The following is a 62,458-nucleotide window of genomic DNA, read 5'->3' on the forward strand; positions in this document are numbered from 1 at the left end:
GGAATGAAAGGTGCTAGTCGCATAGATTTGACCTAATAAATGTTTAATTGCAATATAGTATCCATATATAAAGAAAAACAATTTATTTTTGTTTTATTGTACAGTTATAAAATTAGATAAAAAAAATAGATATGAATATTTTATTGCATGAATAACAAGATTAAATATATGAAGATATTAAACATTAAATATATATCAAATCAATGCGACTTGCATCTTAATTTGTGGAAATTATTCTTTTATCGAATGGGTTCTTTTTAAAAAATGAATATAGTATTGATTGCATGTTTTAATATCCTAGATATTTTCAACGTTTGTTACTATATGAGCTTGTTTAGTCTTATTTGATAAACATACCAATTGCATAGAAATGGACTAATTATCTATTATTTTTTTACCAGTTTTATCTTGCCGTGGCTAATTATGGAAACGACACAAGCAAACTTACGAATTCCACGATCTTTAAATGGCATCGACACCGCCAGAAGTTCCGTGAATTTCAAGCGATCGGGACCTACACAGCACGTGATATGGAATACTTCACAATTGATAATGAGCATAACCTGGCCATTGCAAACCATGCTATAGGTATGTTTATGTAAAATAATACCTAACATTATTAATACGGGGAAGTCAAAGGCCGGGTCCGTGAAGCGGGCAAAAGTTTTGGTTTGTCCGGCTATAGACTACATGTGTATATTTAATAACGAGCTCGACGAGCTGGCCCGAAAAGCCTGCTCGCAAAGCGAGCTTCACGGTAACGCGAGTACCTGCTAAGTTATGGTTTTGAAAACTTTCGTCCGAAGTACTGAATTGGACACGTCGCAACTTTCGAATTACAAGATAGATAAAAGCCGATGTAATAGAAAGGGGGAACCAGAATAAACAGGAGCAGTGTATAAAATACCGAATGACAATTTTAAAACGGAAAATGTAAAATAAAAATGAATGATTATTTTAAACTATCTCATGGTAAAAGAAAATCGAGCTCGCTTTGAGGCGAACTCAAGAAGCCAGCCCGGAGGGCCTGCTTGCAAAGCGAGCTTTACGGTAACGTGAGTTCCTGCTAGATAGTGATGGTTTTGAACATTCGGAACTGCATCACCTATTATCTATAATAACCTAAATTTAATCTAATGTGTGTGCCGTTACTCTTATGCTTGAAAATATGTCTGACAACAATTTGCAATTTAAGAATGCCCACTGATGTTCAATTTTAAACAAATCCGACTAAATGTCAATAGGTTGGTTTTTGCACTTTCAATTTCTACAACCAATATAATAAATATATAAATAATGTATTGTTTACTATTGTACCTATGAATTCGCTTATATTAGGTGGACTACATTTACTACATTTATTGGAAATAAACTTGTCAACAACTCCAAGCATTAAATTACTATTTGTTAACATGTTTAGTTTCTTAGCGTAGGATAGACCGAAATACCGCATCCGTTTTGTGAATTCATACTATGGTGTCCGAAGACTGACGGAAAGGGCCGAGCAGTTGCGATTGGGTTTTGAAACGTTTTGTCCGAAGTACTGAACCGACACATCGCAACTTTTCGAATTACAAGGTAACGATAAAAACCGAGGTATTTTTATTGAAAACTGAAGCGTAGACTTGTCCTGCACACTTATATCGGAATTATAATTGGACAGTAAACCAGGATAAACGGATGCAGTGTATAAAATACCGAATGACAATTTTAAAACGGAAAATGTTAAATAAAAATGAACGATTATCTTATACTCTTTTCACGGTAAAAAGTAAATCGAGTTCGTTTTGAGGCTTTACCTTTTTCATATTAGGGAAATCACATTAAAAAGGTTTAAATATATATAGATTTCTATGCCCATCAATTTAAGTGTCATTTTAGTTGGGTGCCGCCATTTTTGATGTAACTCAAAGATAACAGGCGGGATATTCCAATAACGGAAAAAAATCGCAACTTTTCGGCTTAAAAATAATGGCAGAGGTATTTCGATTGAAAACGGAAGCGGTGCATGCACCTTTAATACGAAACATGTTAATCAGTCACCCAAAGCCGGGACTGCGAACAGCCATTATCATGATTATACTGGTTTGATCCAGTTTAATTTTAAAAATTTACTTGTAACCATACAACATGGAACATTGATAAGTGGGCATTGTACCTTTTGATTTATATAAAAATCCAGGTAAAATCTCACCGTTTTTGCACATTTACATCATGAAATACCCACAGTTCCTTTCCCGCAAAGTCCTTGGCAGAATAAATGGTTATGCAAAATTATACGGGCTAATCATGTAATCCAACAGAAGTAACGTTTATTTGATTTATTATTAGTTTGAAACATAGCATGACCCGATTAACAATATATGCTTATTATTATTATATTTATTTATATAATATTTCATGATAAAAGCTTACTAAAGGGCCATTACTCAGACATAACAACAAGAGTTTATGAAATTGAGTTGTCACCATCTATGAATTTAGATACATGTAATTATCAAATGAACATTGAATATATATTTTGACTCATAGTATACAATTTAACCTACCAAAACATAATTTGCTTAATTTCATAGAAGCAAAGAAGGTATAGTTTTAGTTATTTTTCATTGCGCGTCCGGAACAGAGTGGTTAATGTCGTTGACTACAAATCATTCGCCCCTCACCGCTGCGGGTTTGAATCCCGCTAGGGACTTTTGATTCTTACATTTGATGAAGCTATCCAGCTTCAATGCACGTAAGGGCACCTGAGGTCTTCTTCCACAAGTATAGCTTGAAAAGTCGCCACACTACCTATATTGTGTTGGTGTGACGAAAATTAAAGAAAAATCATCGCTCTTTACTTATACATGTATATTGAATTTTAAGGACCAAACCAAGAGGTTGACTCCGTTATTCTCAAATGGGACAGGGCAGCAAGGCTGTTTGTGAATTTTCAGACAATAACAACAACCGGCGCATACGATTGGACATACTTTAGAGTGCAGGAGTACCATTTTCTAGCTATTGCTCAGGCTTTTAATGGAAAGATAACTCTAATGGACTCTTTTATATATGTCTTTCAGAAGGACAAGTTCCTTCCCTTTCAAACAATCGAGGTCAGTATTATCCTTTAAGTGATATTGCCCATTTTCCCAATTTTCGTTGCATTATAAAAGAAAGTTTTTATGTATTTACTCTTTGAGGAGTCATCATGTCTATAAAAAGTACAGAAACGTGTACGTGCTTTATTAAATTAAACTAATTACTCTTTCTACTGATTGCAAACTAAATATAAATCTTTCGGAAAGCACGCTTGTTTAAAACTCACTTAAAGATTGTTCAAACAAGATTTGTATTACCAAATATTTTGTAATTTTGTTCCTTATGTAAAGAGTATATTTTTTATGTTTTTTTTTTTTATTTTCGTCTAGACAAACGGTGCCACCGACTGGGAATTTTTCACCATAGCAGATGAAGCATTTCTCGCCGTTGCCAATGCGTACAATTACGGACCTCAGAACTTTCAAAATCAGGACACCTACCAGACAAACTCGTCTATATATAAACTGGATATAGGAAAACGAGCGTTCTTTAAATATCAGACCTTTGTAACGAACAGGTAAGCTGTCACAAGCAATTTTTTAAGCACCCGATTTTTTTTCCGGAAAACGGTATCTAGTTTCTGCGTATTTTCGTGTTGCATAAATGGGTGACCTTTGACGGTTTAGGGCGTCTGTAGGCGAGTGGTTTAGGTCATTGACCTCAAACCTGTTGCCTTTGACCATTGTCTTTGGATTTTGTACATGAGAAAGCTATCAAGCAAGCAAGCCTACGAATAACAGTGGTTCTATTCAGGTACCTGTTTGTGCCAGATATAATATACAGAGTGGCACTTTAGGTCTTCATTCACCAGTAAAGCTGGAAAGTTGCCATTTGACCTACACTGTGCGACGTTAACACCAAATAAAAGAATTGATGGTTTACTGTTCAATATTCTAGTATTTTACAAACTGTTGTGTTATATCACGATTTCTAGATAGTTATTTATTTACTGCGTTTCATACTAGTTCAGCATAGTTATGTATTTACTGCGTTTCATACTTTTTCAACATAATTATTTATTTACTGCGTTTCAAACTAGTTCAGCATAGTTATGTATTTACTGCGTTTCAAACTAGTTCAGCATAGTTATGTATTTACTGCGTTTCATACTTTTTCAACATAGTTATTTATTTACTGCGTTTCAAACTAGTTCAGCATAGTTATGTATTTACTGCGTTTCAAACTAGTTCAGCATAGTTATGTATTTACTGCGTTTCATACTTTTTCAACATAGTTATTCATCTACTGCGTTTCATACTATTTCAGCATTGTATTTATTTACTGAGTTTCATACTAGTTCAACAAAGTTATTTATTTACTGCGTTTCATACTTGTTCAACATAGTTATTTATTTACAGAGTTTCATACTAGTTCAACAATTTTATTTATTTACTGAGTTTTATACTAGTTCAATAAAGTTTTTTATTTACTGCCTTTCATACTAGTTCAACAGTGTTTCCAAATTGTTCCTGTACTCCAAACAAGTATTACATGAGGATTGTCCAAATTGTTTATTTTATGCTACATGTACTAGTATTTTATTCTACACGTGGGAGGTTTAGTTCTATAACACCTCGTATATTATTCATACCTTTATTCTTCTACAATTTCTAGTGCGATTGACTGGGAACACTTTATGTTAGGAGATGACCACTACCTTGTAGTGTCCAATGCCCAAAATGGCGGATCAGAACAGGAAAGATTGACGACTATATATCGGCTGCAGGTAAGTCTCGTGGATTAAGAAGTCGTATATATACTTGTATTTCACATTTTACGAGATATAACCAATGCACTTTTAGCGATTGCACCACGTGTTGTTCTAATAGAAATCTTTATTGGATCTATTCTTATCAAGTTAGCCTCGTTTTCATCCAGCTTGGGTAAAAAAAGTACGTACAAGTGGTCAAATATAGTGCTGACAGTTGAGTTCTCGTCCAGAAGAATTCAGTATTGTAATAAATACATAAGTATAGTCAAAAAGAGGTGTTCTCAAAAGGCATAAACATTGTGAATCGTTGCCCGCAAGATTTAGCCATCGATTATCAATGCTTGTCAACAGTTTACAGTTTTATTATCAATTGGTTAAATATAATCTAGTTTTCTCTTAAGAATTGGTACACGAAAACTGTAATTACAACCCTGAAAAACTTAAATGTAAAATAACTAGGGCTTCTCATTTACATTTTTTGCGTACTGTAAAAATCCATTTGTGCAATATTTTTGGGCAGTACTGTATTTAATATGTAAATAAATTAAGTTGTAAATATTTGTATTGAATGTAGGAATTTTTATTCATTTTGTAGAATTTGAAACAAAAAATAAAGCCAGTATACATGTACAGCCTTATTTTTATTTGTAATGTACTTTTTTTACACCCAAGAAGTTTGAGTCTATAGCTAAATTAACAAGAGTGACATTTATAGATTATTTAATACAAGCCTGTCTGATTTTCCATGGTTAACCTTTTTCAAATTGATTGTTTAGAACGTTTCCTTCACCTGGTCCACCATCTTGTTTTTGTCACAATTTTAGCATCGTCAGTGCTTGCCAATCGGTATTTACAAAAAAAGAAACTGCTTTTGAACGAAATTTTTACCCTAGGAGTAAACTTAAGGTAGTTTTTACCTGAGAACTTACTTAAGTGATTTTTCACTCCAACATGTAAGTGATTTTTTAACTAAATGTACTTTTTTTTCTAAGTAAATTTTCCCTTAGAAACTAAGGAGCTTTAAGAGTACGGTCCCAGAACGTTTCAAACGACTGAAACAGTATGGAAAAGATAATGGAAAATCAGATAGACACACAGTTGGTAACATATAATGATTTCTGCAAAATATTTCATAATCCATTTAGTTTTAAAATGGTATAAAATAACTACATGAGTCGGTGCCTTTAAACATTTTTTAGGCAATTTGTCCAAAAGTCAATTGGGCTCGCATACATGTATCTTATTATTGCATTACGAACAGCCACAAACAGCAAGTGCTTTAGTAGAACGCATCTGGGTTTTAAAAATGGATTTCGAATAAAATCGTAGCAAAAGATTAAGCAAACATGCAAAGAAAATGACCCTGACCTTTATATTTTTTCCAAAGGTCACGACAGTTCGCTTGAACTGTAAAATGTTGATCATCTGTATGTGCATTTCGTATATTCTAACTATGTACATGTACATAAATATTCCTGCTAGTATGTCGTTTTTTATTGAAATGACATTTTCAAGCAACTGCTTCTCTCTCAGGGCATTTCTTACTTTATCGCGCCATAATATTTTCGCCTTGAAATACACATACTGAAGATCTTATAAATACATGTATATAAAAAAATCCATCTATCCATCCATCCACATCCATTCAGAAAAATATTATTTTTTAAATGCAACGTCATACAAGGTTATCTTAAGATAAAACAAGTAAAACTTTGGTATTTCAGAATATGAATGACGAGTCTATTGCCTATTTGGTGATATTTTTGCCATTTGTCAAAGGAAAATACAAATTACATACAGGTTTCGAAATGAGATCAAAAAGGTCACGTTTTGGTATTAATTTTCTGAATATAAAATTCTATTTCGATTTGTGTTTGTTTGTTTTGCCCCCGCCAAGCCCCCCACCTATATCTACAAAGTTTTAATATTCGTAATTTTGTGGCAAATATTTTTTGACATACAATTGTTATTTAAATGATTTGATAAGAAGCCGATACTTGTTTATAAAAGCAATTGACCATGCCAAAATCAGTTAACAAAAAATTTAAAGTTTATGTGAAATTTCTTTACTTTTGATAAATTAAAAAAGACACTCAAACTTATTACATGCTAACTGGACATTTAGAATGAAAGCAATAATGTGCAAAAGTAGCATTACCAGAAACAACACTAACAACACGTCACCTTAATGCAAAAACTCAATAACTGCATATAGATAAAGAAGCAGATATTGAGTTCTTGCATTAAGGTGACGAGTTACAACAACAATAACATCATCTAAATATACTATTGACAATTTTTTTTATCTTAAGCAAAACTTACTGATTAAAATGAAGTATAATGAAAGATTGCCGTTGTTACATTTACATAAAGATTACTATATTTTTCAGTCTTCATTACATTTAATCAGGATGAAAAACCGCAGTCGCCATATTGGTACTTCCTAAAATAATGACGTCACAGCGGAAAAAATACACGCGTTGTCGAAAAAGGCGAGAGCGACTTCGGGTTTTTACGACTTTTCCCGACATTAGTCGATATTTACCGATTCCTTAGTGTGTTAGTTTTCTTAATCCTTAACATTAAAATGGAATATATCAGTTCAAGGGTGATCTTGTGATTTATATTTATCATATATTTTTACAAAAATAAAAAAATATTATCAGCGAAACCTTTGCAGAGCAATCTTCTTTTCACAGATAAAAATACTACGCTTTGAAGTATTCGGTAATCGACATCGCTAAAAATAGCATTTTTATTGATAAAGATATTCATCCGCGTAATTTGTGATTGTGCGTTTATTGACAATTTTATAAGCCAATGCTACTTTTAAACTTTAAATGCGTTGTAATTTGTTAGATACTTGTAACAAAATAAAACTATATATCTTTCTTTTACATCGCTAGTTTTAAGCTGTTTTGAGAACTACCTGTTGTTAGGTTTGTCGTGAAATTCTGTGCCAGAGATTGAATGTCAGCATTGTATTTCCTGATCTGCGATCAGCAAGTACAAAAAAAGATATCAATTATTCTCAAAATAATATTTCACAATGAATTTAACACCTATATAGCAATGACCGAATTCTTTGACTCCCAAATTGTGTTGCTCTGCGAAGGTTTAACATTATTACACATGTTCAAGCGGCAAACACATATTTATATACTATAAGCATCTTACAGTTCAGCGGCACATTTTTTTGTCTTTACGCCAAGTGCGTATATTTAAGCCAATCTAACCCTTAACCTGCGGCAGTACTGGTTTAAAGGATATGCTCTTTTTTGGATTTGAAAGGGTTGTTTCAAAGTTTAAGGTATTTCAATATCAAAAAGGCTACCAATAGTATTGGACCTATTCAGATTACACGTGTGTGCAGGACGATCTAGATCTTTACTGGTGGCAAAGGCGAACCACTTCCGGTTTCCAGCAGGTTAAGGGTTAATATTCACTTCTTAAAATTCGCATAAACTAAGATGAAGATAATCACAGTTGTCATCATGCCAGGTCCATTGACTGGGATAATGCAGTATGATACAGTCTTCCCCCAATAGCGCATTCGGTTCGCCGTCTGCCCAGTTCTCGTAATTGTCGCCGGTTGGTGTCATGACCGTTGTCATATCGGTATATGTCATGACCGTTGCCATATCGGTATATGTCATGACCGTTGCCATATCGGTATATGTCATGACCGTTGCCATATCGGTATATGTCATGACCGTTGCCATACCGGTAGATGGCATTGCCACAGTCGTGTTGTCCTCCCAATAAATTACACCATCACTCCTTCGGGATGCTCCTATCCAAAGATTACTGGTGTACGCTGAAATAATATGCATGCAATTAAATGTAGATCTGTCTTCAAATTATACATGGAAAATGATGACTTTAATAAACAGCTTTCACATTCATACTATTTGTGTTTCATGTGTAAGGTATGTCATAAACTCGTACATAATTATGGTCGACTGAGATATAGAGGATATTGAATGAGTGTAAGTTCAATACTGAATTTATTGCACGAGTTGAATAAAATCATATTATGCGAGCCTCTGGCGAGCATAATATTATTTTATTCAACGAGTGCAATAAATTCAGTAATAAACTTACACGAATTTAATATTCTATTTATCACATACCCAAAATAAAGACCGTTTAAAGTGAAATAAGAGTCATTTTTCATTGACGCGCCTATAGTATAACGCTAACATTTAGCGCGTCTTTACACTATGTTTGTATAACGCTAATGACGTCACGTCAAAATATATGCACGGCCGTGCAATACCATATTTACGGAGTCGCAAAATCGGCACGGGTGTGTGATAAATCCTGTTATGCAATGTTACAAAGTAAAAAAAAACAACAACAACAAAACATGAACATTTTCTACGTTAAAATGTTAAATTCTGCTTAAGAAAGTGCTAGAAGGTGGCGGAAAGGCGTTGACTGACGATAGCTTGCATTTATTACTTTCGTTAGTGATCATGCTTAATTAAACCCAAACAGACAAAAATAATTAATTCCCCCTACTTCTCTTTTATTTTTCTTTATATCATAACTTAAGAAGCTCTCGTTTTGTACAAAAAAAATCTGCCTTGCTTAATTTTGGAGTGGCTGCCCTTTGTTTATTTTACACTGTAAACTTTGTCCGGGACAATACTCTTCAAACTATAAGAGATATCAACAAAACACTTTGTAGGTAGATAAACCTCATTTGGTATATGTGCAATGTAAAAGAATCGTAACTTTGCCGAGCCTTATTTTAGAGTTATTGTCCTCTGTTCATTTTTACACATTGAAAATTGCCCGGGACATAAATCTGAAATCACAAGAAGTATCAACAAGAAACATTGCAGATAGATAGATCTCATTTGGTAGATGTGCTTCGCAAAAGAAACGCAACTCTGCCTTGCCTAAAATGGAGTTATTGCCCTTTGTTTATTTTTACACTGAACTTTGTACGGGACATAACTCTGAAACCACAACAGATATCAAAGAAGTTTCTCTGTTTCTCTGTGTCAGACGCCTGGTCGGGGAGCATCACCCGGTTAAACCGGCTCCTTTTCTCTTCTCTTATTTTTGTATTTTGAATGTGTTACCCCATGCCCTCTTTGACCCTATGCCCTCTTTGATCCTCCGTAAAAAAAACTCAACCGATATATAGCAGGTATTGTTATAATATATCAATTGAGTTTTTTTCTATATGAATCGTGTGAAAAACAAAAACTGTACTGTTTTATATCGATACAGTTTTCAAATCCTAGAATCGCCTGTATATTTTAAATGATCGACTATTTAAATGGTGATTGACTAACAGTTGGTATAAAGAAATGTCTCGGATATAATATTTATACATCTGTCTGTCATATAGACTGCCACACTCTTTTTATACACTGAAGTAAATTCCGACCAATAATTACAGAAATTCATTGGGCCATGTAAATTATTAATCGTTTACGCGATGAAAGGTATTAATTTGAAAGGAATTATGGCAAAATGAGAACTTATCCTGAATTTCGCCATCTCACTCACGTTACTGTATACCCTTAGATGGGCATAATGTCATAATGTTTCGTAATAAAGTTTTACTCCCCTACGCTGATTTACCAATTACAATTGACAGTGGTGGTGGTGGTAGTTTTCACTCCGGACCACGGCAGTAAGCCACATTAATTTACAAGAGCACAAATCGATAACCGCATCGTTCCTGGACTAGCTATATATCAAGCAGTTTACCACACCAGTACTAGTTGATTTCACTCTACAGTGCTAAAGACCCTGAAAGGATGTCGTGATCTGCGACGTGCGGGAGCCCTATTTACAGTTACACGCTCTATACCTTTTGAGCAGGGAAACAAGGAACACGGCGCGAGAGAGAGAGAGAGAGAGAGAGAGAGAGAGAGAGAGAGAGAGGGGAGAGAGTGAGTGAGTAACTTCAATTTCCACGTGTATTATCTATAATAATTTTAACAATTAGTGGGATATTTGATATAAAAAGAAACAATTACCTCCAATTACTAGCTTTATGATAATCAACAGTTCATCCTTTGAATTTATGTACGCTAAATGTGCTCCGATCTCTTGACAGTGTGCCTTGAAAAAAATGTAGTTATTATAACATGTATAATGTATAATGTTTATTAGACTGTCATGTTAGCCTGAGACCAAAGCCTCATAACAAGGCCATTATGAAAACACTTAACTATAATTAACTACACATAATCAAAAAAATGTTAAGTACTTAGTTAACAAAAAATAACTAATGTAAAATTCCGTTGTTGTGAGGTATTGCAAATGAGATTCTTGTTTTAAAAATGTCTCGGAAACCTACCTTGCAGCAATTCAAAATGGCGACTTTTTTCAATGAAAAAAAGCAGATTCATAATGGCCGAGCTGGAGAGCCAATCAAAATTCTCAAATCTCATAATAGCCGAGTTTTCTCTTAAAGGCCGTACTTTTTTCATAATGGCCTTGTTTTATGTTCATAATGCCGCGCTGCATGAACTTCATATTAGCCTTAAGTTTGAAGTGAAAATATGCATAATATTGATAAGTTAATTAGTAATGAAAAGTGAATTAGTATATACATTGTTTTGATTGATGCTTTAATTTCGATTTTTTTAGATTTTTTTTAGTACCCAGTGCTCGTACAGTTTCCAAAACGTTTCAAATTGGCCATAAAGCCGAACAATTTAGAATCTTGCTCATTTAGCGCTTTTTTATGTAATAAGAATCTAGCATGCTATAAATCTATTTTTAAACATTATAAAACGTGGGGTTGCCTTTTGCAAATGTGTATCAAAACACAAGTATTAACAAACTATTATGAAGTTCTGAAAGAAAATCTAGGAGTCATTAAAAACGAATCTTGGTCTGACAATTTATCAATCTTCAATCATAATTTTGACGACGTTCCTTAAATCTCATTTCCAATAATCTGTATCCATAAAATGGCAGTTACCAGAGTATTCTGAGTAACATTTCAAAAAGTAACAGTACAGTCTTACAGTACTTCCTTGAAATGTTTTAAATAAAAGATATGTTAAGAATAAAGGTACTCACCTTCGCTTGGTCATATGTCTTGAATTCTGTTACAACCGTATACTCTGAAATGAAATAAAATTATTTTTATTCTGCTTTTCAAAATATCCAATCAATAGCCGATTTTATAAACTCCTATTTCTAACGTTTTTACCATAGGATGTGTTACAGGGGTCATATGACGTTCTTTGTAGCTTACTTTACAATAATTATCAATACATATAATACTGCAACTTAAAGTATAAACTTAAACTTCATTTATACTAGGAAAGAGCGCAGCAAATAACTGCAAATAAGTGTTGCGGCGTGGTCGAGTGGTTAACTTGCCGGACAGTGATTTAAGGGCTGTTAATCGCATGGGTTCGATCTCTGTTAAGGGAAAGTCATTGTTTCCGCGAGGAAGAAACTTTATCCTAATTGCTTAGTACTGGTTTGTTGGTTTCAGGAACGGATTCGAGAGTGAATATAAACTAATCTAGTGTGTTGTAGTAAAATGTACAATATTTTCCATACAGTCAAGAAAGTGTACGAATTTAAAAAAAAATAAGAAAAATATTAATCCCGATTTCGAAGCTGTATGAAGAAATTATAGCTAAGAAATGTTTTAAAGATGGCGTAATGACTTACTATGGTGAAAATATCTTTTAAAATACATTCCTTTCATCACTTGGCGTGTTTCATTAAAAAACGGGACACTGCAACCAACACATTGCTGGCTAACTTTGTCGTGCAACACGACACTACACGAGGAATTATCAGCACAAAGCGACAGGCATTGTATTTTGTTCATCTTCTCTTCATGGAAAAGCTGCACATCTATCGGACAGATATACTCGTCCAAGAGGCCTCTGTCCATGAATTTCCTGAAAGTTTTGACATCTCGAACAATATTTCCCATGATAAAAAGAAAACTCAAGATTAAAGTTAAGCGTTTTGTCTCCATGATGACTGCGTGAACTGTCGGCGAGTAACTTACTACTAGTGCGCATCACTAAATATATTGTCGTCTGCTTTGTACGAAAGACAGGTAGGGCCATTTTAAAACTTCGTGAATTCCCTTTTTCAACATACGGAATTCAGGAATTCACGAATTCAGCTTCGTAAATTCACGACTTCAACTTCAAGAATTCACGATTTCAACTTCATGAATTTACGATTTCAACTTCGCGAATTCGCGATTTCAACCCCATGAATTTACGATTTCAACTTCACGAATTCAACTTCATGAATTCACGATTTCAACTTATGAATTCACGATTTCAACTTCGCGAATTCGCGATTTCAATTCCATGAATTCACGATTTCAACTTCACGAATTCAACTATAGCTTCATGAATTCCCGTGTTCATCTTCATGAATTCACAATTTAAACTTCGTGAATTCCCTTTTTCAACATACGGAATTCACGAATTCACGACTTCAGCTTCATAAATTCAAGACTTCAACTTCAAGAATGCACGATTTCAACTTCATGAATTCACGATTTCAACTTCGCGAATTCGCGATTTCAACTCCATGAATTCACGATTTCATCTTCACGAATTCAACTTTATGAATTCACGATTTCAACTTCATGAATTCACGATTTCAACTTCACGAATTCAACTTCGTGAATTCACGATTTTAACTTCATGAATTCACGATTTCAACTTTATGAAGTTGAAATCGTGGATTCATAATGTTGAAATCGTGAATTCATGAAGTTGAAATCGTGAATTCACAAAGTTGAAATTGTGAATTCACAAAGTTGAAATCGTGAACTCATGAAGTTGAAATCGTGAATTCGTGAAGTTAAAATCGAGAATTCATGAAGTTGTTATCGGGAATTCATGAAGTCCCCACCGGTCTTTCGTAGCTTTGCCTATAAATTAACTTCGTTAACGTTTATTAACCATTGCTTATTTGCCATTGGGAGGTTATCTATATAATAATCAAGCAGTGAAGTGATAAAACTATACATTTGGGAGGTGATTTGCTATCACTTCATATAATTTCGAAGTTTGTTATGCATCATCATTTATAATACATGCATTTCAAACACTATGGAATTGACTGCGCAAAATGTACGGCATTAAATATGAACAATAAGAGCTTTGTTTTGACAAAACATCTAGAATATTGAATGACGACATGCACTGATTCTGATTACATTAGATGTTAACATACAAAATAATATGTTGTAATTTTTAATTGATATGCCTAGTTTTGAATTTGGAATAGTACATTCAAAGTTTTAGCGATTTTAATATTATTGTAAGTAGTAGTTTTAGATATTATAACTAATCGGAAATTTTAAAATTGTACTGTCAACAACAAAATATATATTATATATATTTGACTTTAAAACTCTCTATATCTGGGGCGCCGATAAGCTAAAAGTACTTTGAGAAGTCTCAGTTATATTAAGTTGGACCCATGCCGGTCCTGTCTGGGACTTTCTCATATAATTTTTAACATTAATATTGGACCGATAAAATCGCTAATCATTTTTTGTAGGATTTCAAAATTCAAAAGTGTCTTTTGCTTTCCAGCAGCTGTGTCACTATGCAAATAAGGCTACAATTTCAAAGTCGAAGGAATCTATGGCCACCAAAATGTTATTCGAGTGATTTACGAGTATGTATGTTGTTTCTGTTGTTAACTACCCATGTAAATGTTGTCCAAATTCCCATTCAATTCTTCAGAGATGTCATGATACGAAAATTTGTAAAACACTTCAATAAGATTCGTCCTTCAACTGGTACAATGTATGAAAGGCCTGCATGTTCTGTGTGTCATCGCTCCTGCACACAAAAGAGCTACTGAATCTTTTTTTGCGCTAAAAAACGAGTATCTGCCCTTAAACATACACCGTATTCTCCAGACTTGATACCTTGTAACCTTTCTTCTTTTCTAGACTGAAAAAGATCCCGTAACAACGTCATGCTAAGTATCCAACTCATTCATTAAGACGCTAGTGTTGACGTCATTTTTAAATGACAAGAATGATTAATCGAGCACTGATGTTAACACAATCAAATCCAGTCCGACACGTTAGTTTTAATTGTTGAAATCTTGATAAAATATTTTTTTCTTATTATTTCTTTTGTTAAATGATTTCTTTATCTTAGCAACAAAACGGTGCGAAATCGAACAGCGTAATACGAAAATCGGCACCAGAAGTACATGTAATCTCTTCTGATCGGAATTTTACATATTCTTAACGGAACACTTAGCCTGGTTATAGCTTCAGGGTATCAAGTCAAGCTGACTAAACCGTCGATGTTCGGCGTTTTAGATGTTCTTAACGGAAAAGCAAACCCGGTTCCAACCTCTAGTACAGGCCTTTTGAGATGGAAAATCATGCTCAGTTCTAGCCTTCGGGATTAAAGTCAAGCCGACGAAACCGACGTTAATGGGCCTGTTAAGGTTTTCTAAACGGAAAAGCGAACCCGGTTCTCGCCTCAGGGAATAAAGTCAAGCATACCAAACCCACGGTGATAGGCCTTTATAGATGTCCTCAACAGAATACCATAACTGTTTTCATCAGTTGCAAATACAGTCAACATGACAAAACCAATTGTGTTAGGCCTTCTTAGATGTTCTGGATGGAAAACCATGCCCGGTTCTATTCTCTGGGAATAAAGGCGACCTGATCAAGCCGACGGTGCTAGACCATGTAAGATGTTATTAACAGAAAACAAAGCCCGGTTCTGGCCTCATGGAATAAAGTCAAGCTGCTCAAACGCACGTTCATAGTCCTTTTTAGATGTTCTTAACGGAAAACCATGCCTGTTTCAAGCGTTTGTGAATGAAGTCGTTATGACCAACCTTCGGTGATAGGCCTTTTTAGATGTTCTTAATGGAAAACCATGCCCGATTCTAGCTGCAGGGAATTATAGTCACGCTGACCAAACCCACGGTGATAGGCCTTTTAAGTTGTTCTTTAAGGAAAAGCAAGACCGGTTCTAGCCTCAAAGAATAAAGTCAAGCTGACCGAAGCCACCTAGATATGCCTTTTTGGAATATTCTGAACGGAAAACCAAGCCCAGTTCTAGAAACCTGATCAAACCCACGGTGATAGGCCTTTTATATGCGGAAAACCAAGCCCGGTTCTAGTCTTAGGGAATTAAGTCACGCTGACCAAACCCAAGGTGATAGGCCTTTTAGGTTGTTCTTTACGGAAAACGATGCCCGGTTCTAGCTTCAGGGAATAAAGTCAAGCTGACCATATCCACCGTGATATGCCTCTTTTTTTAGATATTCTGAACGGAAAACCAAGACCGGTTCTAGCCTCAAAGAATTAAGTCATGCTGACATACCACGGCTATAGACCATAAAAGATGTTCTGAACGGAAAACAAAACCAGTTCAAGCTAAAGGGAGTAAGATGACCAGCCCGCGGTGATCGGCCTTCTAAGATGTTCTTAACGGAAAACCATGTCCGATTTTAGCTTTAGGAAAAAAACCAAGCCGAACAAGCCCTCGTAGATAGGTCTTTTAAGTTGTCCTGAACAGAAAACCACTCCCGGTTTTAGCCACAGAGAATAAATTCAAGCTGACCAAACACACTGTTATAGGCCTTAAATGCTCTTAACAGAAAATCAAGTCAGGTTCTAGCGTCAGAGAACAAAGTCAGGCTGACCAAATCCACGGTGATTTTCCTTTTCTGATGTTCTGAACGGAAATAAATTCAGTTCTAGCTATAGGGAAAAAGTCGAGCTGACCAAACCCACGGTGATAGGCCTTTTTAAATGTTCTTCAAGAAAAAAATGCCCGTTTCTAGCCTGAGGGAATAAAATCGGTGATAGGCCTTTTTAGATGTTCTGAACGGAAAACCAAGACTTGTTCTCGCTGGAGGGAATAAAGCCAAGCTGAATAAACCCTAGGTGATAAATCTTCTAAGTTGTTCTTAATGGAAATTTTAGCCAGGTTCTAGGCTTAGTGAATAAGTTCAAGCTGACCATATCCACTATGATTGGCCTTTTTAAACTGTCCTTAACGTAAAAACCAAGGCAGGTTCTAGCTCCAGGAATTAAAGTCATGCTAACCAAACCCACTGTGATAGCCTTTTTACATGTTCTTAACGGAAAACCAAGCCCGGTTCTAGAGTAAAGTCAAGCTGACCTATCTTACTGTGCTACTCATTGTTAAATATTGATAACTTAAAACCATGCCCGGTTCTAGCCTTTGGAAATAAAGTCAAGCTGCCAAACCAACGGTTATAGACCTTTTTACATGTTCTGAAAGGAAAACCTAGACCGGTTTTTTCCTCGAGAATTAAGTCAAGCTGATTAAATTCTAGGTTTTAGGCCTAAACGGAAATCCAAGACCGGTTGTAGCCTCGTGGAATAAAGTAAAGCTGACCAAACCTATGGTATTAAGCTTTTTAGATGTTCTTAACGGAAATTCATGCCCGCTTCTAGCCTTTGGGAATAAAGTCAAGCTCACAAAACCCACGGTGAGGCTTTTCACTATGTTCTAAAAGAAAACAATATCCGGTCCTAGTGTACGGGAATACGGTCAAGATAACCAAACAAACAATGGTAGTCCTTCTTAACGTAAAACCAAGCCTAGTTCTAGCCTTAGACAATTCAGTCAAGCTGACCAAACCCACGGTGATAGGACATTTTGAATGTACTTAACGGAAAACCAAACCCGCTTCTAGCCTGAGGGAATAAAGTGAAGCTGACAAAACCGACGGTGATAGTCCTTTTTAGATGTCCTAAACGGACATCCATGCCCGGTTCTAGCTTCAATGAATAAAGTTAAGCTGAACAAACCCACGGTGCCTCTTTAGATATTCTAAACGAAAAAAAAACGGTTCAAGCTGACCATACTAATGTTGATAGGCATTTTAAGATGTTCTTAACGGCAAACAAAGCCAAGTTCTAGCCTCAAGGAATTTAGATAAGCTGATCAAACCCGGTGTGATAGGGTTTTTAGATGTTCTAAACGGAAAACCAATACCGGTTCTAGTCTAAGGGAATAAAGTCAATTTGACCAAACCCAAGGTGATTATCCTTTTAAGGTGTTTTAACAGGAACCCAAGCCGGGTTCTAGCTTAAGGGAATAAAGTCAAGCTGACCAAATCCACGGTGAAAGGCCTTTTAGATATTCTAAGAGCAAAACAGAGTCCGGTTCCTGCCTTAGGGAATAAAGTCAATCTGACCAAACCCACGGTGATAGACCATTAAAGATGTTCTTATCGGAAAACCAAGCCCGGTCATAGCCTCAGAGAATCAAGTCAAGCTGACGAAACCCATGGTGATAGGCCTTTTAAAATGTTCTGAGAGAAAATCAAGACCGGTTCTAGCTATAGGAAATAGAGTCAAGCTGATCTATCCCACGGTGATTCTCCTTGTTAGATGTTTTGAACAGAACCAAGGCCGGTTCTAGCCCAAGAGAATAAAGTCAAGCTGACCTTTGCCACGGTGACACTCCTATTAAGATGTTCTTAACGGAAAAGCAAGCCCGGTTCAAGCCTTTGGGAATAAAGTCAAGCTGATGAAACCCGCAGTGATAGACCTTTTCAGACGTTCTTAACGGAAAACCAAGCAACGATTCTAGTCTCAGGGAATAAATTCAAGCTGACCAAATCCACTGTGATAGGAGTTTTTAGATGTTCCGAACGGAAAATCAAGACCGGCTCTAGCTATAGAGAAAGTCAACTTGACAAAAATAACGGTCGTAGTCCTTTAAAGATTTTCTTAACTGAAAACCACTAGCCTTATAGAATATCGTCAAAGTGATCAAGCAAACGGTGATAGGTCTGTTAAGATGTTCTTAACGGAGAATCAAACCTGGTTAAAGCCTGAGAGAATAAAGTCTTGATGACCAAACCCACGGTGATAGGCCTTTTTAGATGTTCTGACAAGAAAACCAGACCCAGTTCCAGTCTGAGGGAATTAAGTCAAGCTGACAAAACCAACGTTGATTGGCCTTTTTAGATGTTCTGAAGGATCCAAGGCCGGTTCTTGCTATAGGAAAAAAAGTCCTGGTGACCAAACTCACAGTGATAGGCCTTTTAAGATGTTCTTAATGGAAAACCAAGCCCGGTTATAGCCTCAGGGAATACAGTCAAGCTAACCAAACCCATGATGATAGGCCGATTTAGACGTCTGAACGGAAAACCAATCCCGGTTCTAGCCGCACGGAATAAAGTCAAGCCGACCTAACCCACATGTCTTTTTACTTGTCCTTAACTGAAAAGCAAGCCCGGTTCTAGCCTCATGGAATAATTCAAGCTGACCAAAGCCATAATGATAGGACGTTTTAGATGTTCTTAACGAAAATTGTTGCCCGGTTCAATCCTCAAGGAAGAAAGTCGAGCTGAACAAACCCACGGTGTTAGACCATTTTAGATGTTTTAACGGAAAACCAAGCACCGCTCTTACCACATGAAGTCAAGCTAACCAAGCTAACCAAACCCTCAGTGATAGGCCTTTATAACCTGAGGAAATAAAGTCAAGCTGAACAAACCAACGGTGATATGTTTGTTTAGATATTTTGAACGAAAAACCAAGGCCCGTTTTAGCTATAGGGTATTAAGTCAAGCTGACCAAACCCACTATGATAGGCCTTTAAAGGTGTTCTTAACGGAAAACCAAGCCCGGTTCTAGCCATACGGAATAAGGTCAAGATGATCAAACCCACGGTGATAGGCTTTTTAGATGTTCTTGACGGATAACCAAGCCTGTAATTGGCCTCAGGGAATAAAGTCAAGCAGACCAAACTCTTAGAGCTTTTTAGATGTTCGTGACGGAAAAACCAAGTCAAGTTCTAGCCGCAGGGAATAAAGTCAAATTGACTAAACCCACGGGTATTTTTAGATGTTTTTAACTGAAAAAGCATTCCCGGTTCTGGTGGTAGTTAATAAAGTCAAGCTGATCAAACCCACGGAGATAGGCCTTTTTACATGTCATTAGCAGAATACCCTGCCCGGTTGTAGCATCAGGGAATAAATTCAACCTGCACAAGCTCCTAGTGATACCCCTTTGTAGATGTTTTTAACAGAACCCCATTCCCGGTTCTGGCCTCATGGAATAAAGTAAAGCTAACCAAACCGGCAGTGATATGGCTTTTTAGATGTTCTGAACGGAAAACAAAAATCGGTTATAGATAGGGATAAAGTCAAGCTGAGTTTTTTAAGATGTTATCAACAAAAACCAAGCCCGGTTCTAGCCTCAGAGAAGAAAGAAAAGATAATTTAACCACGGTGATAGGCCTTTTGATATGTCCTTAACGGAAAACTATTCCCCGGTACAAGGCCTTTTGGAATAAGGTCAAGCTGACCAAAACCACAGTGATAGGCCATTTTAGGTGTTTTAACGGACACTCAAGCCCGATTGTAGCCTCAGGTAATAAAATCAAGCTGACCAAACCCACGGTTATAGTCCTTTTTAGATGTTCTGTACGGCAAACCAAGACAGGTCCTAGCTTGAGAGAATAGTCAAGCTGACCACATCCACTGCGATAGGCCTTTCTAGATATTCTGATCAGAAAACCAATATGATAGGAGTTTTGAGTGGTTCTTAACGAAAAACCATGCCCTGTTGCACCCTTAAGGAATAAAGTTAACCTGACCAAACCCACGGTGATAGACCGTTATAGATGTTTTAACGGAACACTAAGCCCGGTCCTAGCCTCAGGGAATAAAGTCCTAGACTCAGTGACAAAAGCCACAAAGATAGCCCTTTCAAGATGTTCAAACCAAGACCGGTTGTAGCTATTGGAAATAAGGTCAAGCTGACCAAACCCGCGCTGAAAGGCCTATTTAAATGTTCTTAATGGAATAAAGTCGACCTGACTTAATTCACGGTGATAGACCAACGGTGTTAAGCCTTTTTAGATATTTTTAATCTAAAACAACCCCGGTTCTTCCTATAAGGAATAGAGTCAAGCTGACCAAACCCATGGTAGTAAGCCTTTTAAGATGGTCTTAATGGAAAACCAAGCTAGGTTCTAGCCTCAGGAAATAAAGTCAAGCTGATCAAACCCCCGGTGATAGGGCTTTTTAAATGTTCTTAGCGGAAAGATAAGCCACGGACATTTTAAATGTTCTAAACGGAAAACCATGCCCGGATCTAGCCTCGGGGAATAAAGTCAAGCTGACCAAACCCACGGTGATATGCCTTTTTAGATATTCTGAACAGAAAACCAAGACGGTTCTAGTTATAGGGAATAAAGTCAAGCTGCCTAAACCCACGGTGATGAGCCTTTTAAAATGTTTTTAACGGAAATTCATGCTGACCAAATCCACGATAGGCCTTTTAAGATATTTGAACGGAAAACCAAGCACGGTTCTAGCCTCAGGTAATACAATCAAGCTGACCAAACCCGCATTGATAGATATCTTTCTAGTAGTTCTTTATGGAAAACAAAGCCCTGTTTAAGCTGCAGGGAATACAGTCATGCTGATTAAATTCTAACGGACCAAATCCACGGTGATAGATATCTTTCTAGTAGTTCTAAACGGAAAACAAAGCCCTGTTTAAACTGCAGGGAATGCAGTCATGCTGACCTAACCCACTGTTTTAGACTTTACGGTATCCCAGTCAGGTTCTTTCCTAAGGGTTTGTGAGCTACTTTTTTGATGAGCCGTGGGTTACTTTCAGATAAGAGACCTATCACGTTGGCTAAGTTAGCTTTATTGTGTTCCCTGAGTCTGTCACCGTGGGCTACATTAAGATAAGAACCCTCTTAAAGGCCTGTCACATTGGTATTTTACTGTGTTCCCTGGGGCAATAACCGTAGGTTAACTTGCGATGAAAACACTCTAAAAAGCCTATCACCGTGGGGTGTGTGAGCTATGTTCTGTGTGGCTATCACAGTGAGTTAGCTTATGATAGGAACCCACTGAAAGGCCTATCAACGTGTGTTGTGTGACCTTTACTGTGTTCCATTGGGTTGTTACCGCAAGTAAATTTGAGATAAGAACCCTCTAAATTGCCTATTATTGTGAGTTGTACTGTGTTAATCGAGGTTATCGCAGTGGGACTACACTTGAGATAAAAACCCTCTAAAATATATATCACCGTGGGTTGTGGGAGCTTTACTGTGTTCCCTAAGGCTATCCCGGGTTAATTTGAGATAAGACCCCTATAAACGGTCTATTAAGTGTGTTGTGTGAGCTTTACTCTGTTCCTTGAGGCCATTATCGTGGGTAAACTTGAGATAATATCCATCTGAAAAGCCTATCATTGTGTGTTGTGTGAGGTTAACTGTGCTCCCAAAGTGTATCATCTTGGGATAAGAACCCTCTAAAAAGCCTATTTGTGTGAAGTGACCTTTACTGTGTTTTACCTGAGGCTATCATTGTGGTTTTTACTGAGATAAGAACCCTCTATGAGGCCTATACCCGTCGATTGTGTGAGCTTTACTTTACCCTGCCGCTATCACCGTGGGTTAACTTGCGATAAGAACTCTCTAAAAGATCTATCACCGTGGGTTATGTGAACTTTACTGTGTTCCTTGAAACTATCAACGTTGGTTGTGTCAGCTTTACTGTCGTATCTAAGGGTATCGCCGTGTGTTAACTTGAGATGAGAACCCTCTTCAAGGCCTATAACGGTAGGTTGTATTAGCCTAAGGCTATCATAGAGGGTTAGCTAAGATAAGAACTATCTAAAAGGCCTATCACGTGGGTGACGTTAGCTTTACTATGTTCCCGGGGTCTATCATATAAGGTTACTTTGAGACAAGAACCTTTTAAAATGCATATAACAGTGGTGGTTGTGAGCTTTACTGTGTTCCCTGTGGCTATCACAGTCACTGTGGTTTAACTTGAGAAAATAACCCTCAAAAACGCCTATCACCGAGGGTTGTGTGACCTTTACTGTGTTCTCTGAGGCTGTCACCTTGGGTAAACTAGAAAAAAGAAACCTTCAAAAGGCCGTGGGTTGTGTCCGTTGAGCATTACTATGTTCTCTCTCGTTATTAACGCAGGTTAACTTAAGACAAGAACCCCCCAAAAATAGAGAAAAACAAACAGAATCCCTAAAGAAAGCCCAACACGGCAAAATTGAAAATGTTGCAGGCTCGGTTTGATTAAGGCCTATTACCGTGAGTTGAGTGAGTTTAGATGAATCCCTCGCCCTGTTTCTTTAAAGACGTTCATTTGTATTGTGCAAAATGACTAAAAAATAAAAAGCATTGCATTTTTTTTTCATTTTAAGTGTCTTACTAAATCTTTGTTAAAATTTTAGGTTTGAACGCTTTTTTGATTTCAGTGGAACTTTCAAGCACGGACTTTAATTAAAGATTAGAAGCAAATTCAAGTAAAAATAAATGAACACAAATGAATCATTTTTTTATTTATTCCAGGTAGATAGACATATAGACATATCATTTTACACAAAAATATACTTCCAGTGCTCGATACATACAGTGATGAAGCCAAGAACAAACAAACAAACAACTCCGACAATAAACACACTTAGCTCAATCTGGCCGTAAGCATCAACTTAAAAATATAATACACTGCAACCCTGCTAAAACGCTCAAGTTGGGGTTCGAGGTCTCAACACTGCGTTATAATGAGGTTCTGTTATATAACGCTCGTCGCAAAATTACCAGGTGCATGTGTTTAATAATTAGCAACACAGTCACACATTTATGCCAGCAATTTAAATCTAAATAGTTCAGAATCGTTAAGCGATAGCACATACAGTGAATAGGTAAAAGCAATTAAAACACTTACTTCACTAAATATATTAAATCTTAAAATCTAAAATTAATTCTCATTTTTTTTTTGAAAAATCTCAAAATATGTATTTACTAAATAAGGTGTAGTACAGGCCTTGATCAGACGGCACAGAAGTATAAACTGATAAAGGTTTGCACTAGTCGCATGGGAAGAATGAGTTGCAGGTAACAATCTAATGGTAAAAAGAAATAACATGCTACTTAAACACCGACATTTGGATATAAAAAATGGTAAATGCTCTATGTTTCTAAAATAAAAACAATTCTGAGAAACAGCAATTGAATTACCCGTGTGATAAACATACATATCGATGCCTAAAAAATTAGGAATTTGAGCGATTAACCCATAACCCTCTCAAACCTAGTGATTAACATATATCACCAGTACAGAGCTTGTAAGCAAGCACACACGTGTAATTGCAATCCAAGCAAGCTTTATAATATCAGCTGCTACATTGTAGTACTTCGAAACAGACATCCCTACAAATCTTCAGCAGTCTGGCATATCGGCTGCTAAATTGTAGTACTTCCAAGACCAACTTCCCTATTTGTAAATAAAATTTCAAAAAGTCTAGCCAGACTCTAGCAAATTACATGCTTAAGTTTTTTTACATACTTTTTGGAACTGCACATTATCAATCTAAATGATATTAAAATGTAAATTTAAAAGTTTGTATGCCAACAGTAAAGGGCCTGGTCAGACTGCACCAATATGCAGGCAAGCCCAGCTCTAAACTCTTTGCATTGCAAAGGGTTACCACTTTCAGTTTGAGCAGGGCAATGACTCATATGCTTTGGCCGCTCAACTCTTCCATTTTTAACATTGATATATCCTTTTCTTTAATAATGAACTGTTCCCGATTCAAAGTAAGGCTAGTTCATTGAACAAATAAAGCAGGTTGCAGGTTAACAGACTTTCGAAGAGATAAAATAAACTTTAGATATGCTTAAAAACAGAGTAAAAAACATTTATAGAAGATAGAGCTAACAATGATAATAGTTATACAAGGAACATCGCAATGCGATGCAACCAGGTTTTCAGCAAAATATTTCACAGAAGCTTTGTCATGAAGGGGCATTTGTTTTTCATTCAACTTTTAGGAGGAATTATGGCTTTTTTAATATTCCTCAAACAAAAATGATTGAGAAATTTTATGTTGTCTATTCGCCTTTTTTTCCCAAATGTTTTAGAAAGGTAAACAGTACTTTATTTTTGCTTAATTTTTGCATTTTTGCGTCTCTTGTCATTTTCTTTTGTCAACAATATTGGCGTGTGGTGTTTTGTGCGATATCAAGAAAAGTATGTTCACAATTTAAAAAAAATACTTGAATGATGTCTTGGAAGAAACATGGAATTTAGTGAGCGCCAGGGCACTTGATGACAAAGCTTCTGTGAAAGTTTGGTCAAAATCCATTGAGAAATGTAGGAGAAGTTGCGCACTGTAGAAATTGTTCACTATATATTCTGTATAAGGAAAAAATATACAAAGGGCCATAATACGGTCAAATATTATCCAATCACAAAACCCCGACAATATGTGCCAGGCACTTGAAAACAAAGCTTCTAAGAAAGTTTGGTCAAAATCCGTTGAGAAATGTAGGAGGAGTTGAGCACAGAAGAAATTGTTCTCTATATATTCTGTATAAGGAAAAAATATACAAAGGGCCATAATTCGGTCAAATATTATCCAATCACAAAACCCCGACAATATGTGCCAGGCACTTGATAACAAAGCTTCTAAGAAAGTTTGGTCAAAATCCGTTGAGAAATGTAGGAGGAGTTGCGCACAGAAGAAATTGTTCACTATATATTCTATATAAGGAAAAAAAACAAAGGGCCATAATTAGGTCAAATATATACCAATTGCAAAACCCTGGCAATATGTGTCAGGGCACTTGATGACAAAGCTTCTGAGAAAGTTTGGTCAAAATCCGTTGAGAAATGTAGGAGGAGTTGCGCACAGAAGAAATTGTTCACTATATATTTTATATAAGGAAAAAAAAACAAAGGGCCATAATTAGGTCAAATATTATCTAATCGCAAAACCCCGACAATATGCGCCAGGGCACATGATGACAAAGCTTCTGTGAAAGTTTGGTCAAAATCCGTTGAGAAATGTAGGAGGAGTTGGGCACAGAAGAAATTGTTCACTATATATTCTATATAAGGAAAAAAAACAAAGGGCCATAATTAGGTCAAATATATACCAATTGCAAAACCCTGGCAATATGTGTCAGGGCACTTGATGACAAAGCTTCTGAGAAAGTTTGGTCAAAATCCGTTGAGAAATGTAGGAGGAGTTGCGCACAGAAGAAATTGTTCACTATATATTTTATATAAGGAAAAAAAAACAAAGGGCCATAATTAGGTCAAATATTATCTAATCGCAAAACCCCGACAATATGCGCCAGGGCACTTGATGACAAAGCTTCTGTGAAAGTTTGGTCAAAATCCGTTGAGAAATGTAGGAGGAGTTGCGCACAGAAGAAATTGGTTACGCCCGCCCGCCCATCCGCCCGCCCGCCCGCCGACATACCTCAATCTAATAACCAGTTTTTTCCTTCGGAAAACCTGGTTAATAAAATATTGCACAATAAACAAACTTTTCAATAAGCACATATAAATCACAAAAACAGCTATCAAATGTTGTGTTTATAAATATTTAAACAGTATTTCAAAATATATTAAATATTTCTTTGATATTTACTTTATCTATTTACAAACTCAAAAAACACGCCAGATTACAATTTTTATTTTTTCTTTACTCCTAACAAGTACCCAAAACTATGGAAAGCCATTTACACATTAATTACCACTAGAACAGGGCAGCTATTCAATAAACCCCACCATGCCGAGTTTTTATTCTTTAAACTTCTTGTACATTTTTCTATTGTCATTCTTAAATCTGACTATAACAAAACCGAAATTCAAACAAAAACAATAATTTATAATATCAATCAGAAGGTGTGGAGATACCATTCATTTGTCGTTCACATCTGGGACTTATTATAAGTCCCAATACACATGTACTTAGTATGGTTAATGACATGCAGCAGTAATACATTTGTAATAGTTACAAATATTTTATTAAATATAGAGTTTGATGCAGTTTGAAACCCCAAACCAGGGTCTTTCAAATAGAATAAAATAAATTCATTTTGTTGTCTCAGTCCCTATTTATAATGTATTAGTATGGAAAGTAAAAAACCAAAGCTCATATGACAAAAGAGATAACGCCAATTATTTTACTCATTAACAAAACTATTAATTAACTATGAACTGAGTGGGAAATTTATATTGCCCTATAAAATATTATCTTTCATAGGTTTTTTGCATTAAACTTTAAAACAAATGAAGTACAACAACTCATTTAAATACAGTCATATAAATTATTAAGTTACAAACTATTAACAGATACAAGAGATAAACAATTTAATAATACAGAACAATATTTCAAACTCATTTTTACTGTAGCTAAACTTTGTAATCAACCAGCCAGGCTTATCTGATTTAGACATACATGTATTAAAGGAGCTTGACTGAGGTCGAAAGGCCTAAAAACATAAAATTAAAAAATATTACTCAGATCAACTGGTGGCACTAAAAACAGAAAAATATTGAAATTTAAGTAAAAAAACCAAAAAAAAAAAAAATAAATAAAAACAAGAGGGCCATGATGGCCCTGAGGTCGCTCACCTGTATATAGGCCCCCCAACCACCCCCCCCCCCCTTCCACCAACGTTGCAGGGCCAATTTAACCCAAGGGCTTTTATTTGCACAAACTTGGTAGACACCCATAAGAAGATGTTTCATGCTAAACATCTAACAAAGCTCTAGCTCATTGGGCTTTTTAAAAGAAGATTTTTTTAAGTCTTTACTATACACATATAGTTAAAAACAATGACACCCCTGGGGCCGGGCCAGGGCTTTTATTTGAACAAACTTTGTAGACACTTACTAGAAGATGTTTCATGCTTAATATCTAAACTCGAGCTATTTGGGTTTTTTCAAAGAAGATTTTAAGTTTTTGCTATACACATATAAAGAAAATCAATGACCCCCGGGGCGGGGCCAATTTTGACCCCAGGGCTTTTATTTGAACAAACTTTGTAGACACTCACTAAAAGATGTTTCATGCTTAATATCTTAACTCTAGCTATTTGGGTTTTTTCAAAGAAGATTTTTTAAGTTTTTGCTATACACATATAAGGAAAATCAATGACCCCCGAGGCGGTGCCAATTTTGACCCCAGGGCTTTTATTTGAACAAACTTGGTAGACACCTATTAGAACATGTTTGATGCTAAATATCTTAGCCATAGCTCTTTGAGTTCTTTAAAAGAAGATTTTTTAAGTTTTTACTATATGCATATAGGGAAAATCAATGACCCCCCGGGGCGGGGCCAATTTTGACCCCAGGGCTTTTATTTGAACAAACTTGGTAGACACCCATTAGAACATGTTTCATGCTAAATATCTTAGCTCTAACTCTTTTGGTTCTTTAAAAGAAGATTTTTTAAGTTTTTACTATATGCATATAGGGAAAATCAATGACCCCCTGGGGCGGGGCCAATTTTGACCCCAGGGCTTTTATTTGAACAAACTTGGTAGACACCTATTAGAACATGTTTGATGCTCAATATCTTAGCCATAGCTCTTTGAGTTCTTTAAAAGAAGATTTTTTAAGTTTTTACTATATGCATATAGGGAAAATCAATGACGCCCCGGGGCGGGGCCAATTTTGACCCCAGGGCTTTTATTTTAACAAACTTGGTAGACACCCATTAGAACATATTTCATGCTAAATATCTTAGCTCTAGCTCTTTGGGTTCTTTAAAAGAAGATTTTTAAGTTTTTACTATATGCATATAGGGAAAATCAATGACCCCCCGGGGCGGGGCCAATTTTGACCCCAGGGCTTTTATTTGAACAAACTTGGTAGACACTCACTAGAAGATGTTTCATGCCAAATATCTAAGCTCTAGCTCTTATGGTTTTTTAAAAGAAGATATTTAAAGTTTTTTCTTTCGGTTGCCATGGCAACCAGAGTTCTGCATGGAATTAAATTCTTTGAACAATTTTTAAAGGTGACCACCAAAGGAACATTCCTGTGAAGTTTGGATGAAATTGGCTTAGTGGTTTATGAGGAGATGTCATTTAAAGTAAAAGTTTACGGACGGACGCCGGACGAAAAGCGATCACAAAAGCTCACCCTGTCACTTTGTGACAGGTGAGCTAAAAAAATACAACTGAAAAATCAATGTTTATGGCTATTCTTAGCCCTTCATGATTTAAAAACAGTTAGATACCTTTCATGTTGGTCATTTGCACAATAAAACAAGATTAATCTTGAAAAACAATGTGAGCAAATAATCAGAAATGTTGCACAAAAGTTATTTGTAAAGACCTACATTAAATGGTATAAAACTCTCAAAAAAAAACCTCCACCATAAAAAAAAAAATACTCAGTCAAGTCCCTTTAAACAATATCACAATAATCACTGCTGCATGAACATTTTAAAAACTGCTCCAGTCAGTAATTATTAAGTTAAATGTATGAATACAGTGATCTACACTAGTGTAGGGCACTTAAATATGCACATATTTTACCAATAATGTGATACATTATGTAGAAATTGACCTTACTCCATAAGCAATCTGGTAAATATTAGACATAAGTACTTGTCTCTGGCCATAGTGTAAAGCTCAACCAGCATGCACATTTATGCAGTCTAGACCTGCTTTGTAGAACTGGCTATTAAATTGGTTGAGTTGGTTGCTAAACTATACCTTTTTCATATCTAGAACCTTTAAATGCACATCAAGCCTATAAAATAAACATGTTTTTTTTTTATTTTCTTTGAAAATTTTTATACATATTTTATTTGATTCCACTGGTTCATGATCTAACATACATGTCTTTTTAACCACTCAATGAAAAATTTCCATCCATTACAGCTTAAGACATTTGATGTAAAACATGAGTGATATAATTTTCAACAAGTGCTATAAATGTGAGATTTTCAACAGTGATACATATTGAGTGATATACAATGACTGATATTAACCATACATACCTCACTGCACATATAAAATGATATATCACATATAGAAGCACATCACAATAAATTTTAACATGATATGTACAAAATATAGGCAATGCTGATTTGAATACTTTGTGATGAACAAGAACCAAACTACAGCCCCACCCTTTCTGCCACTGGCCAAGCCCTTTACTATAAGACACTAAGCAATCAACCACTATAACAGAGAGGCCCATTGACCATATCCTCCACTTTAACATAGAGACCCAATGACCATGCCCTCCACTTTTACATAGAGACTCATTGGCCATACCCTCCACTTTTACATAGAGGCCCATTGGCCATACCCTCCACTTTAACAAAGAGATCCATTGGCCATGCCCTCCACTTTTACATAGAGACCAATTTGCCATACCCTCCACTTTTACATACAGACCCATTGGCAATGCCCTCCACTTTTATATAGAGACCCATTGGCCTTACCCTCCACTTTTACATAGAGACCAATTGGCCATACACTCCACCCCATTGGCCATACCCTCAAATTTAACAAAGAGACCACAAGTCATCACTTCAACTTTAATACATAAGCCTACCAGCTAGCTTTTTGCAATGCCCTCCATTTGAAGTGAGGTATTTTGGCTAAGCCCTCCACTTGAACATAGTGGACAATCGACCATGTCATAAACTTTAACATAAAGGTTCACTGGTCAAGCCCTTAATTTGAACATAGAGGCCCTCAATGCCAGTTGAACCTATCATATTAACCTAAACAAATGTTTCAGTTTTGAGAATTAAAAATGCATCAACATATTGAATCTGTCCCTTAACATTCAATTGTAAATGAACCATTTCAAGAAAATACATAAATATTACAGTGTATTTCATGAATAAAATATATACTACATCAGTTGATCTTTTGAAACATGATACCCTTGATTTTTGATATTGACATAAAATTATAGCATTCAATATTGACAGATATGACATGACAATATCCACAAATACATGTGTATTTAGAACATCAAATATTGACACAAAATAGATCTTAATTATAATATTAAACTTCCTGTGTGTATTTTGACATAACCTATTAACATATAATATTAACATTAAAGAATTATTACACAATTACACTATTTTCCTGTGTTGGAATATGATATAGACAAGTCCTAATAACATATAATATTGACACATAGTCAATCCTTAATATAATATCAATAATAAATCTACCAGTAAAACATTGAAATATGACATTGACATCAAGTTATTATAACACATAACATATGAAACATCATAAATTTGATATAAATCATATACAAATATTGTGTTTAAATATAGTATGAACACATATATCAACATAATGTGTTAACACATGGTAATGACATACATATATGATGATATGTTAATATAAGGATATAATCAATATTAAGACATTATAATTTGATGTATCACATATAACTGAATGTGGACACATGTTAACATACATCATTCAAATATTGATAGTGATAAAAGATAGTAACATAATGATATTGACATAAAATATTTTTTTAAATTAAATAGAAATATATGTAATAATCATACACACATATGATAACATACATTATGAAAACAGCATAATGTTATAATGACAAATGATAACAACTTATTATAACAACTTATCAGGATAACAAAATTCTGTATTCTAAAGATATTTGATAATAACATGTTGGCCACTATGTTTGAAGAATAAATGATAATAACATATTTTAATAAAAAGACATATAACATTTTACTATGTTAAAAGAACAAATGATAACAACATATTGTGTAATATGGACAAATGATAACAACACAGTATGTAATATGGACAGATAATAACAACACAGTATGTAATATGGACATATGATAACAACACATTATGTAATATGGACATATGATAACCACACAGTATGTAATATGGACATATGATAACAACACATTATGTAATATGGACATATGATAACAACACAGTATGTTATATAGACATATGATAACAACAAGTTGTGTTATAAGGACATAAATGTATGATAACAACACATTGTAGTAAAGGACATTTGATAAAACACTGTCTTTCAAAGACATTTGATAACAGGATACCATGTCAGAAAGACACATGATAACTAGTTTTTTATGATAACATAATTATAACAACATATCATATTGACATACCATATTCCCATATTAAAATAATGTGTACATTTGTGTATTACTACCAGTGAAAATATGTGTTACAAGTTTATAAAGTTCATGACAGAGAAGTACAGAATTTTCCCCCTTCTTAATGATTTTGAATAAGATGTTACGTAAGATAGACAAAACTAGACCTATCACTGAAGGTGATTAATACCCCCACCAGCAACTTTTTGAAAAATAAGTAGTCTGAAGAAAAATTTCAACACAAACTATCAACTGTGTACAAAGAAATATTTAAATTAATTGTAATCCCAACTGGGGTCTCCAAATAAGCTTGCTTTTCACAAAGTTTGATTACAATATTTCATTCCTAACTCTAGTTATTGTTCGGAAACCATTTTTCTATTTTTAGTAACGGTGACCTTGACCTTGACCCCAGGGGGTCCAAATGCAATACCAAACCAGGTCTTCATATAAGCTTGCTATACACCAAGTTTGATAACAATATCTCATTCCTAACTCTAGTTATTGTCCGGAAACCATTTTTCTATTTTTAGAAACGGTGACCTTTACCTTGACCCCAGGGGGTCCAAAAACAATACCAACCCAGGTCTTCATATAAGCTTGCTATACACCAAGTTTGATTACAATATCTCATTCCTAACTCAAGTTATTGTCCGGAAACCATTTTTCTATTTTTAGTAACAGTGACCTTGACCTTGACCCCAGGGGGTCCAAATGCAATACCAACCCAGGTCTTCATATAAGCTTGCTATAAACTAAGTTTGATAACAATATCTGATTCCTAACTCTAGTTATTGTCCGGAAACCATTTTTCTATTTTTAGTAACGGTGACCTTGACCTTGACCCCAGGGGGTCCAAATACAATACCAACCCAGGTCTTCATATAAGCTTGCTATACACCAAGTTTGATTACAATATCTCATTCCTAACTCAAGTTATTGTCTGGAAACCATTTTTCTATTTTTAGTTACGGTGACCTTGACCTTGACCCCAGGGGGTCCAAATGCAATACCAACCCGAGTTTCCACATAAGGTTGCTATATACCAAGTTTGATTACAATACCTCATTCCAAACTCTAGTTATTGTCCGGAAACCATGATGTGGACCGACCGACGGACGGACGGACCGACCGACCAACCGACCGACCGACCGACAAGCTGACTCCTATATACCCCCCTAAACTTCGTTTGTGGGGGTATAAAAAGTATTTTTGGCATCAGAACTGTCAATATCTCTCTACACAATCTGTGCTGTAGATATCTCACATAACAATCTGAACTGTTGAAGAAATCAAAGACAATCTGAATTGCACTTGAAATACCTTCATTTACAATCTGAACTGTACTATTATACAAATATCTTCCTTTTCAATCTGAACTGTAATTCTGATAACTTATGAAATCTGAACTGTAAAACTGTATTAAGAAATAATATTTCTTTAGACAATATAAACTGTACTAGAGACATCTTTCTGATCAAGCTGAGCTGTAGTACAGATATCTTTAAAGAAACTGTACTATCTTTAAAGATAATCTGAACTATTATAAGAATTTTATTCATATTTCGAGAAGTTTGTAAGGCTTTTATTCATATTTCCAAATACAAAGTTTTTATGTTGAGATTTTTATTCCACTGGTCACAAATTGAGATTCCATTCCTCGCTATTAATCATCTGTAATCAAAGTTTCATTTCATTCATCTTACTACTAGAGATAATCAGAACTGTAGGGAAGATTTTATTAGTGTCTCTAAAGGCATCTGTGTTCTTCACTTCATATTATAAATATCACACTTATTAATCCAAATGTACTCTCAGTGCCTGAAAGGGCGGATGGTCCCTTATTAAGCCTAGAATACATAATACATACATACAATCAATCCAAACTTGGTTTGAGATTTCATTCATTCCTATAAATAATCTGTTTAACAAATGAAATATCATTTATCTCCAAAAAATCATGTTCTTTAGGTAAAAGTTAAATTTTCTTTGAAAGATCATGTAATCACCAATTCTTAATTTTAATAATCTCCCGAAAGTCGTTTAATTCTCCACTAAACTATTTTCAATCACACAAAAGAAGTTCATGTTTCAAATTATCTTTTTTTTAATCTCCCTAAAAAAATCTGACATTCAGTTGTGATTTTATAAATCTCCAAAACACTTATCTCAACTTCCATGAACGTTTGCATGTACTAAATCTCCCAAAAGTCAAAAGATCTGCGGTTAACATTTTATAAATCTCCCAAAAATTATCTGATCTCCAGTGAACATTTACATGTACTTTAATCTCCCAAATGTCATAAAACCTTCAGTTAACATTCTATAAACCTCCTAAGGATGATCTGACTTCCGGCTGAGACTTTATTCCTATGATTATAAGTTTTCCGTCCTTGAGTCCGGCCAACAGGTGACTGTTACCGTTAGTCAAGGCAACACTGTGTATAGGCACTATTAGAGGTATTGAGGTCAGCTGCTTCAAACTGAAAATGAAGGGAATGAAAAAAAAAATCAATTATCATTGACAGTACAATTTTTTAATAGATATACTATACAAAAATGTAAATCAATATTCATGCACTTAATGGATACCTTGGAATTTCATGGCTTAATCGATAAAGACAATGGGAAGTATTAAAAAGAAATTGTACATGTATTCTTTTATTATGTCAACAAAACAACAGCACATCTTTATGCTGAATAACTATGCTCCATTTCTTTTCTGTGTAAGATACAATAATTGCATTTAATACAACAGTCATTAACCATAATGTAAAATAACCTATTTCCCTCTTTCGAAAAACCATTGTCAGAACCAATGGGTACTGTTTGTTTTTTTGTTTTGGGTTTAACGTCACATCAACACAGTATAGGTCATATCGCGATGTTCCAGCTTTACTGGTTGAGGAAGACCTCAGGTGCCCTGCATTATTTCAGGCATGAGCGGGCACCTGAGTAGAACCACCAACGTTCAGTAAGCTAGCTGGATAACTTCCTCACATGAAAGAATCCAAAGTCCGTGTCGGGTTTCGAACCCACAGCGGTAAGGGGCAGGTGATTTGAAGTCAACGACCTTAACCACTCGGCCATGGATGCCCCCAATGGGTACTGATTCTGCTGAGCTACATGCATGTGAATGAAGTGTATACCTTACCATTATGCATCGGTTTCTGGAGAAGTTGATAACAACTTTGTGTTTCAATTTACTTTTTAAACAGCTGTCTATGTTTGCTGACAATAGTTGGTTCTAGATGATGTGCACAAAACATTGTTTACAATGAGCAGGCTCAATCAAATGAGCAGGCATGCTGTGGACTACCTACAAGTTTTTCAAATTTCACTATTTTGTTATTTCTAAATTTCAATACTTACCCAAAAATCTCATACACGATAACATTTCCATCCATATCACCTGTTATCAAGTAATCTCCCTTGACGATCATGTGACCAAGATGGCTTTGGACTGTCTGTGTACAGATGTGTTTTCCGTTGATTGAATATAAATGTAAGGAGGTCACAACCTGCAAGTATGGAAAGCCATTCACTGATAATTTTGTTTAAAATCACAACAACAAATAGAGCATGATTGTGGCAAGATAGCAAAACTATCATTATACCTATATAAGATATTTTAATGAACGAATAGCTTTATGTTGATATGTATCTTTAATGTAAATTGTGTTGAAAATACATTCAGGGTCTTGCAATATCATTTTTTACCAGTCGCAATAGCAACATGGGTATGTGATAAACAGAGGATATTGAATGAGTGTAGTTTAATACTAAATTTATTTAACAAGTTGTATAAAATCATATTATGCAAGCCTCTGTTATCACACTAGAATAATATCGTTTTTTATTAAATGGCTTTATTACACTCCTACTCTGCCGTTTATGTGATAAATATGGTTATGACGTTATTGTCAAACCAATTAGAAACTTATGTTTTTCGCATCAAGCACATTTACAAATGAATTTAATCAAACTTACCTTTGGATCAATGGGTAAAGTTTCATGACAATATATGATAATTTGTCCCATATCATCTACAGAGAGCATTGGTATATCTAGATTAAAGCCGGGTGTTTGGGACGGTCTGAGAGTTCTCATATAATGACCCTTCCTTACAGTGTGTACCATAACTGTACCATCCTACAATATATCAAATCAAATAGATTGGTTTCTATAATTTGAAAATGATATCTTTTTTCCAAGTTTTCGACGTTTTCAAAAGTTCAAGTCAAAACAATCCTTTAGTATGTGAAAGTCAATGCGTTATGATTTATTTGTGGCAGTTGCCTTATTTTACTGGCAAACAAATCTGAATCAAATTCAGAGGACATAATAATAGCTGATACTTTAGAAAGCCTTCACAAATGGCAGACAAGTCCACATTTGGTAAACGTGCCAACATGTACTCCCTGTGCTCATGTGAACTGATTTAATAAGCTTGCAATAAGTCATAGGGTATTCATAAGTAACAGGTGCTTGTACTTGCAAGTAACCATACACATTGAATAAAACTGACTCGAAATAAATGATACAGTGATTTTAATTTAATTCAAGTTTAGGTAAGATATTAAAAGTTGATACCTCAGAAAGTTTTCATACTGGCAAGCACAGCTTAATAACAAATCTAAGAGCTTAAATAACTTACTTTACTTGTCAATACAGCTTGAACACAAATCTAAGAGCTTAAATAACTAACCTTACTTGTAAACACAGCTTGAATACAAAGCTAGGAGCTTAACTAACTTACTTTACTGGCAGACACAGCTTGAACACAAAGCTGGGAGCTTTAATAACTTACCTTACTTGCAGACACAGCTTGAATACAAAGCTGGGATCTTTAATAACTTACCTTACTTGTAAACACAGCTTGAATACAAAGCTGGGATCTTTAATAACTTACCTTACTTGCAGACACAGCTTGAATACAAAGCTGGGATCTTTAATAACTTACCTTACTTGCAGACACAGCTTGAATACAAAGCTGGGATCTTTAATAACTTACCTTACTTGCAGACACAGCTTGAATACAAAGCTGGGAGCTTTAATAACTTACCTTACTTGCAGACACAGCTAAATCAAGTTCAGATGAGATATGAACTGCTGTCACTTCATCATCATGGCCATATAAGGTCTGTAGAGGTTTGTTCAAGAGATTTACACATACTCCACCCTGAAAACATATACAGTTTTTAGTTTTATTATTTTTTTTTTTCATATCACATCAATATAGATAAGGTCATGTGAGAATTTTCCAGAAACCTCAGATGCTGCTTCATTATTTCAGGCACAAAGGGACATCAGACTAAAACCATCAACCTTCCTTTAGCTAGGCGGATAGCTTTCTAAGTTCCTGATGTGATTTGGAACAAATAGCAGTGAAAACCATTATCTCCCCCAGCCCCCACATTTTTGAAATAATTGATATAAATATATTTTCTGGGGTAGGTAGTTAAGAGTAATCTGCCTCTTTTGTTTTCTTTTAGAGCTATTATTGTGAAAAGTGAAATTCATTCAAGATGTTTAAGAAGAAAACCTAGTATAAAAATGGCTTATAAACTGGACACAATAAACTTTACTGATATCAAGAAAAGATAACTCCTACCTGTTGTTGTACTTGCCAGATCATGCAAGTTGTGTCCCTTGATCCAGTGATGAGATGGCTGCCACAGTAATCTAATGCAAGACATGTTACAATATCTGAAAGAGTATAATAAATATTTTGTTAATTTCTCTTATATTCTCTTATAATTTCTATCAATCCAAAATAAGCATGAGCTGCTCAGATTTTTATAAGTACTAATCTAATAGTGTGACAAGAGCTGACCCTTACACAGCACACTTGACTATTCTCAGTGCCAGACATTAAGAAAAGGAGTATAAAGCTATGAACTCTAACCTAGAAATGTGCTTAACTGAAATATAGCAAAATTTCAAGTTTTCAAGGCCTCTCTATTAAAACTTAAATAAATTCACACAGAAACACAATTGTTTTGTGTATGTGTGTGTGTGTGCTTTTTTTTAATGGTGAGACAAGACACAATTTTTTTAATTTTTTCCTTTAGGCGAGAGAATAAAAAAAATATATAATCCATTACCTATATGCCTGCATATATGACTGATTCTACGTCCTTTACCAATATGATACACCTGTAAGCTGTTGTCCCAGTGACCAGCACTAATCAGCAGCTTGGAATCATGGGTAACGACAAATAATTTGGCATCTACTTCCATACCCGGTGCAAACGGACTGTTGAACTTCTTTCTTGTTCTAAAAATATTCGCAAAAATCAACATAATGCATGTATGAATATACAACAAGAATCTCAGACCTTTATATTTTCACAAACTAGTCATAAATAGAAGGGAAATAACTCAAATACATTTTTAAAATATCATTCATCTTAATGATTCAACTACAACACAGAGGCAAGCCGTTGTTTCCTTGAGGAAGGAACATTACATTCATTGCTTACTACTGGTTGGTTCCAGGAACAGATACAAAAGTGTTTCAATAAGCTTATAGCTTCTAACACAATCAAACTAAAATGAATTTGTATAAACTAAAAAACTACAACACATGGTCATTCAGTCTGGCCAAGGTCTATGCCATTTCTTTGACAAACTGACAGTTCTAATAACTGCCCGTTTCAAAGACCAAATGACTAGAAATCAGTCCATTCATGAAATTTAGCAAAGTAAGGGTTATTGAATAAAATTTGCTTTGAATGTTTCAAATATTTAATCTAAAAGAGAAATCTGTAACACTCACTTCAGATTTGATACAGATGGATCTTTATCGAAGGTGAAATAATTTGTGATAGATTTATCATACGGCAACCAGCCATGTGTTCCCAGGATTCCCTCTGAAGATATTGTTACCTAGAAATGAAAATAAATATATTTAACAGCATGGCCATACTATGTAGAATGAGTTACCTTTATAATAGTTTTCATACTTTCTTTGCCTCAAATTCAAGGATAGAATTGTATTAAGAATTTCTTTTCTTACCAACTTGTATGGCATACAAGAAAACTGTTCCCTTATCCTAGATTCAAATTTTTCTTTTATCAGAAACCCTCTTAAATTGCTAAAAACTGACACAAAGTCAGCGTGATTTGTACCATGTAGAATGTATGCTATCCTTACTGACTTAAGTGGCTACTCTATTGTTTTACTAATTGCTTTTTTGGAGACATTTGTAAACCCATCTAGAAATAAATGATATATATATATAGACAAAGAGGATTTACTGAAATATATTGTTCCCATAGAAACTTAAGTATCTATAAATTAAATGAAACAAACTGTTAATAATGTAAAATTTTTTTTTAAAAAAGCCAAAAAAAACCCCCAACAAACAAAGAACGCAGTGAACAAACTTGGAATACCAGAAAATTAACATTACAAGCAAAATATGAAAAGACATCCAAATAACCTTACCATTGTATCTAACATTCCATGTTGTATAATAGATCTAGGTTGACTTCTAGGCACAGCTATATACACTAGGGGATCTGTCTCTGATGAAACCTGTAAAACAAATCCTCTAGACGTTACCTTAAAACTCTTAAACTCAAAGACTTAATTGCTTGTAATAGTTTAATGCTAAAAGTGTATCAGTTATAGATTATCTGCAAGTTACCTAATAATTATAGTGTTGTGGTATAGAACTTTTCACTATTTTTTTCCTGTGTCAGGGGTAAACAAACCTAAAAACACATATTTTTCCAGTATCAGGACTCGGGAGTAAACAAACCTTAAAACACACATTTTTCCAGTATCAGGACTCGGGAGTAAACAAACCTAAAAACACACACTTTTCCAGTATCAGGACTCGGGAGTAAACAGACCTAAAAACACACATTTTTCCAGTATCAGGACTCAGGTATCAGGACTCAGGAGTAAACAAACCTAAAAACACACATTTTTCCAGTATCAGGACTCGGGAGTAAACAAACCTAAAAACACACATTTTTCCAGTATCAGGACTCGGGAGTAAACAAACCTAAAAACACACATTTTTCCAGTATCAGGACTTGGGAGTAAACAAACCTAAAAACACTCATTTTTCCAGTATCAGGAGTAAACAAACCTAAAAACACTAATTTTTCCAGTGTCAGGGGAAAACAAACCCAAACATACACATGTCCACTGATTACTGGAGAAAATGTGTAAGTGGCCAGATAGCTAAATCGGTACAGCATGCCAGGGTCACAGGTTTGTACTTTTTTCTCACCCTTTGACATTTGGCATGCGCCTAGGACCCATAACGATATATGACTTCAGAGACTCTGAGGTGTTCTTTACACCCATGGATAAATTCACTTTAGTTTGGGAGTGTGTCACCATGTAGAAGATCTATTCATTAATTAGAAGAGACTTAAATTATGAATTGTCACGGATGAAGAAATCACATGCATTTTTGTTTAACAAGTTTATATTTTCTTTAATCAACTGTTAACTTAGATAATCACTAAACTGATAAATCATACAAAAAAATGCACAGTGATTCACAAGAAAATATTTTACATACTTCTTGGTACAATGTTTCTTTTTTTGTGCGTTGGGTTTTAATTTTCACCAGCACAGTATAGGTCTATAAATATATTGGTAATTTTCAAGCTTTACAAGTGGAGGAAGACCTCAGACGTTCTTCCATGCATTATCTAAGGCATGAATGGGCACCGATGTAGAACCAAAATCGTTTTGTAAGCTAGCTGGATAGCTTCCTCACCTGAGCTTATCAAAAGTCCCTGTCAGGATTCAAACCAAGTGATTCAAGTGGTTTAAATTCAATGACATAAACCACTCAGCCATGGATGCCCTTTGTACAGTGTCTCAACCTTACTCAAAAACAATAAATGCCTAACTTGTACACATTTATATCAAACCTACCTCGACAAAGTAGACTTTGATCTGTTCAAGGAACTGAAAAATGCTGAGATGCTTATCTGTCTTCATTGCCTTGGAAACGACCTCATCAAAGGTCAACCTCTTAGGATGAGGGTCCTACAAATATGAAATCAAAAACTGTAATATCAGACGTATATTTTGGAACATTCAAGTAGAATTAGAAAGTCCTGATATGGAAATACTGGCATTCATCATATCAATTCAAACATACAAACAAGAGTTGGCACAGGACAGAGTGCTAAAGACTTTCTTCTGTGCTTGATCAAAATCAAGAGATTTGCAGAATTTTTCTAAATTGCTTAAAAGGGTGAAAATTCATTAAAAGTCCATGTAACAATTAAAAGACTTGTTCTGTGACCTACACTGATGCCAAACAAAACAATCATGTTTGTAAATAAAGGATCTGCACATTAAAAGATTATTCAGCGAGTGACCAGTAAAAAGCAATGCAAAGGTTATCTTGGCCAGTGACCCGATATTTTTACCATGAAGACATGGATCATAAATTTAGTAGTTTCAAAAAGCTAATGAGATATGACAGTACAATGTTAGTGGTTAATGTGGCTTAAGTACTTAAGCACTTTTCCATCTGTGAGCTAATTTTCACTCAAACACACTTTTCAGTCATACAATACAATATTCATGAAATATTTACCTTTAACAATTGACATGGGGTCTGCCCAAAGTTGTTGATCATTCCCTCCAATGCTTTTCTTTCATTGACATCTTTCACAGCATCTAGATCTACAGCCCCTGTAAATATATATCATGAACTTTGGGTTTTAATTTCCAACTTCTCTGCAAGTGACAGAATATATTATTTGCTCATCCAATGAGATAAATGACGGTCACATGTTATATATGGATTTCTAAGATCAAACTTATATCTATATCTTATGAAATATTTTTATAAAATTTATCAACTGTAAAAGTTATATTGGTTCCATTATTATATGGTTGATTCCAAAAAAAATTGCAACATAGAATGTCTCTGTTATTTAATACACATGAATAATGTACGTAAACAGAATAAAATTGTCCGGTACAAAATATTATTTTGCTATTTTAAGTAGGGTTTTATCTATTTAGCAACAGTTTTGTGCATGGCCATTCGCTTTTAAGGCAATAAATTATCATATTTATTTCATACAAGCATTTTGGAAGTATATTTTTTATAAAATTCAAGCAATAATTTTTGCATCAGATATAATTATAGCTTTACACACTTTAAAATTGGTTCAGTTTTCATGACTTTGGACAGTCATTTCAATGAACTTGGTTATCAAAACACTGAAATTAAGCATCCAAAAGTAAAGAGTTTGGTCAGACAGCACAGGCCTACTCATTGACCTGTCTCTACCCTGGTGGCAATAATCTGTTACAAAAGATGTTAACTGTGTAAAAGTTAAAATTCAAACCTTCATATGTACAATAGTAGAACACATTGAGGGCCTCCACTGCGGCTGGACCTTTCTGTTTATATCCAAATATCAGATCTATCCAATTATGAAGATTATTGGACACATATTCAGATTCCTGAAGAAAAAAACACCATACCAATCACTTATCAATACTGAAACAAAGTTATTACATGTATTTGACCATTCAAAAAAATTGTAGCAATCCAATTTTATTATTGGTCTCCTGAATATTTTTTAGAAATCTAATTCAATTATTTGTCTCATGAAAAAATTGTAGCAATCAAATTTTATTATTGGCCTCATACAAAATTGTAACAATCCAATGATATTTATCATTGGCCTCTGGAAATCTTCATAATAATCTTAGGTAAATATTTGACACACAAAAATAATATCAATATGAAATATAGTAAATAACTGGACTCCATGTAAAAGACATTACATTAAATATATTACATTCAGTTAAATCTATAACCAAAAGTGTGTATTTCCTTATGGATATAAATTCATAAATCAGAATATAAGACCCTGGCAACCATTACATAAAATTCTAAAAATGCTCTGTATAATATACATGTATCTGATTTCTATAGAGATTAGTTTAATAATCTTTTTTGTTGGGTTTACATCCACAAAGACACTGTTTAGGTCACATAGCAACTTTGCAGTACTTACATGGATACTGTAAACAATAGTTATTTTCATTTTTCCTCCAGTAAAGGAATTTTACTTTATTATTTATTATTTATTATGTCTTCTGACAGGTTATATGACCATATATAAACATTTATTTGCAATATAACCCTCCCCTGGTGGAAATTGTTATATAACCTTACAACTGCTTGCACTGGGCCATATAATCTGTGAAAAATCTTTATAACTATAATATGACCAGAATTATGTGAGACCTCGCTTTTTTTCAACTTACCAATGCTTTCCTATGTTTGTATATAAAATCTTCTGGTGTCTCTGCCCACTTTGGTAATATAACATTATCAACAACTTCCCTTGAAATCTGCAGCTTCCCAAGGTCAAATTCTACATGCAGAAATACAAACATAAAATCAGTCAAATCATTTATTTCACTAATGCTTAAAGGGACTCTACTGAGGTTTTTTGACATAACACAGACTGAAGATATCTTTTTGAACTCTTGTTCCCTTGATATAGATCTGGACCAAAAACTTGTGTACAAAATTTCATATTATTAGCTCCATTTCTTCTTTAATAATACATGTAATCTGTATTGTGAAAAATGACCCAAAATGAAACGCATTTTAACACATTTTATTCTGAACAGGCTAAGACACAAACAGAAAAATACTTTAAGATTTAATTCTGATTGTCTTTTTTTATTATCTTTTGCATGTATTTCTATTTTTATTTCTGTTTAAAAAGCCTTAATTGATCAATGTAATTTTTTTCAATATTTAAATATCTAGACTTTTTGATATCAGTGAGGTTCCTTTAACCCTTTTAAAGCTAAAATAGAATAAAGTAATAGTAAATTATGTTTAATTTGGGAAAGCACAAAGGGGACATTCTTAGTTCAAATCCTTAGAAATACAGCTTATGACCCTTTACTGATGCTAAGACATTCTATGCTGTGACTTAAATGTTCAGGGAATATCCAATAACATTAAAATGAAAACATTTTCCAAAACAAACCTATATGTATTTGCAAAACAGTGAAACACACGTTTTATAATGAGGGAAAAACGCATAAAACATGGAAATTACCATTTTGATTCACCAGGAATTCAGGTAGATAGAAGAATTCTGGTATGAGTTCTTTGACATCATTTGGATTGTTGTACATAGACTTCCATGTGCCTGGTACTGAATGAAACTGTCTGTCAGCCACATCAAATCTGGTAAAATAGTTTATAGTAGAGAGATGATAATAACATTTAAAATTATTCCATTATGGCATTTTTATCTAAAAAGAACCAATGGCATAGATACATTTAAGTGTCGATATAGACAGCTACCATAAAAATTTACAGTGCACAAGTTCCCATCAAAATCAAAGGGCAAAGTAAAAATATGTAAATATCACTACTTCTATTCTGTAAGAGACTACGCAAAAAGGTAAATATCTTACCATATTGAGGCTACAGGTTATATGTTTAATATATGATATGCTATATAAGAAAACGTGGTAAATATTTATGCCTAACCTCTGTAGGGCACTATGAAATGTGGTAAATATATTGCCTCAACTCTGCAGGGCAATCTGAAATGTGGTAAATACATATGCCTCATCTCTGCAGGGCACTATGAAATGTTGTAAATATATTGCCTCAACTCTGCAGGGCAATATGAATTGTGGTAAATATTTATGCCTAACCTCTGCAGGGAAATATGAAGAGAGGTAAATGTATTGCATCAACTCTGCAGGGCAATATGAAATGTGGTACATATCTATATATCTTACCTTCCACTTTGCAGGGAAATATGTAATGTGGTAAATGGTTCCATCCGGATCATGTAATGCATGACTGTCGCAGAGTTAGAATAGTGAGTGCCGTAGTGGAACTTCTCTATCACACCAGTAGGGTCCTCAAAATGATCAAACCTGGTAGAAACAAGCAAATTCGTTGAATTTATATCCCCCGCCGAGTACTAGTTATTATTAACACAACAACTGAAGACATAAGGCTTTATTTATATATTAATCATGGCATAAACAGTAATATTCTTTGAACTTGATAAATATTCAGGGCAATAACAGAGCAATAACTTTGTGTTAAATAGTAAAATCTGGAAATGCCAATGAGATGTATGCATACTACATAACTAATCAAGGGCCATAAATCTGAGTTATAAGTATCTGACTGGAACAAGGCGACTATATGCACATCTCCTCTTAGTATCCCATAAAGTTTCATTGAATTCTAGCCAGTAGTAGCAGAGAAGTAGCGAGGAAACAAATATTTTTCTCTATGGATACTGCATAACTAATCAAGGGACAAAACTCTGAGTTAAAGTGTCTGACCGGAACAAGTTGATGATATGCGCATCTCCTCTTGGTATTGAAGGTTCCCATAAAGTTTCGTTGAATTCCAGCCAGTAGTTGCAGAGAAGTAGTGCGGAAACGATTTTTACTCTATATGCATACTACATAACTAATCAAGGGCCATAACTCTGAGTTAAAGGGTCTGACTGGAACAAGCCCACGATATGCGCATCTCCTCTTGATATTGATGATTCCCATAAAGTTTCGTTGAATTCCAGCCAGTAGTTGCAGAGATGCAGAGAACTACTCCGGAAACGATTTTTACTCCATATGCATATTGCATAACTAATCAAGGGCCATAACTCCGAGTTAAAGTGTCTGACCCGAACAAGCCGACGATATGCGCATCTCCTCTTAGTATTGAAGGTTCCCATAAAGTTTCATTGAATTCCAGCCAGTAGTTGCAGAGAAGTAGCGTGGAAACGATTTTTACTCCATATGCATACTGCATAACTAATCAAGGGCCATAACTCTGAGTTAAAGTGTCTGACCGGAACAAGCCGACGATATGCGCATCTCCTCTTGGTATTGATGATTCCCATAAAGTTTCGTTGAATTCCAGCCAGTAGTTGCAGAGAACTACTCCGGAAACGATTTTTACTCTATATGCATACTACATAACTAATCAAGGGCCATAACTCTGAGTTAAAGTGTCTGACCGGAACAAGCCGACGATATGCGCATCTCCTCTTGATATTGATGATTCCCATAAAGTTTCGTTGAATTCCAGCCAGTAGTTGCAGAGAACTACTCCGGAAACGAATTCGGACGGACGGATGGACGGACGGACGGAAGTTCTCACAGGACAGTAATTATGTGGCTACTCTATTGTTCTCTCTATTGTTCTTTTTAGCCACACAAAAGAAAATAGCCACATAAAAGCATTACGGAATGAATGACATCAAAGAGAAAGAACAGTTACCTATTGTCCCTCTAGCCACATAATTACTCTCCTGTGAGTGCGGACGGACCGACGGACAACTCCAAAACTATATCCCCCTCCCGATTCCATCGGCGGGGGATAATAATAAATGATGTAAGGGAAGGTAGATGGATTAAGTTCAATGATATAGAATTAAATTTAAACTCTGCAAAAATGTGTGTTGGTTTGACTTGGGAAAAATTCATTATTTATACTATGGACAACTCAATGAAATTTTCAAATAATTTCTTTATACATGTATATTTCTTAATTATCTTTTGCTTATCATTCTGTTTTAAGTGCCCCAGTTGATCTTTATAAGAAATAAAATTTTATGCTTTCAGGCTTTTGGACCTAAGTGGAGTTCCTTTAAGACTTACTTTTCTCTCACTTCCTCCTCATTACGAGGGTTTAGAGCACCAACTGGTTTTGATAAATCTCGAAATACTGATGCGTTGTCTAAATCAAGAGTATCCGATGTATAATCTGACAGTATCCATGGAAACTGAAAATATGATACACGGAAACATTTTTAAAATATTTGCAATTTATCCTTGCAAAGGATAATGAAAAAATTTCTTGTCTTAAAGTATTCACAGAATAAAAATCGAGACATATAAAAAATTTTTTTTTTAAATTCTATGCCAATTATGTTTTACATTTTGAAATTTTTGTTCATGACGTCATATGACATTGATGTCATTTCCTGTAAACAAGTATTCCCAATGAAGACTTTGGAAATGTTGTGTTTTTTAATTAAACAATACATTTCTAAATTAAACTGGAGTTTAAGCTGCTTTCTTTTTTCAAATTTACATATTTCCATCTTAAAATTTCTAAAGTTAATTTAAAAAAAAAATGTGTTTTTTTGTTTGTTTTTTCTCTTTTTTTCCGATTCGCATGATTCTGTTGTTCTGTTTAGCTCTATATAAACAGTAAATTATCAGCATTACAATAAATGAATCTAAAACAATACTTCACTCACCACAGGGTACTGACTCAAGTCATTATAAGTCCTTCCTGCTATTGTGTTCAACTGCATCAGGTACTCAAAATTACTAATCTCACGCTGGACCCATTTCTAAAATATTTCAATGAATCAATAAAATTATAGTATAAATACACTGTCCATATAAACATTAAATTATGTATATATTCTCTTCCATAAATTTTTTTTTAAAAAATCTCAGAATAAAGTTAATTCATATTGTTTGGTTCACCATCCCAGATTCCCTGATAGTCTGGGATTGTCCCGTAGTTATGCAAGGTTGTTTCGTATGCCTGGGTGCCCTTAATGTTGGATTGTCCCAGACGTCTGAAATTGTCCCCAAGTAATGTCCAAAATGATTATGACCGACTAAAAATGTCAAATATTGTCAAAGATAAGGAATGCCAGTTTTTTTTTATAACAATTCAATAGCTTGAATGAAGTTCATTATAAATGAAATGTATAATCATTACATACCTGACTAAGGCCTGATGCCTTCAAAAGTTCAGCAGGAGACCGTGACCCATAATAGATCAAATTTGGTGGCCTTAGACCTAAAATACGACTGTACACTTTGTTTCTGACCTGAATTACACAAGTAAAATAATCTTCACCACATAGATTCAATAAAAAAAAATCAAACTTTTCAATTAATTTCTTAACCATAGACACAAAATTTAATGTTGTAAATTAGGAAAAATTTGCCAGAGACGTTATAAAATTTTGACATCTTACAGCAATTACCTTTTTCTGAAAGTTGAGGAAATAATTGGTCTGGTCAATGAGGAACATCTCAATGGCTGATCTCCGGAGATTGTACCTTCGGAAGTGTATTTCACGCAGCTGAGGTAAACCCCACTTGAAATCTTCTCCACCTACATTTAAAAAAACTCTTTATTTTATTGCCATAATAGTGTATTGAAATTTCCTTTAAAAAATGCTAACAAAAATCTATCAAATACAATTTACCTTATAAAGAAACATTGATTGGTAATAGGGCCATTACCTATCATAGTATTTTTTATATCAATCAAGCCATAATTTTTATCTAAACATCACTATTAGTGAAATAAGAGAATTTAGGGGAAAAACAAACACAATGTTGACAATTACCTCCCTTGATTTGAAAAAAAATAATGTTTGTTAAGAATTACCACCCTTGATTGGTGCTTGGGTAAAATGTCAAGCCATACTATACAATACAGGTTACATGTCATAAATGAACTTAACTGGAGCCAAACAATTATAGTAAACCTTTCAACAGCATATATGGACCATTTATCTTATGTATACATGTTGGCTTTTTCTAGGAAAGTGGTAAAAATTTTATGAAACATTAGCGCAGTGAGCACCAGTCCTTGACCTTGAATTTTCACCATTTCATTACCCATGTATAATTCAATGAACTAAAATATTCATACCTTCATCTCTAGTGTTACTGCAGTCAAAGAAATAGACATGGGTTGTTGTGACCTCTAGACGACCTTTGATGACCTCAACCAAGGTCACAAGTTCACATTCTTCAGACAACACAAGCTTTTCTTTGTCTTGGTATTCCTCAACATTGGTACTGTAAAAGACAAATATATGATTATGAAGTAATTTACACACATGACTCTTTAATTTTTACGATGGATTGAGACCTATGTTTTTTACATTATTTTAATATTTTGCTTCCGTTTTAAGACACACAGACATTGTAAGAGTGTTTTTATGACTTACAAGCTTTACTGGTGAAAGTAGACCTCTGCTTACACTCTTTGCATTATTTCAGGCATAAGTTGGCACCTGACTAGAACCATTGGGGTTCTTTTAGTTAGCTGGAAAAAACTTCCTCACATGAAAGAATCCTAAAGACTATGGCAGGATGTGAACCAACAGAGTAGAGGAACAAGCGGTTTGAAGTTTCAACAACTTGGCCACAGAAGACCCCTACTCATTTTAAATGAAAAGCCTATTAAATACTTAAACTCAGCTTCAGAAACAGACTGGATTTATTCAATAGTAATGCACAAACTTCATTATTTAAATCTAAAGTAAGTTTGTTTTTTTCCACACCCTAAACATGTTGAGTAGGTGTCATGAACATGCCAAGTTTTGCATTTAAGTTAAATTGGTTTAACCATATTTTAGCTCAATTGGTAGACCATTAAATTTGTAACCCATCACTTAGATTCTCAACTGACTAACTAAAAGGTGAAAAGTTGCAATGTGAACTTCCTAGTGACAAAGTAATTGTCACAGTGACTATGTGACTTAAACTAAACATTTAAAAAAATAACTAATCCAAAACAATGTCTTACTGACCTTTGTGCATTCATCACATTCCAATCTTCATCTCCTATCCCATCATCCCCTATGTTCTCCTTGGATACCAGAGCTTCCTTAGCAACCATGAGTTGCTTGATTTCATCCATGAAAACATTATCTTCAACACCTGAAATATCAAACTGTATTCTATATCACACGTAAAAGCAGCCTGCTTCTTAATTGAACTGTCAAATGTTTTGGGGTTTTTTGTTTGGTTTGGTTTTACCGCACACCAACACTATTAAGGTCATATGGTGCTGCAACTGGAAAAACTAATTTGGCTTACCTCAGGTGTTACACACTTAAAGCAACACCAGGGGTTGAAACCTACTCACTTGCTGGAGCTAAATGATGTATAGACTCCACTAACTTAAACCCATTTAGCCCTTACAATCAAGTAGGGATCAATGTTGGCTACAATTCTGATGCCTAAACACTTAAAGGCAACACCTCAGCAACAAGGAATGTATTTACTGTATTAAATACTAGAACAACATATTCATTATTGAACAGTTGTGTTTATATTGTGTTTCCTGACTAATGTTCAATGAAAAATGCCATTTAACAACAAAAGAGAATCTTCATTTTTACTAGTTTTTAAAATATATCTATTTTTATTTTACCCTCATACATGCAGTGTTAAGGTTCGTCTGTAAAGTGCAACCAATTTTGACAAAAATTAACTCCAAAAATGTAGCTTTCAACATTAAGCCCCTTCTCTTAACAACTGCATGATAAGCAAGTATTCCACATTGATAGTTTTTTAATGTTTGAAAAATTGGCCACACTAAATTTTTAGCATGACAATGATGACAATAACACCAAAAATGCAGTGATCATTATAGTTCACCTTTTTTGCCAAACATACAAGGAATAAATACTTTGGCAAAACTTACCCAGATTATCTCTCAGCATACTGGCCTCTCTGTGTAAATCAAAGTTATAATTCTGTATCAGTTTAACTTTCATACGAGAGAAATTCTCCTGGTTTGATAGCTTCCAATGTAAACCTGGCCTGTCCCTAAAATAATACATCAAAATATTTGATTTTTTTGACAATGGAAACTACTAACATAATAAAATACAAGAAGTATGTTACAAATCCATAAAAACATAATCAAAACAAGATTGCATTTAAGAACAAGGAACATCGCAATGCGATGCAACCAGGTTTTCAGCAAAATATTTCACAGAAGCTTCGTCATGCAGGGGCATTTGTTTTAAAGTGAACACCGCCCGCCCACCCAAAATCACAAAACCCAGATGATATGAACAAGGACTCTTGATGAGAAAGCTTCTGTGAAAGTTTGTCAAAATAGTTTGTAGGAAGAGGTGTGCAAATAAGAATTTGTTCACTTTATATTCTATATATGGAACAAAAACAATATATTTCTATATAAGGGAAAAAAATAAATGGCAATAATTAGGTCAAACATTATCAAATCTCATAACCCTGACAACATGCAGCAAGAGTTGATGACAAAGCTTCTGTGAGAGTTTTGTCAAAATCCCTAGAGAATTGTAGGAGTTGCGCACAGAATTGCACAGAGAAGAAGTGTTCACTATATATATTCTGTATAAGGAAAAAAAACAAAGGGCCATAATTAGGTAAAAAATTATCTAATCACAAAACCCCGACAATATGTGCTATGGCACTTGATGACAAAGCTTCTGTGAAAGTTTGGTCAAAATCCGTTGAGAAATGTAGGAGAAGTTGCGCACTGTAGAAATTGTTCACTATTATATTCTGTATAAGGAAAAAATACACAAAGGGCCATAATTCGGTAAAATATTATCCAATCACAAAACCCCGACAATATGTGCCAGGCACTTGATAACAAAGCTTCTAAGAAAGTTTGGTCAAAATCCGTTGAGAAATGTAGGAGGAGTTGCGCACAGAAGAAATTGTTCACTATAATATTCTCTATAATGAAAAAAACAAAGGGCCATAATTAGGTTCAATATATACCAATTGCAAAACCCTGACAATATGTGTCAGGGCACTTGATGACAAAGCTTCTGAGAAAGTTTGGTCAAAATCCGTTGAGAAATGTAGGAGGAGTTGCGCACAGAAGAAATTGTTCACTATATATTCTATATAAGGAAAAAAAAACAAAGGGCCATATTTAGGTCAAATATTATCTAATCGCAAAACCCCGACAATATGTGCCAGGGCACTTGATGACAAAGCTTCTGTGAAAGTTTGGTCAAAATCCGTTGAGAAATGTAGGAGAAGTTGCGCACAGAAGAAATTGTTCACTATATATTCTATATAAGGAAAAAAAACAAAGGGCCATAATTAGGTCAAATATTATCTAATCGCAAAACCCGACAATATGCGCCAGGGCACTTGATGACAAAGCTTCTGTGAAAGTTTGGTCAAAATCCGTTGAGAAATGTAGGAGGAGTTGCGCACAGAAGAAATTGTTTACGCCCGCCCGCCCGTCCGCCCATCCGCCCGCCCGCCCACCCGCCCGCCCGCCCGCCCGCCGACATACCTCAATCTAATAACCAGTTTTTTCCTTCGGAAAACCTGGTTAAAAATGCTATGCCACCGCATTAACACCTAAGCTCTAGGCCTTTTGGGTCTTTACAAGAAGGTATTTTAAGTTTTTGAAGCCTTGTACCATCAGACAATAAGATTTCTTTTGATTTTTTACTATATGTATATATTGAAAATCAATGACCCTCGGGGCGGGGGCAATTTTGACCCCAGGGCTTTAATTTGAACAATCTTGCTAGAGGTTTACTACACAATGTTTCATGCAAAATATCTAACCTCTAGCATTTGCCAATTGCTAGAAGAAATTTTTTTAAAGTTTTTACTATAAGTTTTTACTATATACATATAAGGAAAACCAATGACCCCCGGGGCAGGGCCGATTTTGACCCCAGGGCTATAATTTGAACAATCTGGGTTAGGTAGAGGTCTACCTCACAATGCCTTATGCAAAATATCTAAGCTCTAGACCTTTTGGGTCTTTACAAGAAGGTATTTAAAGTTTTTACTATATGTACATATAGTGAAAATCAATGACCCCCGGGGCGGGGCCGATTTTGACCCCAGGGCTATAATTTGAACAATCTTGGTAAGGGTCTACCAGACAATGCCTTATGCAAAATATCTAAGCTCTAGGCCTTTTGGGTCTTTACAAGAAGGTATTTTAAGTTTTTACAATATGTACATAGAGTGAAAAACAATGACGCCCGAGGCGGGGCCGATTTTGACCCCAGGGCTATAATTTGAACAATCTTGGTAGAGGTCTACCTCACAATGCCTTTTGCAAAATATCTTAGCTCTAGGCCTTTTGGGTCTTTACAAGAAGGTATTTTAAGTTTTTACGATATGTACATATAGTGAAAATCAATGACCCCCGGGGCAGGCTGATTTTGACCCCAGGGCTATAATTTGAACAATCTTGGTAGAGGTCTACCAGACAATGCCTTATGCAAAATATCTAAGCTCTAGGCCTTTTGGGTCTTTACAAGAAGATTTTTTAAATTTATTCTTATAATTCCTTTTGGTTGCCATGGCAACCAGATTTCTGCATGGAATGAAATTCTTTGAACAACTTTGGAAGCCCTTCACCCAAGGATCAATCCTGCCAAGTTTGGTTGGAACTGGACTAGTGGTTTTTCACAAGAAGATTTTTTAAGTTCACTATATAATCTATATAACACACAAACAAACAAACACACACACACACAGGTGAATCGCTATATGCCACCGCATCGCAGATGCTGCGGTGGCATAAAAACAAATCTTTTCATTTCTTACATCTAACATCAATACAGTGGCAAAGCTAAATCCCTCCTTAAAAACAGTTTTATTTTTTTGTTCATTATTTACCCCCTCTGGTAAGGTATCCCTTTTTTTACGTCCCAAATGTCTATAAATTGCACAAAATAACCCTAGTAAAACATAGAAACCCTACCTTCCAGCCCAAGCTCCCCTCTCACCAGTAAAGAATCGTTTTGCTGCTCTCCATTGTTTCAGGGCAGCTGCGTGCTGATTACGTAACTGTGTTGTCACATTCTGAAACCGTTTCTCCTCATTGCTTACTTTCTTGTTGTACACATCTAATACCTGGCTCTATAGAATATAGTGAAACTTGTTTATTCTGGCTATATTCAATTAAAACAAATGAATATAAAGGATTTTTTCTCTAGTTGTATTAATCCAATTTATTTACACGATGGAACTGGAAATCATTTTTTGAGATTAATGTTCCGTTTGATAAAGATTGAGACCAATAACATGTGTGCAAAATTTCTTATCATTCGCTCTCTCCGTTTTCCTAGAATAATTATTCTACTTGTAAAAATGACCTAAAATTGAAAAGCGTTACAACTCTTAACGCCAATTTGGCATATAATAGCACATAATATGATTTTTAATTTATTTCTGAATATATTTCTAAATTATCTTTTGAATAATATTTTTTTGTAAAAATTTTTCTTTTGTTACACATAAATATATACGGTCGTCCTCAGATCTACAGGAAGTAAATAAGGAAAATCTGAACTTTTGTCAGATTGACAACCGTGCATGAAAAATGATACCATACCTGAAACTTAAGTTTACTCTCGCCGTGTTCACGGTTACGTTTATGCATGTTTATCATCATTTCTTGCTGACAGTTGGACCAGAAATCGGCTATTTTATTCGTCAAGTCCATAAATACGTTCTCTGTAAAATGCTGCTTCTGTGGCTCAACCTGAAGAGAATACAGTGGATTTAACTCACTACAGTGTTTGAGCAGTATCTCTAGATATAATAAAGATATTAGTGGCAGGGGTTACATTGCAAACAACCATTTATATAGGGCCGTATAACCTGTCAGGAATCTTTATAAAGAATTTATAATATAGCAATGTAATATGCGCCAGTACTTGAGCTACAGATGAATCCTGTAAATATCTTTATAAAGAATTTATAATATAGCAATGTAATATGCGCCAGTACTTGAGCTACAGATCAATCCTGTAAAGTTTCATTGAAATTGCGTCAGTGGTTTAATAGAAGTAGTCCAGACAAACTTTAGAAATAGAAATCATTAAAGAGCAATAACTCTGACATCATTGAAGCGGAAAATGCCAAGGATATGCACAACTAGACTTGGTACTGATCATTCCTAGAAAGTTTGGAAGAAATAACACCAGTAGATTCTGAGGAGTAGTCCGGACAAGTTTTGTGACGGACGGACGGACAGACAGACAACGGATAAGTGATCCCTGTATGTTGCTATTACTCCATAGAGGCAAAACAAAAAGTGAGATGTCTTCATAACAAGATAGCAGCCATGTATATAAAACTATAAAAATGTAACTTATCTAATGAAAAGTGACATTACAAAACATGCAGTATTATAATCTTACATAATTTTCGATGAAGGTGGTCCACTCCTCTGTCTTACAGTACGTTTTGAAATCATCGAAGAAAGTTGGGCTCATCATTGTCGAAGGTAAGTTTGGCAAATTTAAATCGAGATTCAGAAGCTGGTAGGATTTATCAATCAACGCCTTCATTACAGGTATCAGGAAACTGTAGTTGTCCGTCTCATCTACAGATACAAATATTATGATGTAAATTTGAACATAAAACACTTCAAGTACCTTCGAACCTCATCATTGGATACCCACGATTGATAAACATGTCACATAACATGCAATCAACCGTTGGTAAAATGTCTTTGACACACCTCTTATTGACTGAGTATCGGCAAATATTCCAACGGCTGATGAATGTTAATGGTTTGGCTGTGGGTATCCAACGATGTCAAACCTGTGCTCTATAGGTACCTCTGAATCAAGACATACTATTATAGTTAAACCTGTTGATAATTACAATTTTAACTGTCAAAATAAAAACTTACTAAATAACAAACAGAGCAAACAATGATCACATGACATAAATAAGCTGGCTGATGTTGGTTAACACTGGTCAAATGGGTAGAATAACATGTAGTTGCCACCAGAAGGCTGAAGGTTCAATAACTAATTAAGATTAATCTACCAAAACAATGGAAAGCACTGGTACAGAAAATGGAAAAACTCCTCAAGTATCTTAAAGTGTATGTGATAGCTCAAACGATATGGTACATTTTGTGCAAGATTACAATAAATCACCTTTTCATTTATTTGTTTTTTTATGCCTATTTCAACAGATTTTTGGTCATTCATCACTGGGCTTGCAAAATCCAATTTTGACTTGTTTGTCCTTTTTAAATCCAAGTATTTCTTAACTTATCTGTTCATTATTAATTTTTGAAATTTCCACTTGTCCATACAGGCTGTGGGACAACCTGGACAATATGGACAATTTATTTTGCCACCCTGTTCCTCAGTTGTAGGTCCACCTAACCAAAGTTTCCTAGATAACTTACCAGTAATTACCAATATAACTATCTACAAAAGAGACGAATCAACTTACCATCTACTGCCTTCACTATCACAATGTTTAGATGACCTATGAGGTAAGCCGCCTCAGCAGAACTAGAAATCAGTTTCGTCTGTACCAACATGTGAAGTCTCGCTGTAGCACTGGCACATAACTAGAGAGGAAATAAACATTATAACAACTTATGACTTATAATTTTTATGACTGCATAAAATATTGAGCACTGCCATATGTCTATATCTAAAAGTTATTATACACTAAAAGGTTGTTGGTATAACATGACAATGCAAATAAACAACATTGAAAAAGGGTAGTGCATACCTGAAACTAACTGTTGTTAAAAAAGTTTAAGACTTGTTAAAGACTTTGTCATGGGTTCCTCTCATATAAGTTTTTGTTATAAAAAGTTGCAAAGGCTCAAACATGACTGAGGAGTAGAATTCCACTATTCTTTAAATAATAAGCATGGCTTTTAAACATAAAAGATGTAACACAACAGGTTTTAAACACATAACATGTAAATTATTACTTGAATCTTTTCTTTTTTTTTCTCCTAAAATCTTAGCTTATTTTTGTTTAATTTATCTTTGTTGAAATACTTTTTGTTCATCTGGAAGCATGCAGCTTTCAAGCTTTCTTTACAAACAGGTTAAAATAAATATGCCTACACTAATGGCTGACATAAGACACAGTAGGAGAGTCCAAATTTCTTCAAATAGTTATGCCAAAAAAGTAGTTCCATCAAAACATGTTTTGAACCCATACCTCTAACTTGTTGTTTTGAGCAAAAGCCACTATCACACTTAAACCAAGATGAACCATTTCCTGCCAGCCTGCTCCACTTGGTACATCCCACACTGCTAAACTATCCAATAAACTCATTACATCCTCCAGTAACTGAAACAATGATTATATAGAAGATATTTGTATAATTAAGTGTAAGATCTGAATATATTTCACTGAGTGAGCACCAAAAGGTATATTTCACAAGTGGCGCAGCCACAAGTGAAATATGAACTTTTGATGTTCATGAGGTGAAATATATTTCAACGTTATGAGGTGAAATATATTTCAATGTTACACAAATCTAAACATATTTTCCTTTTATTTCATTCTAAGAAATGTTTAAAAAGACATTTCAACCTTACACTATATGAAAAGCGCGCCAAATAAAAATACAACGTGACTCTATTACGACGTCATGTTATTCAGCTGGTTTCCAGTACTGTGCATGCGGGTATTTCACTGAAACAACGTAACGGGCTTAAATTAAAAACAGTGAAAAATACCAAATTGATATTTTCACTGTTTCAACAGCAAGTTCAATAAATTAAGTATTGTGATTACAAGAATATGATATTCTATTTATCACATACCCAAAATAAGAACGGTTCACAGAATAAGTCATTTTTCATTTACACCCATTCCGTGTAAAGCTAACATAAGCACACTTTTATGCTATGTTTGTATAACATAAATTATGTCATGCTGCATAGTTATCACACTTATGTAATATTGTTTACAGTGTATCACTTTATTACACTCCTGTACCATAGTTTACATGATAAAATTGCATATTTCTGACATTACTACACAATTAACACTAGTTTGTTCATAATTTAAAGGCCCATTGTGCCTCAGAAATGCTTTTATTATTATTACACAAAAGCTTTTAATTTTGGTGTACTTTTATAGTATACAAACTAAGTTACTCATTACCTAATTACCGGAACAATGTATTTTCATCTGATGCTTTAATGGCAATTAGAAGAGTTAAAGTGAATAAGTATTTTGTTTACATTTTGCTACTTTTATAACAAATTAAGTCACATTTATCAGTAATTTTTTCATGTAACAAGCATCTAACATTTCTCGTAAACACAATTAAATTCAAGTTTGCCTTTTCTAAAGTAGTAGAAATCATTTGTTTCCGAGACATAATGAGCCTTTAAGAATAATTGCGTTTTTTCACATATAATCTCTATGGATGAAAGCTACAACAGTACTTTTTTATAATTTTACCACAACAGGTATATTGTCTGTCTACCTACCATTTCACTGTACATCTGTCCATCCATGCTGGCTTCATTCTTAAAGAGGGAGTATCTGACCAACCGTACCAGCTCAATAGCATTTTCCATATACGACTGTGATGAGTGACCTGTCAATATAAGAAATAAATTGTAATGTGAAATAAATTGTAATGTGTTTGATTGAAACATTATAATGTTTCCATAATAATAATTACTGTAAGAAGAACATTTATCATTCCATTTAATATGATAAGGCCATTCATAAAATTATTTATATTGTTTCTATGAATTAATAAAGATTACTGCTACAGAACATTATTACAATTCAACATGTTTAAGCCATTCAAATGATATTTTATGGGGAGAGTGTTTGCCTAATTCACAAACTGGGACTTCAACTGAAGTCCCAAAAGTCAAAAACATCATAGGGAAATTTGGGAAATTTCTTTACAACTTATCGGCTGGGGCACTTAAAAACGCTTTAACGCATCTGCCACAAGATTATTTAAGAAATACATGTATAACCCCAAAGAAATTATATAATTTTAAAAATCGTTTATTTTTTAGTTATTCTTTAGGCTGATATTGAATGAAAAAAATGTTACAACGCTAAATTCAGTTTTACCGTTGATTTTTCCACAACTAGAATTTATATTCTGGGGGGAAACAGTGAGCGAAATGATCTGAAAATTTTTGCACAAAGTTATTAATTTCTAAGACATTAAAAACAAAGGAGAGCAATTAAAATCTCAAAAAATTATTACTCCAGTTTTCCTAATCATGCAAAAAAAACCTACAGTGGAGTCCTTTTAAAATTGATCTACCTTCTATACCCAGGGGTTTTTGGGGTTTTAAAAACTACTATGTATTGATCTTTTTTTTTCCACTCTTTGTGTGTTTTTTTTCATTTTAGCCAACTTCAAAAATATTTCTCAAAAATTTAAAAATAGAATGCTTAGGTTTAATGGTCAGCCCCTTTTTAACCTTTAAGTCTTTTAAAAAAATCATTAAAAATTTAAAATTTTTTTACCAGCAAAACTTTTTATATCTGTGGGACAAAACAAAGGGAACATCATCTCTAACAGTCGTCTCTTTAACTTTGGCTACTGGACACATCAGCCCCATTGGTCTGACTTTATATTTGGGAAGCCATTTCAAACACCTGGAACCCCTCTCCTTTAAAAAAAACCCTTAAAAAAAAAAGGGTTTCCCTTTTAATACCCCAAATTTAAAACATGTACCAAATTTAAAAACAAATATGAAAATTTTTGAGTTTTTTTTTTCTGTTTTACTTTTTTTCTTTCAATTTAAATTATGTTGCTTTAAATATTATGAAAATTAAAAATAAATCTTTTTCACCAAGAGACCTGTTGTCAAAAACAGGCCCAATCAGACAGGGCCTGCATTTTTTTCAATTATGCCTGTTTTGGCATTCTTTAAGGTTTCTATTTTATTTTATTTTTGCCTTGTTCAAACAGATTGTTAGGAAGCACATTGTTTCAACTTAATATTGACATGTTGTATGCTCTTATCTTCCTTACTCATAACAAAATTTTTAATACAAAACATGATACTATTTGCAAAATGAAAAGCATATCTCACATTCAAAAATACATAAGAATTTTTTTTTTCACCTTCCATGCAGCTTCATCGGAGCCTTCTACACCCTTCCACATTACTGTATACAATATAATCAGCAGATTCTGACACAACTCTTCCGAATTCTCTACCACATCCATCAGAAAACTCCCTCGTAGTCCTAGACTATTCAACATCCTGTGCGTGTTATTCTGATGCCAAGATGATGACAGGGAATCCCGCCTCATTTCCACCTCTTCCGCTAAATCTATCCCACTTTCACTTTGAGAGAGTTGTGATATTGACGATGAACTTACATCTTTTTCAAGCGATTTTCGTTCTGCGGCTCTTTGAGCGATGGTGCTTAAATCCTCCGCGCTAGCGCTTGAACTCCGACTCATCGGCTGAATATAGTCATCAGGACCGGAGGCTCCAAGATCTCCGAAAAGTTGAGATTTTAGATAGAGAGGGGTAGATGGTGTGTTGAGGGAAGATGAGAAGAATTCGACACTTTCTTTACGAGTTGCATCACCTCCTGGGCTTAAATTTAGATGCATTGGAGGGGACGGTTTTTGAACACTTAATTCCTTACTACTATCACAATTTTCCTTATCACTCTTTTGATCAATTTCACTATCACAGTTATGGCCGTTAACAATGTTGTTAGGTGATATTGCACTTATACCTCGAGGAGAATCATAATCTCTTAACAAAGGACTTTTCTCTACATTCTGCTCAGAATCGTCTCCCTTTGAACAGGTTTCATCAGAGTCGCCTCCCTTTGTTCTATTTTCATCACAGTCTGCCTGTTTCTCCATGGTTATATCACAGTCAAACACGTCAAGGTCACTTGTTTCCATGGAGATAGGGCGGAGAATAAAAAGTTTAGAAAGAGCTTCCTGCCATCCTAACTGTTTGGCGAAACTTTTCGCACCACCGTTTTTTGACACTAATATTGACAGAATTTGGCGGCTAGCTTCTAGTTTAATATCAAATCCACTAGTATATATCAACTGTAATACAGCTAGTACTGCGTTGTAACTCTGAGGATTATCTGAAACAAAAGAAGAAAATGAAAAAAGTTTTTCATTTTTTTTTTTTTTCATTGCTTTTTATTTCACTCCTACAATGTAAAGGTCAAATGGTGACATTCCAGTTTTACTGATGGAGGAAGACCTGAAGTGCCCATCCATGCATTATGTAGAACCACAAACATACAGTTAGCTAACTGGACAGCTTTCTCTCATGAAATTCAAAGCCCCCGGTAGGATTCAAACCTAAAGCTATGAAGGGCAAGTGGTTTGAAGTCAACATTACCTTAACCTCTGTGCCATGGATGTCCAAGTCAAATATTGCCTTTGATATCCAATTTCTAATAATTGACACATAAATGTATGTATACCAGATCTATAAATTGACATAGATATTATATTTTTATGGTTTAAGACAAACTAACATTCCATCTCAAGAAATAAATATTTTCATATTTTTCTACCTTTGAAGAGACTCTTACCTACAACCGTTACTTGCTCTAAAAATCTTTGGATAGTCGGTCCCGACACCTCAAACCCCTGTATCAGACCAATCAGCCCGGAGGATCCGCAAACCCGTCAGTCTTTAACCCCGGGTTTTTCCCCCTTTTTTCAAAAAACTCGATCAGTTTTCAAAAAGTATCGTTTCCAAACACCCAAAAATTTATTGGGCAAAGGAACAAAATTTATTTTACTTGTCCTGCATGCAAGAAAAAATGGGTTTTTCAAAAAAATGTAACAGTGTTTAACTAAGAAAATAACAGTATGTCCCGCTACTTTTTTATTCTTCAAAACCCGGGATAGCAATATTGGGGAAAAAAATTTTAAAATTTTTTGTTTTCTTATGTTAAAATTTTCCCCCTTTAAACAAATTTTCCTTTTACTTACATTTGGCCCCGGAATGTTTAAATTATCATTTAAAAAAAATTTACCCCCTGGTTCAAATTTGCATTATTCATTTAACCTGATGTCAATTATCCCCTTTTAAATGTTTGGCCCCGAGGCCAAATTATATTATAGGGTTTGTTTGCCCGAATTTTAAAATTAAACATTTATAATTTATACCCCTTTTTGTAAAAATAAACCTAATAAAAATTTCCTTTTTAAAACAAATTTTAAATACAAATTTTTACTTTGTGTCAAATTTTTTGAAACTTTGTACCAGATGCCAAAATTTTTCATAATACAATTTTTTAACCCATGTTTAAAATTTCCTAATGTCAAATTTCACAATTTTATTTTACCCCGATGTCAAAATATCATAATTCCCTTTGAAACTTATTCAAAAATTAAACACAAAACTTTTTTACCTTAAAATTTTCCCCATAGTAAAATAAAGGGGAAACCTTGATAGTGGAATCCCTTTTCAAAAATCTCCCATAAAGGGGGTTAAACAAACAAAAGGTTTAAAACTGAAACCCTTTTTTCTACCCCCCTTCCGCAGGATATCAAAATTTCCCTGCCTTTTACAATCTGAAATTAACAAGTTTTTCCATGTTAAACCAATGAAAGCTCCCACTATTTTCCATTTTTGGGAAAACCCCTTAAATAATACATTGTTTAAATTCGGAAAAGTACTTTGAAAAAATTAATTTTTTTTCTTAGGTCAGTGTTTTTTGACTTTCCCTTTCCAAAATTAAAAAAACCTTTGGGTTGGGGTCCCTTTAAAATGCTTTTTCAATTTTTTTTGTTTCAAATTGAACTAAAAGTATAAACATCCCTCCCATACCATTTTGCTTTTTTTTTGGGGGCCCCCTTTTTTAAACCCTTGTTACCAAAGTTTTATTTAGTTTTTATTCCCCCCCAAAAAAAAACGAGCTTTTTAACTTTTACGTCCCGGGGAATCTGACTATTTTTTTTTATTTTGTTATTTTAAATTTCCCTTTAAAAATTTGAAATGAACTGTTTCCAAAATTTTAAAAAAAGGCCAGTTTATTATAAAAAAATTTAAACATTTTATGGATTAAATAATTGTTATTTATTATTGTAATTTAAAAATTTTTTTTTTGCCAAGAAATTAAGATGAATATTGTAAAGTTTATTAAAATATTTTTTTTTCTGAAAATTTTGGGGGACTCAAGCCTTTTTATGTCA

General features: G+C 34.6%; 3 protein-coding genes across 3 annotated transcripts in view; 1 reads left to right on the forward strand and 2 right to left on the reverse strand.

The window, feature by feature from the left end:
* Positions 1–5,907, forward strand: part of LOC132736174 (thrombospondin-type laminin G domain and EAR repeat-containing protein-like) — a 6,924-nt gene extending 1,017 nt beyond the window's left edge. Inside the window, exons 2-6 of the mRNA XM_060723264.1 lie at positions 402–588; positions 2,869–3,098; positions 3,414–3,601; positions 4,699–4,810; positions 5,803–5,907. Coding sequence (XP_060579247.1) covers positions 402–588; positions 2,869–3,098; positions 3,414–3,601; positions 4,699–4,810; positions 5,803–5,907 — 822 coding nt within the window. The remainder of the gene's footprint in view (positions 1–401; positions 589–2,868; positions 3,099–3,413; positions 3,602–4,698; positions 4,811–5,802) is intronic.
* Positions 5,908–8,155: 2,248 nt separating this feature from the next.
* LOC132736172 (uncharacterized) lies at positions 8,156–12,788 on the reverse strand. The gene is made up of 4 exons (XM_060723262.1): positions 12,458–12,788; positions 11,852–11,895; positions 10,798–10,882; positions 8,156–8,612 (listed from the first exon to the last, which is right to left on the reverse strand). The coding sequence occupies exons 1-4, from the start codon at positions 12,771–12,773 to the stop codon at positions 8,245–8,247; spliced, it is 813 nt and encodes a 270-aa protein (XP_060579245.1). The 5' UTR covers positions 12,774–12,788; the 3' UTR covers positions 8,156–8,244.
* Positions 12,789–32,943: 20,155 nt separating this feature from the next.
* Positions 32,944–60,391, reverse strand: LOC132736173 (neurobeachin-like protein 1; the record flags this gene model as incomplete). The annotated part of the gene is made up of 29 exons (XM_060723263.1): positions 32,944–34,219; positions 35,109–35,257; positions 35,727–35,888; positions 36,802–36,918; positions 37,351–37,445; positions 37,844–38,016; positions 38,518–38,627; positions 39,190–39,279; positions 40,645–40,758; positions 41,318–41,415; positions 42,081–42,198; positions 43,012–43,121; positions 43,824–43,954; positions 44,521–44,661; positions 46,405–46,529; positions 47,010–47,105; positions 47,490–47,597; positions 47,757–47,887; positions 48,434–48,582; positions 49,320–49,449; positions 50,219–50,343; positions 53,258–53,415; positions 53,891–54,040; positions 54,702–54,886; positions 55,756–55,876; positions 56,488–56,619; positions 57,774–57,883; positions 58,381–58,438; positions 59,390–60,391. Coding segments are annotated over 29 exons (4,548 nt in total), but the record flags the coding sequence as incomplete, so codon positions are not given.
* Between the last annotated feature and the right edge of the window lie 2,067 nt (positions 60,392–62,458).

The sequence above is a fragment of the Ruditapes philippinarum genome, unplaced genomic scaffold (genome assembly GCF_026571515.1).
Source record: "Ruditapes philippinarum isolate M1 unplaced genomic scaffold, ASM2657151v2 ctg4280_1_1_1_1, whole genome shotgun sequence".
In the NCBI taxonomy this organism is placed as follows: Eukaryota; Metazoa; Mollusca; class Bivalvia; order Venerida; family Veneridae; genus Ruditapes; species Ruditapes philippinarum.

Bases quoted from the DNA above. Each gene is read 5' to 3' on its own strand.
- LOC132736172 (XM_060723262.1), bottom strand. From the start codon at position 12,773: ATGGAGACAAAACGCTTAACTTTAATCTTGAGTTTTCTTTTTATCATG. The intron at 11,896-12,457 runs GTAAGTCATTAC...ATTTCATTTCAG, and splicing joins TAAAAGATATTTTCACCATA to AGTATACGGTTGTAACAGAA. The intron at 10,883-11,851 runs GTGAGTACCTTT...ATTTTTTTCAAG, and splicing joins AGACATATGACCAAGCGAAG to GCACACTGTCAAGAGATCGG.